Genomic DNA, 56519 nt, shown 5'->3' with positions numbered 1-56519 from the left:
TAGTAAATGGCTGCACGTGATCTACGAACTGCGCTCTTGTGATGTAAGGGTAACCAGAGGTTGGTAGTGTACACAGCCCTGTAGACATTTGCTGTCTATCCATATCTGTGTACAGCTCATTGTCAATCCACTGCTGGATGAGGGCCCCCTCCCCATGCCTTGTGGCTCGTCAGGGAAACCTGACGTGGCCACACCTCGCCCTGCTGCTCGGTGCGGGTCGCCAAGGGGGTGCAGGGCCGCGACTTTCGCTGCCCTGCCCTCTGCTGCCCTCTGCTGCCCGCCACTCCCATTGCGCAGTGCGCGTTCACGTTCACATGGGCCCCGTCTCGCATTAGATTCTGAGATGAGACCGGATGGGGTGCATTGTGGGTGGCTGGGTGGACACTGCTGATCGTTGTTCCCGAAGACATCCACCTGATAGGGGCCACACGCCCAACGGAATCGCACTCCAGAGAGTTGGCAGAAGTATTTTGTTTTACATGTAAATTTTTTTTTCACTTTTTCAGAAAAGCACTTTTTATTGAAAGTCAAAAAGTAATGAATCTACAAAAAAGAACGTGAAGTTACAAATGTAAAAACAAATGTTGACCCATATGCCCCTTGAAACGTATACTTACCGAGCTGCTGTCAATGGCTTTCTGATTTGATAAACGACATTCATAAGGATCTTACACAACATACACCATCTTCTCTGGATTATAAAGTGCTTTGGAAATGAATATGCACCTCAAACTTGTGCTGGTGTCAATAAAGTTGCACAAGTGTGGCCTTGCACACACCTCCTGGGTTATAAGATTCACACACTACATTTTATTTAAAATAATAAGGGAAAAGGTGCATGTCATATAATCCAGTGAACGCAGTCACAACAATTTCTGAACATGTAGCATACAGTTGTTTTTGTATACGTTTACGATGAATTAAAGACAAGAAAATACAGCACAAAAAATTATTCTATCATGGCTTACGTAAAGAGTTAACAAAATCAGCAGTGCAGCAGAAATGTGACTCGCTATGTTTTTAAAGAGTTAATGTTTGTGCAATAAACCGAATGTTAAATTGTCAAAATTCAAGTAAGGTGCTTGAAGAAATCAATGAAAATAATTTCAGTGAAAAGCCATTGAGCCTTAAGGACCACAGTCTTCCAAGTTCTACTGAATGAAATACAAATATATATGTCTCACGTGCGCAACTTGTGGCGGCAAGGCAGTTTTTGGCATAATTTCTCACAAGGAATGACCAAATGAAAATTGTATCCGCAATTTTATTTTTTTGTCTAAATATTGACACAGAAGCGGTTTCCAATAATAATGAAAAAGAAAGAACACGGAAAAACATGACAAATGGAACAGCATTATCGGTGTGCCTCTGTGCCGACATGCTATGGGTTTGCAAAAGTAGTTCTACATAAAACAAGTTGAAGAATTCTTGGGTCAACTCGGTTTTATTCAGTTGACAGTGACCGCACCGTGAAGTATGGTCAAAAGACTTCCATGAGCCGACAAGGTACAGAGGCACCGTCGTCCGAACAGCGAATTCACACGTTACTTTTTGGTTTATATTTTTTTTACTGCAGCTACTCTACTGGTTTTGGTAACCAAAGACAAAAGCCCTGCACAGAGAAAACCCGAGGTCAGATCCCAAGTAACACACACACACACCCACCCACCCCAACGCGTTCCACCAGGGTCTCCCTGCTCATACGGAGTTCCTAGCTGTGCTCATCCCCGTTGGTGCAAATTCCACGTTCTTTCGACGAAAATGTACTCCACAGGGAACCGCTGTCGACGTCCCATTAACGGCCACACAGACAACGCTCGGTGCACAGCAAACACTCCCAAGGCCACGGTGTCCCGCATGAAGCAAGTCTCAATTGTGATCGACAAAAGGCGCGTTGAGACTTGCGTGACCGGTATGACAGAGGGTGACAGAGCGCAGGGAATGTCTTGAGTGCAGAGGTCCTCAACCCGATCGTGCAAGGCGCCCCTCTATAAATGGCAGCTCCCCACATCTCACAAGTCAGTGTCTCCCTGCTCAGGTAAGCGTCACACAGCGTTCAGCATCAGTGGCCCGAAGCCAGTGGTGGAAAGTTCACAAGGGGCACGGGATATCAATAGAACATCCACCGTTAAATGTCACACACAGCGGCACTCATTTTATCACAGGCGGAGTTGAACCCCGACCAGCACTTCAACTGAAAACCATCAAATTGATTTATAATCCTTCTTGGTTCTTTCGGTAAAATCACGTAGGACGGCTGCTTGCGTTGTGGCTGAAACGTCGTGAAAATTATTTTATTATGTTTTATTTTTATTATTTTATTATTTCCATTCTACGTGACTTTACCGAAAGAACCAAGAAGATGAATCCCTGCAGTCACGAAAGCTTTAAATCGAAATTTGATTTATAATTGTTGGGTTAGGCCAGGCAATAATGATCTGGCTACGTTTGTCCTTTCACCCTCCACCACCCGACAATAGCGAAATAAATAAAACTCACAAGTGGAAGTGTTTAATCCGCAAATTTTTCTTTCAGCTCGCTGGAAAGTTTAAGAATAATTCAAACAAATTTAGCAATATGAAAAGAGATTTAACTTCAAACCGCACCAACAATTTTTGTAAAAATCCAGAAAGCCAGAATAACAATCAGAATTCTGGATGACTTCCTGGATTTCATTCTGCTTGGAATAGTTTTGTTACAGTGAGTGTCAGCAGTGTAATATCGTTGACCTAAAAGTGCAGGTCGCCGAGTCCAATCGCCGTGGTGACATCACCGCTACTTTGTGGCGAATGGCGGTTGTTGGTTTATCGTCAACGGAATTTAGAACTGCACCAAGCAAACCCGGCACGTGTAGATGGCCATCCGCAGATCCCTCAACCATGTCTCAGACCCCTCTTGGGATCTGCACACCCTTTGTTGAGCACCCCTGCATTGACGAACGTTACCACGAATTATTACGAAATCACAGGCACTTAGAAACAACGTCGATGTAGACAAGTAAACAAACTTCGGCTGGCACTAAAATCAATGCACAAGGTAGCTTCTTCACATTACAGTAAATAACATCAGCACTCAAAATGATATGGCGCAGCCAACATAAACGTGAAGATGCACGACTGTTTTAACAGGTTACAGGCGTCTGACAACGGCTGTGTGTGATGAGCAGAACACTCCAGGTACAGGCTAAAGTCATTTGGGGCCCATAAATGTGTTCAGTAAAGTACGACATTGTTGCCACCTCTGCCAACGCCATCACAGCCTCACCGACGGCGAGGGCCGTCGGTGAGGCTGTGAGCGAGAGCTCCAGCCTCTGTGAGCCGCTCTCCAACAGAACGAGAGGGGTTGTAATGCGTCGGGAGGGATCCCAATGGATACTCCAACTCACAGATTCATGTTGGGGAGTGGAAAACTTGCAGCCTACCAAGCAAGGTGCGTGGCATGGCCCCGGTGGCAGCCCCACGCACGTCCCAAGGTGGGCCGTTGTCCTCGGTGGGACGCTTGCCCAGGATGGTGCAAGGCCCCCCCCCACCCAGTGGAGTGGAATGTTGGTACTATCCGTTTGGCCAACTGCTCATAGCAGAGCTGTGCGCCGACTTTCAGGCCAGGCCACGAGGCATCAATGTCATGCCTAACAGAAATGACGATGGGTGTTTTCAGAGCCTGCTAACAATTATATTACCGATGAGCCTTAAAATTAAAAAAATCCCCAACAAAATTGCCAGAAATTCAGCGTTCATCCAAATGTGAATTCAGCCAAATTTAGGCGAGTTGATGGGTTTTTATTGATTTGGGTTGACTATGATGTTAATGAGTCCAAATGTTACATTTGTTGTACACAAACATGGCCAACGCATAGCATTACCCAGTCTCTCTCGAGACAACGTTTGGAACTTCTCGAAGCCACACTGCTCTATAGGATATACAGTAAGCACACCGAGTTAGTTTTAACATTTGCTTTATTCATTTACCTTGGGCTGAAATCAAACAAAATATTAATTATAAAAGATGTGCCGGTTAAACATCAAAAACAGAAAAAGTAATGCTTTATAAATTAAATAAAACATTTGCAACTTTGGCAACACTTTGATAATTATTCGCTTCACAGATTTGCCTGTGCGCGTTATTAAGGCGGTGCGAGCCAAAGGAAAACTGTGAACATGACAAACCATGAAGAGAAAGTCCAGAGAGATGATTGAATTGTGAATATTTTCCCCCCATAAAAAATACACTTGAAAGTTTTTGCTTTGTGGTTTGAATTGCTGCAATTGTTGGCTCGATACGATAGCACGCACGCACACGCACACGCACACACGCACGCTCACAAATTAAATACACACATCTCCCACGGACATCACACAAGCCAGTAAGCAGTGACTCAGCACAGCACATCGACCGTCATCTGCTACTGAATGCAAATTACTTGTCAAAGGGACGGCCGATCCAGTTTGTTGGTACTGGATCGAGCGACTACAGAATTGGTGATCACAGGAAGTTTGTAACCCGTGTCTTATCTCGCAGGTACAACATGTGGACTAATCCCTGGATCTGCGGAACTTGCCTTGTCAAGAATCACCTTCCTGGCATTCATCTTAACCATTTTTACCATGAGGATAACTTAAAAAAAACACAAGCAATTTACAAATCAAAGGTAAATGTGGATCACCTGCTTAGCCCCAACAAACACACGGATAAGAGAGTTTCTGAACCCACAGCTTGCGGCCCCCGTCTCTGCCTGGCTCATGCGACTCGGCTCTTACGACACTGCTGTGGACGTGCGCGATGACCGGACGTATAAAAATACTATCGCAGTAGTTCAAAAACCGTTACGGTGAAATCTGTACGAATGCTCAACGCAATAGGCGCCATCGGCCGCACGCTCGCGAGCTTGCGGGAGGAGCACAGCGGCAGGGCCCCCCCCCCTTCCCTGCAGCTCCGCGGGTGTCGCTGCGTTGGTCGCTTCCCACCGTCAACTGCACACAGGGACAACGCACGCCACGTGAGCGGCGGTGGCAGTGGGACGCTGGCAGGGTCGTCCACGGGGGGGGGGGGGGCGCGGGGAGAATCACCCCCCCCCCCCCGCCACACCTTCAAACTAAAGCGGGAGTATTGCATCGGAGTCCACCGTGATGTCAGAGCACGGGGCCCGGGGCGCTCGCCCTGGTTCACCGAACCCTGGGGATGGCTCTGGATGCTGGGCAGGTGGATGCATTCATGATTCGGGGGTCTGAGGATAGGATTGCCATAAAACAGGTAAAGGTGCTGCCCTCAAATCCCTTGCTCGCGCTCCTGGTGGCGGAAGGGCCCACCCGCTTGCGGGAGTACTGGAGAGCCCCTGCGGAGGGTATATGGCCTGCTCTTGCAAGCTAGCCAGACACCACACCCAACCTATCGATTGACTGACCGTAGTGCGCTCCGGTATTCTGCTGGGTGGACAGAGGCCAGAAGTGGCTTCGCGACACCGGCACCGCTGCTTCCACTGCTGCCGCGCCACGAGTTGGAACCGGCCCCCTCTGGATTTCGAGTCCGGTGTGCTCACCGCTACACCAGGAAGCAGTTGTGAGTGGCCCCTTTTAAACGAGTTGAGAGCCGGTTTACGAAGAGTCTTTGCACTAACTCACTTGGTTATTACAACAATGGAGACTAAACCATGCCCTCGTGTGGTGGAGGCTATAGTTCACAGGGACATGGTGATAGTTAAAATGCAGAGTGAACCGTTTGAGCTATAGTGATGCGTGCTGCTGTCTGTAGTGTGTGGTGGTGTGGGTCATGGTGAAGCTGTCTGTAGTGTGGTGGTGTGGGTCATGGTGAAGCTGTCTGTAGTGTGGTGGTGTGGGTTATGGTGAAGTCTGCTGTCTGTAGCGTGTGGTGGTGTGAGTCATGGTGAAGCTGTCTGTAGTGTGGTGGTGTGAGTCATGGTGAAGTTGTCTGTAGCGTGTGGTGGTGTGAGTCATGGTGAAGTTGTCTGTAGCGTGTGGTGGTGTGGGTCATGGTGAAGACTGCTGTCTGTAGCGTGTGGTGGTGTGAGTCATGGTGAAGTTGTCTGTAGCGTGTGGTGGTGTGGGTCATGGTGAAGACTGTTTAAACTGTCGTGTGCGTTACAGTGTAAGATGGTGAGGTGTGGGCGAGAGATGAGTGTAACGTGAGTGAGTGCGGTGAGCGAAGGGGGTGGGGCGGTGCGCGCTAACGAGCGGCGCTTGGAGTGCCGTCTCCTACCCGAGGAGGCCGGCAGACACGGCGGTCAGTTGAGCTCCGTCTTGCCCAGCGCCAGCCGTTCCTCGCGGTTGCCCTCGTACGGAGACGTGGCCTGTCGCACCGTTAGTGATGCACCAGCGCACCGTTAGCGACGCAGCAGTGCTACATTAACGAACACGGTTGAAGTACAAATGTGTGGAGATAGGCCCAGCATCCCAGCAGTTGTAGGTTAGTGTCTCAGACACAGCCCTCTGTGCGACCCTCTGTGCGACCTGGCCCTCTGACCGAGATCAGGTTGAAAGACGCCCTCCAGGTGGTGTGCATCACAAGAACAATACCACTTATATGGACATCGCCTCTAAATATGACCAACATCTCTAGGCGGTGGTGGGCATATTTATTTGATCCACATACCCATAGGCAGAGAGACAAGGAGGATCTTGAGCCTAACCTTGGGGCAGGGAGTCGACAGCTCGGACGACTGTGGGAACGGAGCTCTGCAGGGTGGCCCTTCTAAGTGGAACATTGGAAGTAAACTACAAATGTGTTAAGTCCTCGGCTGTCTGCTTTAGCTACGTGGGCCGCACATCAACGTAATTCACACCCCCTCTTTTTTGCTTCAAGCAATTATTCTCAATTGATCTCCGCAAATATGGAAAGAGAAGGGCGATTTGTTAGTTAACCAGGAAATGTTAGTTTATTGCACAGGTCGCCACTATGGAGGAGCTGCCCTGCAGAATGTGGGGCAGCAGCGGGGAACGGGCAACTTTCCAGAGGAGTTACTGGGGGAGTCCTCACCTTCATGTTCATGAGCTTGTGGAAGAGGGACTTGTCCTTGTTGGTGTAGATGACGTCCTCCTCCTCCCCCTCCATGATGGCACAGCTGTCGGCCGCAGGGAGCTCGCTCTCCCGCGATGAAGCGCTCTGCACCAGCCGCGAGTACTTGTAGGCGAGCCTGGGAGGAGCGCACGACACGGCACGCATGTTGATGACTCGACACGGCACGACACGGCGCGACACGCGTGTTGATGACTCGACACGACGCGACACGCGTGTTGATGACTCGACACGGCACGACACGGCGCGACACGCGTGTTGATGACTCGACACGGCACGACACGGCGCGACACGCGTGTTAATGACTCGACACGGCACGACACGGCGCGACACGCGTGTTGATGACTCGACACGGCACGGCACGCGTGTTGATGACTCGACACGGCGCGACACGCGTGTTGATGACGCGACACGTCGCGACACGCGTGTTGATGACGCGCTGCCACATTTCTCGGCTCTGTACAAGGAAGCGTGACGCTGCGCGTCGCGGGGACGGGAGGGGGGCGGTTGTTTCTTCAAAGCGAGACGCGATTCAGATCACGTCAGGTCACGTCGTGGGCAGCAGAGGATCGGTGCAGCAATATCCATGTACAGTACTGTACTCGTATGCTACTGCCTCAACCAACACACACTGAACAGCATGGTGAAGCACGGTCAAAGAAGACCCGTAATCCGCACAGCGTCTAATTTCCTTCCTCTTCGTAGCCCGGCACCTGGGCCCCCCCCCCTCCAGCTGTCACTCCCGGTGCAGTTGCACCGCCTGCATACCGAATAACTACCCCGCCGTCCACGAAGCAGCGGGCGGCTTTCACTTCGTGGTGAACACGACTGATTGGCAGCGATTTACTGGAGTTGAACAGCGCCGCCTTTAGGAAAGTGGATCCTTTGGGTCAAACTGCCATCGCGCAATGCATCCAACAGGGGCCGGGTTCACACGCGGCCTGCAGCGGACGCCCAGTCTGGACGGACGCCGCTGCGTTGGAGGCCCTGTGGCCATGTCACCGCGTGCGGCGGGGAGCGGCCTGTGCCTCCTCGTCCCCTACTTGCGATTCTTCTTCCAGAAGTAGCAGGTGAGCGAGCAGAGCAGGCACGCGAGGAAGGAGCCCGCGCCGATGCCCACGCGCAGCCAGAAGCCCAGCAGCTCGCATTTGCGGTGCCCGTCGGGGGGCAGCGCCTCCCCGCCGTGGCACACGCGCGGGCGCCGCCACATGTAGCGCAGCTTCTGCGCACGCACACACAGAGACGAAGATCCTCATGTTGCCTGTACAAGTCTGTTGGGGAAAGTGCTTTTAGCGAGCGTCTACGAAGGCCTGCACGGCACACGATGGGTTCGGTGGTCAACACCACACCCCGGTCGCCTTTGTCTCCCCGGTGGCGATGTTTACACACCGCACCAGGTACTCATTTGAGGCCGAGTCGACCTAGAGGAGGCCCAGGATCGGTTCAGATAATCGTCACCGGTGTTGGCCGTGAGCGGGAATCGAACTCGGGTCGCCGGGTTCGAGGCGCAGCGTAGCGCTATTCGCTACACCTCCTGTCCATGGGACAGCCAGTCCATGCCGGCGCCGTGCCGAGCCGGCCTGGCGCGGCTCAGGAGGCACCGCATTGTTTTCCACTGCAGATGCCGAGCAGTGCCGCCGATGCCACGCACAATTACCGAGTTGTCGAGTCGCATGTTCGCGCGATGTGTGTGGTCGGGTAGTATGGTTGAGTGGTATAGTTCAATCGTGTGGTAGAGTTCGATAGTATGGTTTGGTTAGTTAGTCTGCCACGTTGGTTTTGCAGGACGGTGTGTGGGAAGGATGGCAGACTGGCCGCACAGCTTGGTACACAGAGGGGGTGCAACTTGTTTTCAGTGCGGGATGCATTGAGAATCTGCTAGCTTCGTGCGGGACGAGAGGGTGGACGGTGGCCAGCCGACCGCCACCCCCGGTGCTCGCAGTGCACGCCTGGGTTAGTGCGATGGCGTGACGGGACCGACCTCCGAGCCGCCGCTGCAGGTCTCCGTGATGAGCTGGTAGTCGCGGTGCGTGCAGAGCGGGCAGGCCAGCGGGCTCAGCCACAGGAAGTGGAACGTGCAGCCGTCACAGGTGCCGGCGGGGCACTGCCTGCACAGCCACGCGTCGGCGCGTCAGCAGCTCCAAGCACAAACCTCCAGCGATCCACTCAAGCCAAGGTCGGAGAGCCGACACGCTGAAGGAAGCATCGGCAGTGCTCATCATCCCTATTACTGCCCCTAAGCCAGTGGGGGAAATTTCACGTTACTATGTCAGCAGTCTCCATAGGGAACAACCACTGCAGACCTGCCATGAGGTAGCACCTGTTTTGGTTGATCCCGGAGAGATGATGGGCCGAGTCAAACCTCAACCTCGCAACGGTCCGATCGCGAGCCGACTGCTCGAAGCGGCTCCGTCATTCGATACAACGTGCGGCAGAGCACTTGGAGGCAGGGAGTTTGCGGACCACGCAGAGATCACGTGCATCTGAGATTCACTACTATCAGTGCCATGACATGCCAGATGGCAGTAGAGCAAGTAGGCTGCGCACCGACCAGTGGAGCACCACTTGAACTCACTTGTGAAAGTTATCTCCGAGAACTCCCACATGCAGGCCGCACGTGTACATGCGAGTCAGTTACGTTTTGCTCAGAGCAGCTGCCCACTTCTCCCCACTGCCGCCCAACTCTTCCCCATGGTGCCCCCCCCTCCCCCCCCGGTGCGGTACCTGGGCAGGACAATCTCCCCGTTGGGGGGGCCGTCCGAGTTGCAGCGAAGACGCACGGTGGAGGCGCGGCCCTGCGGACAGGCCACAGTTCTGTCCGACGATCTGCAGGAAAATAAGTGTCCACGTTGGGCTCGATGTCCAGCTCCCAGCACGACCTCTGGCTGCCAGGAGCGAAACGTCGGACACCATGCCGAACAACGAGCGGGACAAACCCGGGAGCGCGACGGGGAGCGCCTGCGCAGCAGCGTGCACGGTGCCACTCGGCGTGTGCTCATCGTTTATTTAGCCACGCGGGGATCCACGCAGGTGCGTTTTTCCGTTGTAGAGACCTGGGTGGCCGTAGTTCAGCAGAGACGGTTATTCATTATTTAGGGTGAGCTTGAGTGTAATTTTCCATTTAGAATTATTGGCTTGTCGTCAATGGCATTAGGGAGTCGTTAATGTCAACTACAGAAGAATTTTCTCTTCTGTAATATCACCTGTGTGCTGTGGCCATCACTCCGCCCGGCTGCCTTTCTTCCCCTGGTGCTATTGTTGATGTGCCACACACGCCCAGCGGATACTCGGCGCGGGTTCAGTTCGCGATGACCACCAGTGGTGCGAGTGGCCAAGAGTCGTGCCGGGGTAACCGGGATAGGAGCCCCGTGCACAAACCACGATCACATCCAATCTCTCAAACCACATACACCTCATTGATAAAACAATTATATTCAGCCCTTTGTCATTACACTGCTGGATGACACAGATCTATATATATATACAAAAGCATGAAGCTAAACTGGCAACCAGAGCAAAGAACTAAGGCTCAAGGAGACAACGAAACGGATCCGAGTGTGGGCACATGGCAGGGACAGGTAACTCTCTGTTGCGTCTGTGCTTGGCATCATCCCCTAGCAAGGACTGCAGACAGCTGGCGGGCGAGCAGGGCATCACCTGTAGAAGTGAATGATGTCAGGGATGTCAGGCACCGTGGACTCGGGGAAGTATCCCACGGGGGCCGAGATGTTATCCATCGATTCCCGAGTAGTGACGCCTGCAACGGCAACACCGGCGCGGGGCGAGTCGGCACAGAGAACCACGTTGTGAGGTCACCGCTCGCGTCGCCTTGGACACGGACGAGTGACACGTCCCCCCCCCACAGCCTTCAGAAGGCAGGTCCCAGCCAGGCCGGGCGGTTTCACGCGCGGTGTGCAAGAGCTTGCTTCGTGTTGCGCTACGTCAAGAATCACACAGCTCTGTGGGCTAAGCCCATTCCCGCTCCGTCTCTACCGCAGAGTTGCGATCTTGAACATTTTTTTAACAAGGTGCAACATAGGTTAGGTTTGCTATCTCAAGTCAAGGATATATTACTTGATGTAAGTTGTGACTACATATAAACTGGAGAGCTCACAGAAAACATGACAGCTATTAACACAAAAAACCGTAAAGATATGTCGTCAACATACATGCTATACTGCCATCATGACAACAGAATGAGTCACCAACCCTACCTCCTAACAGCCGAATTAGACAATACATTCAGCAGACAAGGAGATATTTCCACTTGGCTTTGAGTGCGGACCAGCCCCGGCCTTTAATCCAGGGTACTGAAATGAAGGCCCACAAGCCGTAAATGGCCAGCGATGTCCTTTCCCACGGCCACATGAGACCTAATAGTTTGAAACAGCCCACAAAGGATATCTATCCATCACTACAAGCATCTTAGCAGCTCTACCCAAGCAGAGGAGAGGGAGCTATTATCAGCCTGGCAACACTGTTTCTAATACTCTGTCACCCGTGGTCTCTCAAGTTGATGAACCAGGTGACAACTCGAGACGAGGATGGTCTCATTTGCAATGGGTGTCCCCAGCAGTGCCGAGCACACGGTCAACACACACGGTCCTGGCTTGACCAAAGGTCGGTACGGACTAATCCACGTCTTGCCAAAAGGTATTTAAAGTCCAACTCGGCGCTCGGTAACGGAGAGGTTGCGAGACCGATGGCCGTGAGCGGAGCGCGTTCTACGTGTGTTCATCGAACTTCTTTCGCACCCTACGTAGCCAACCGCGCTAATTGGGGGGTTCAACAGCGTCGTTACCGATGATGCTGTCGGCGAGGCCGATGGGCTGGGAGGAGAGCGTGGTGGAGCGCACGTCCGACGGCACGATGGTGGCGCGGCACGCCAGCGCCCGCACGCCGGCCGGCAGCGCGCGAGCGGGCCCCTCCGTCTCCTCTGCTTCTGCCGTGACGTTGTCCACGCACTCCGCCATCTTCTGGCCCTGACGGCGAAGTGCACGAGTCATGGCGGGCCGCAGCGCAGGAAACAACATGGAGGGGTGTTCTAGAAAGAGCTGCTAAGCCACACATTGACTTGTTCTAGATAACCCACGAAACACTTCACAATCAAATTGATAGTTTTATTGCCTCTTCTCCCGCAGACTGTCACATAACGAACTTAATCATTTAAATCCTCCATCCACAATCCTATGGATGGCAGCCGGTTCTTGAAAAAAAACCACAACCATTGACTTGCAAATGCCAGTGGGATTAATCGGCCAATTTGATCCACGATTAGGATTTGAACTCGTCACCTTCCCACGATGGAGAGCCGAGTGCCCTCACGACAACACCACTTGGCTGGATTGCTTGAAAAAATATCCCACAGGCAAAATCGAGTGAACATAATGCATGCATTAGTCAATCGATCACCTGCCAAGGTTAGCAACATCTGTGAATTCTCAGACAAACGAATAGCTATAGATCCTATGCTTAGGGTCTTTCGGTAAAACTTTCCTCCTCTTCCCTCCTGATGACGACCGCTTGTGTTGTGATCGAAACATCGTAGTTTTTTGTTATTTTCTTTTAACCATCTATGTGACTTTACCAAAAGACCCAAATAATATGAATTCCTGCAGTCATGAAAGCTTTAAGTCAAGCTATAGATCCTGTTCATTAATTACAAAGTGATCTTAATTGGAAGTAAATTAGATTTACTTGTGAATTGATTGGTGGTTTTGTTATCTGTCTGAGTGATAAAGGTGCCAATGTCAGTGATTTCAGTGCCATTTCCTGTTTTCACTTACACCTGCCACTACAAGTACTCGGTAACATCGTTTAAATGTCGTAAAAACATTTTTTACTACAGCTAATGTTACATTATGTCTTACTCAGCTGAGCGCGAGTGGGACACTCAAACCATCAATCACCTGACCACGTCTGGAAGACCGGTACTCACAAGAATGTTTATTTGCTCACAAAAGTCGACTACCTTAATGTAGTAAAATGATCAAGTTACTTTAAGATGAGCCCGACAGCCACAAGTGATGCTACAATGCACTACCACTTGGTTAAACAAACATTCTGTTGTCATGACCGCAAATAACGACAATTCATTGCATGATGAGTGTGGCTGGGCTGGTGACGAGGGTGAAATCGTTACAGGCCGACTACGAGAAACACTTCATTACAAAACACGACGGCAGCATCTAAAAAGCAAAAGCAATGTAGTCGATTACGACGCACGGTCAACAGCGCACTTGGACATTTGGGTCCGGTCAAAAAAATGGTCACAGGGCTCTGGGTCAAGGAAGCTTTTGAGATTTGTGAGCAGCCGGCCACGCGCGAGGACCCGGGGGGAGGCACGCAACTCCGCACATTGTTCCTGACGGCGCGCGGCGGCGAGAGACGTGACGAGAGCCGGTACCTCGTTTCCGCACAGGCTGAAGTTGAAAGCGTAGAAGTACTTGGTTCCCTTAGGGCTGAAGCTGGGCCCAAATCGCCTGTCATGCTGGCCGCCCAGCCCCGTGTAGTTGAAGAAGTAGGTTCGCTCGCCGGAGGTGTGCGAGTACGTGCAGTCGCTGAAGCAAGACGCATGGTCCTGTGGGGGGCGGGGGGTTATCAGTAGTCAGCAGCAGCAGTGGCAGCTGTGTCAGTATCGTCAGCAATCTTAGGTGTCCAGCGATCATCGTTCTGCGCTATTGTCAGGACGACGACGACGACGTCGCGCTCACCTTGCTGCTGCGGGTGCCGGGCCCGCACGCCAGGCAGGCCTCGCGTCCGTAGGGCTTGCGTGCCGCGAGCCGCGTGCCGTCGCGGCAAGGCACGCACTCGCGCGACGCCGCGTCCACGTAGTGCCCCGGGGGGCACGGCACGCAGCCCGCCACGCCGGCCCCCACCGCGCACGGCCGACAGTACGAGGCACCCCCTCCAGCGGCGTTGGTCACGTTGATGGAGTAGATGCGGGCGGAGCTGCCCGTCTGTCGATGGTCCTGGACATTGAAGGGGCGAAGGGGCGAAGCGTCTCCCTGCTCAAGCGACCGACGGGGGCAGCGGCGCTCGCATCTCCATTGCTAGCCCCGGGCCCGGTGGAGGACATTCCACAACTTGTATCGGACGTGGGGTCAATTGTTTCAAGTAATTGTGTCATTCATGATGACTTAACATTCACATTGCAATTGTCATTTCAGCAAATGACGCCGCTGTAATGGTAATGATCACCGACCCCAGGTCCGACTTGTTAACGTTTCAATGTGGATTTATACGGCGTCCCATGTTGTGATCATAAGTCGAGACGCTGTGCAGAAACATGCGGGCACATTTATTAAACTTCACATCTCAACTACCGTGAAGAAGCCTTGCCTAGTAGAGAGGTAATGATTTACCCTTCTCGTGATTAGCTAAATGATCACGATTTGGGGTCGTAAATAGCAACATTTTTTCATCAATTTATTCTATCACTTGCTTTGTCCCCTTTGTGGTTTTGTAAGGTGGCAGTGGCCTGGCAGTTCAGAGGTCATCACCAGCCATGATCAATCCACCTAAATGCAAGACGAATTTTTATCCGTACCTTGGCGGCATCAATGTTCGCTTGGAAGACCCAGCTGAACGTGAAGGAGCCGTTGGTGGCCACGGAGAATGTGTAAGACTGCTTGTCGTGCGGGCCCCGCCACGTCTCCACCACGTGCGACCGCTGCTTCTCCTTGTCCTGAACAACAACCAAAGCCAACGTTGCCATCACCAACCAGCAACGTCACGAGCACCAGATGCACCCAGTGGCAGCAGCGGCAGCACAATTGTCCATTGTCATGACAACTACCGTCAGCAGCATCACCACCGTTAGCTACATCAGTAGCAGCAGCAGCATCAGCACCGGCACCACAACCCCCACCAGGATTATCCACCGTTATCAGCAGTGGCGCAGCATGGGTGGCATGGGCTTGGATACAAGGAATGCAACGGGGCCCCCTGTCCAATGTCCCTCCTCTTTGTGGCCTGGGCCCCGCCAGCCCATGGTGCTGTTGCACCACTACCACCACCACCGTCAGCAGATGCACCACCACCACCACCACCACCGTCGTCAGCAGATGCATCACCACCACCACCACCATCAGCAGGTGCATCACCACCATTGTTATGACCAACCATTACCATGACTACCATAGCCACTATCATTGCCAGCATTTTCTATAACTATACCCACTTCACCACTCTGCTCAGCAGAGGTGTTTCACCCTCATTAGGGCTCAGCAGCATGTCATACGCAGTGGCGTTCATTTAAAGGGACACTTCCTGCTGATGATGCTCAATGACCCTTCGAGTGTGTCTTTTTTTAAACAAACATTTTACTGGATTATTTTTTTAAACAATCAAGTGAGTTGTCAGGTGACAAAAATGAAAAGAAATGTTTTTTTACCTACGTGACTTTACCGAAAAAAACCAAAGAGTATGAATCCTTGCAGTCACGAAAGCTTTAAATCTAGAATTAAGTGACAATTTTTTTCATAAATTCTGACCATTAAATAAACCGACTTCTCAGCTGTGTTTTGTAGGACTCATAATTATTTTGATAATTTAAATCCACTGCTGGATGAGGGCCTCCTTCCCCATGCCATGTGGGCCCATGGGCAGCATTTGACTATACTTCACCACGCTGGTCAGTACGGGTCTGTGAACGTGGGGCGCATAGAAGTACTATCAAAATACATGTTGCTGCACTGTCTCCTGCGGATAACATCGCCTCGCAGCTGCCTACAACAGCTGTCTCATGCCTGGTCATCACCCAACCGAGCACTATCCACGCTCAACATCTGGGTGACCTGATCATAGGCCGTGTCCCAACATCTACGCTCTCCGCATTCAGCAATCCGTACTGACCGGCGCGGTGAGGTATGGGTCAAACAACCACCATCACTTTCATGGCACCTCCGGTAAGTGCGGTTGGCTACGTACGGTGCGAAAGAAGTTCAACATGCATACATGGCGTGGGGGAAGAGTTCATCAAGCAGAGGATTGATCAAAGGGCTGTGCATATGTACACACACACACATACGCACACACACACACATATATATATATAACGGCACTCACCACCATGAAGTGGAACTCGCAGTTTGAGGAGCAGATGGTCTCAAACACAAAGTTGATTGTTCCCACCTCACCTCCTTCTCCGTAGCCCACAAGCGAAGGCCTGGGACAGGGACGCACACACAGCAGCTCATCAACCTGCACAAGGATTGACGGTGTTAGCGAGCGCCTATTAGGGTCAGCACAAGGCAGATTATTGCTGTGGTTGAGACCAAAGCCTGGGTGCTTTTGTCCCCTAAGCTACAATGTTGATCACACTGCAAGAGGCCCGGCAACTCTACGGGAGGTTAAAGCCAGCATGAAAGAGCAATTGCAAGCGGCAATGTAATTGTGGCCAGCAATCTAAACGAGACTGCCGAGATGATAGCATGTGCTCGATATCTTTGATAATATAAGGTTTTAATGTTCCTGAAGAGTTAGCCCTTACTTAAGTGGCAGAGCAGTGAAGCAGTGGTTACCGCACTGTACTACGAATCCAGAAATCCGAGTTCGGTTCCCGGCCGTGGCGAACATGAGTGGCGAGCGATGTCAAAGCCAGTCCACTGACCCCCACCGCACCGACTCATGGCCGATACGAAGCGGAGCGGCCCTCATCCAGCAGCGGACTGACAAAGGACTGTACAACAGCTATCTCGTACAGTAAACAAGCCAGCAACAGCCGATCCTGCAGACAAGGCGACTCTTTTTTCTAGACCTCACTACTTAGTGACCCGACCCCTCGGTAGGCTGTGCTTTACTGCACCTCGTCACTTTCGACCTCAACAAGCTAAGCCAATGAATGAACGAACATTATAGGGAAAGCATTGTGAACTTACTAAAATCCAGTAAAAAATTTTGTTCATGGTTTTGTTGACCAATGTTAAACGTTACTTCATCATCAACACCCTGGCTTCGTCTATAGTTAGAATGAGCCCTCACTCAACATTATGATGAAAATTACTGAATTATGAGCTGTGACCGAGAGACTGAGTCAGTCGTAGAAGTGACGCTTCTTATAATGCAGCAAGATAATTTACCTGCAAATGTACGAGAGAAATGTATCGGTCTGTACCTGCTATACTTGTTATTTTACACTTTAGCATTTCTTTGTCACCTTGCGTGCTCACATCTGTAATTCTCCATGCATTTTCCAAGGCCACTCTTGCAAAAGAGAGGTCTGATGAGATCTCACTTGGTTCAAATGAAGGGGACTCAACGTAACATCCCGTGCACCAACTACTCACCTGAAGAAGGGAACCTGCAGAGACAGGACGAGGTAGTCCTCATCCGAGTTACCAATTCCGCTCTTGATGTGGTCTCCACCCACTGTCCAGGCTGCAAAGAGACATTGACAATCTGCATGCGGAGCGCTGCGAGTGAAACCTGCTCCAGCAAAGGGAGCGTGCCGGGCTGGAAGGCGCTGTGCTTGACAGTGCGCAGCGGGAAGCCTCTAAGATCAGAATGCCGGTCAGCCCACATTCACAGCTAAATCTAATTAAATCTAAACGTTTTTTGCACACTTGAGCACACCTGGTCCAGTCAAAATCAAATCAATGCCACGGTTACCTTGATTAAAATGTGTCAAGAGTTTTCATTGCCATCAATGGGGCACAATGGACAAACAGCTTGTATTGGTAAAGACGGAAATGTATCCCAAAATGACCATTCATTTAAGAAAGCATTGGACAATGCTAAAATTCATTGGCAGTCCTGAGTAAGTGGAGAAAATTCCACATTCCTATGGCAGGGACCATGAAATTTAGAAAACCACGAATAAGAACTGTTCAAAATGTATCTAATTTTATGAACCGAGGAAGGATGATAATGATGATAATGGTTATGAGAAAATATAGATAAGTTAGAGACATCATATTGACTGATAAGGGAGTTGGTGAACGCGATGATGAATGCGATGGCCGAGCGAGTCAGAGCTTGACACTGGGGCAGGTGAATGGGGACCGCTCACCTTCCTTGCCCTCGCACTTGATGTAGTGAATGCTGTAACACGCGCTGCTCATGGTGTCGGGAAGGCTGTTCCACCACTTGTACTCCAGCCCGGCCACGGACTCCGTCCCCACGGGGCAGCTCTTGCACGCTGAGTGGTCCGCGAGTATCGGGGCACGGGGGACAAACGCAACACGCACGAGGTCCGGTGTCTCTCCCCTGCGCCGGACAAAGCACCTTTCATCGAGCCGCAGCGTAGTGGGGCACGTCGAGAGGGGCAATGGTGAGGATTTAACAACGCACGCCGGCATGCTCACCATCCGCAGCGAGGCACAACTCCCACCATGCCTTGCATGCGTGTCATGTGATGACCACATTGCGTGCACAATGCTCAGCCTTGTCTGAACCACCACAACTGAAATAAATGTAACTGTATTATTTGACCAGGTGAAGCTTACGGAGCTATCAGCTCTTTTTCAGAGGCGACTTGGCAACACGCGATAGGTCATTGACATCGTCACATGTTGCAATTTATAGCAGCAGCCAAATCATCTAAACGCGTGTTGTTTCTAAATGAAGAGGATGGCAAAACCGGAGGACCCGGAGAGATATCCACACGACCACCTTCAAGATCCGGGATCGAACCCATGACTTCTCGCGCACCAAGCGAAGGAGATAACATCTCTCCCACTAAAGCAGCAGCAGCAGCCCACGCAGCAGCAGCAGCAGCCCACGCAGCAGCAGCAGCCCACGCAGCAGCAGCAGCAGCGCGTGGTGGGAGCTGCACTACCGTCAGTGCCGTTGGAGAAGTTTCCCTGGGGGCAGGCGGTGCAGAGCGACGCGTTGAGGCTCTGGAAGCCCGGGTTGCAGGGCGGGCACGGCCTCATGTCCCCCGACGCCGGCAGCGGCACGGCGCCCGCCAGGTCCTCACGGCACCTCTTGGGCTCCACCCACTCGTACGTGAGCTGCGTCTGTGCCGGACGGGGGCGCGGGGGACGGGGGGGTTACGTTTGCGTGTTCATCACATGAGAAATGTAGGTAGGAGCAAACGCAAGGACGATCTTTAATCAAGTGAGAAGAAGTATTGTAGTTGATCAAAGGATTGTTGTTGTCATTAGTTTATTTGTATGATGCGTGGAGGCACCGGAGAAATCCTCGAGCCCACTCACCTTGTGGTTGATGTCACAGGGGCTGTGCACTTCAAAGTAGTCCCGCGTAGTGCAAGGAGGCCGCAGTTTGCATTCGGACGAGCCGGGCTCTGTGGGACACATGGAGGCATGCGCACATTTAAACACAAAGATCGCCCGTATAGCCTTAACAGACTATTGGGGCAAGTGCTGTTAGCGAGTAGCACCTATGAAGGCCGGTATGGCACACGAGGGGGTGGGTGGCCAGCACCAGGCCAGTGCCGATGTTTACACACCGCGCCAGGTACTCATTTGAGGCTGAGTCGACCTAGGGGGTTCCCAGAACTGGTTAAGATAATCGTCACTGGTGTTGGCCGTCAGCGGGAATCGAACTTGGGTCATCTGGTTCGTAGCGCATGCGCGCTAACCACTACATCACCACTCCTCACACACCCGCAATTTCCAGATTTTTAATTGGCGCAAATCTAAAAACATTAAAATATAGTATAACAGCAATGGAAACTTTCCTGAGACACACACATCACCCACGGTGATCACCACCAACGGTGATGTGATATGTGCCACACGTCTCACCTCTTGGGACCCTTTGTTTTACTTTACGTAACTAAAAGTGGTTTTTCCACATTTTTATCCCCACTCAGCTGCCGTTGTAATGCAATGAAACCAAAGTTTAAAATCGCACCTCTCAGAGCAGTGCGTCCATTTGTGCTCGAGAAATACCCACGGAAGCAGACACTACAGAGCTACCGCGATGGCAACGATGACAATAACATTGGGGGCATGTTACAAGTGAGCCCCCGGAGTAGGGACAGCGCCCCCCTGACCTCACTGCCACGAGTCTCCGTGCCCCCCCCCACGCCACCCCCCGTACCTGCGTAGTGTGTGGTGGCGTTGCAGGCGGTGCACGACACGGCCCCCTTGCTGGAGAAGGTGTTGCGGGGGCAGGACTTGCAGGACGCCGCGCCCGTCGCCTCGCTGAACGTGCCCGGGCGGCAGGGGAAGCACTGCGAGGTGTACGCCACTCCTGCGCGCGGGCGGGCGGCAGCCACAAAGACATCGATCCCACGCGCAGCCTAAGCACGGTTGTCGGGGCAACGTGCTGCGAGCGGGCAGCACCTGTGGAGGCTAGGCTAGGCCCGGGACCCGTTCGGATAATCTCCACTGATGTTAGTCGTGAGCGGGAATCAAACGTGGACCGTCGTGTTCGGGGCGCAGTGCGCTAACCACAACGTGACCGCTGCCCACACGGACAGGCGCACACACTTGGGACAGATGCAACAAGCAACGCAATGGACCTGAGTGTAGGCAAGGGTACAGCCCTGTATGAAAGGCTCATGCCACTGCTGGCAGAAACGCCTCCACAACGGTAGGCCAAGACACCGTCCAGAGGGAGCTCTGTTGAAGGCTTTCATCGTCGGCTGACATTCCCTGGGAAGGGAGCTTTAGAGGCCACAATTCCCTCTAGCGGGAGCTCTAGAGAACCCCTCGAGAGAGTTTTGGCCTACTCTTTCACGCTGGCCAGACATCTTGTAACACTTCTACCCCACCACGTGTGACCTGCCGATCGGCGAAATGTTCCCGAGCGTGACGAGCCACATTCATTCATTCCACACAAAAGCTCTCGGTGCAGATTCACATCTGGGAGGAAACAAGTGAAACGGAGCGCGTTGGCAACGCGGCTCGTTCTTGGTCACGAGAGACTTTGGGACGGTTCTGTCAAACGAACACGAAAAAAGGAACCCTAAAAAGTTAAACTTGACAAAAGAACCGGGATCCTGATCGACGCAGTGGCTTCACCAGCGAGTAATGCAACACAGACCTCGTGGCATTTACTCTGAAAAGTTGGAATGCCTTGTAACTTTAAATAAAATGGCAATTTTTTTAAATAACTTGGTTTACATATTTTGCATATGCCATGAACATATTTTATATGCATAAATAGTTTGGCTTGGCCAGCAGGTGCCAAAGCAGATATCTGGTAGAATTTACTATTCAAATAGTTGACAACACAGTATCTCTTTAAAAATGTGGGCATTTTGCATATACTGTAAATGGAAATGTATGTTTTTTTTTATCAAGTTGGTACATTTCCTTTTCAAAGAATCACTCTTTCAAGTAGGAATGTGGAACTTCCACCGCTGGCTCTGGGCTGTAAACAGATCAGTGTTGGGTCAAATCCATTTCAGCGGTAAATAGTTTTAATATTTTTTGTCCAGTCCATAAAGAGACGCGGTTAAATAAGACTCTTAAGCTTTCCATCCTCAACATACTGTACTTAAAATATTTACTGTTTATGTGCCTTGTATACACTAAACTGGGACCAGTAACACCTAAAGCACACCTTTGTTTTGATTATGTTAAAGAAGCGCACTCAATATGAACATGGCATACAACTGCTGAGGATGGTACATGCGAGTAGGTATTCAACACAGATGTTGCTGCCTCTTGAGGCTATAGAATAAGACACTGGAGGTAGGGAACGATTTATTCCCAACTATTCGCGTGTGCTCCGACTAAGCGAGTAATTGAACAGATAACCGCAAGGGTAGTCGATGACTGAAACATGTAATGTGAGCAGAACTTCTTTCACACCGTACGTGGTCAACCGTGCTCACTGGAGGTGCAGTGGAAGGACGACAAACCAACCACTCTAACAGAAATAACATCGGCAACACGACTCTACTCATTTCCATTGGCAGCCCTGAGCAAGTCATTGAAATTCCACATTGCTATGTCAGGGCCAATGTTTTTTTAATACAACCAATGTTCACTTTATTGACCCAATTGGGATAATGGAGCGAGTCTCCCCGTGACCAGGTTGGAACTTGCACCCTTCCGAGTGCGGGGCGACGGCTCTCCTGCAGCCGTGGCACCAGGCTGGCCACAGCACGACAGCGGAGCCGCACGGCATTCCCGAAGAGCCGGGGGCCGCTCTGCCGACGACGCACCGTGGGACCATGTGTGCGGAGGGGAGGTCGAGGCTTGAGTTACCCGTGATGTAGATGCGTCGAATCATCACCGGCTTGGGGACCTTCTCCAGGAGGTAGCCGGTGGTGCGCCAGTAGACGACGTTGTTCCCCACTTGCAGGGCCACCTGCACCGTGGAGACAGAGACGCCCCGTGGAGCTGTTAGCGAGCAGCACCTAGAGAAGCCTGGCACGGCACACGAGGGGTTGGGTGGCTAGAACCACAACCACAGGTCTTTGTCTCCCTAGTGGCAATGGTCAATTTCACACCGCACTGGGTACTCATTTGAGGCCGAGTCGACCTACGGGAGGCCCAGGGCGGGTACAGATATTCGTCACTGGGGTTGGTGGCCATGAGCAGGAATAGAACTCGGGTCGCCGGGTTCACGCTTAGCGCGCTGCACCACCGCTACCACGTGACACGGAGGTGCCCATGGATTATAGTGAATCGTGCGGACAGGAGCCCATTGTGTTATACATCGTGTTCGAGGGGAAACTCTTGCACGAAGAGCCAGTTATTGTTATAATAAATTCATACTTACATACTGAGAGTGGCAAGTGTGATGGTGATGGTGTTGGTGCTCACAGTGGTGATGAAGATATTGACATTGGTAAGTGTGTTTATGCTTGTTGACGATGGTGATACTAATGGGTGATAATGAGTGGTAAGTGCGATGATGATGGTGTTGACGACAATAAAGACGATGGTATTGATGACGACGGTGATGATGATAGTAACAGCAGCAGCGATGCCGGATGACGACGTCGCGGGTGCTGTCGCTGTCGCTGGTACCAATGCGGGCTGCACCCACGTGCGCACACGCACGCACACACACACGCACGCACACACACACACACACACGCACGCACACACGCACGCACGCACACACGCACGCACACACGCACGCACACACACACACGTGCACGCACACACACGTGCACGCACGCACACGTGCACGCACGCACACACATGCACGCACACACGCACGCACGCACACACACACGCACGCACGCACACGTGCACGCACGCACACACACACGCACACACACACGCACGCACCCGGTGCTCCAGCCACTGGCCCCGGTCCGTGCGAGGCATCCACTTCTGCTCCTGCTCCTCCGTGAGCGACTGGCACTGGTCGTTCTGCATCTGTGGGCACGGGCACGCAAGACTCTCGCTGTGGTAAACGTCGTCGCTCCCGATATGCAAGTCGCCGCATCTTCGCACGCGAGTCGCCCCCCCCCCACCAACCCCACTTGCGTCTTGACTTGCAGTCGCATACAAGCCCTTGAGAAATCTGACGCGTGTTGTCTTCTACAACGAAGCCCATCGCCAAGTGACCCCGTGCTGTGCCACGTGTCGCGACCGCCAGGTGTCACAGGTATTATAGGATGCAGCGCTGTGTTGGGGGCAGCAGACGGGAGTGCAGAAACATAGGTTGTTGTGCTGTACTTCTATGCTCACACATCTATGTTGCCCATCTTCACCAATCGGCACTGACCCAAGCGTGGTGAAGTATGGTCAAATAACCGCCACGACCTGCACGGGTTCGGGAGGCACTCATCCAGCAGTCGATGACCAGGGTCTGTGAGTGTACAACACTTGGTATGACCAAGGTCTGTGAGTGTACAACACTTGGTATGACCAGGGTCTGTGAGTGTACAACACTTGGTATGACCAGGGGCTGTGAGTGTACAACACTTGGTATGACCAGGGGCTGTGAGTGCACAACACTTGGTATGACCAGGGTCTGTGAGTGTACAACACTTGGTATGACCAGGGTCTGTGAGTGTACAACACTTGGTATGACCAGGGGCTGTGAGTGTACAACACTTGGTATGACCAGGGGCTGTGAGTGTACAACACTTGGTTTTGTAAACAAAGATACAAAGCCAATATTGTATTTCCATACAGTCAGCGGTAGCCAGGCTGATTCCATCAACTCCCTACAGCTGAGAATCTGGATGAGCGGCTCCACGCCGCACCGCGTGTGGTTTTGGCACCGAGCCACGTGGCCTCCTCAAGGAGCTCCCAGCAGGCAGAGCGCAACGTCGGAACACGACGGCAAACGGCACCCCACGGGTGCAGTGCGAGACGCAGCGGCGCGCCGTACGGCACCACCGCGAAGCCGCACGCGGTGGTGTAACCACACGCGGTGAAACTGGGTTTAACCAAAATGCGGTTAAAGTCCACTCGGAAGATGTGGTTACTCAACCCGGTGCTTTGGAGTCGGGGGTGGCGAGCCATGAAAATTCCATCGCGTGCTGTGGATCTCTCAAACCCAGTCTGGTTGCAAGGTGGCTTAGCGAGTGGCTCTTTATAAGCGTTTGAACGTTCTCCCCGTGTGCACATCGGTTTTCTCCGGGTAGCCAACTTTCCTCCCACATGCATAGCACTCATCGAAGAGAGTCTCCAAATGCAGTCCCCTCCTGAAAGAGCCTAAAGGACCTGCGGCGAGTCTCTACAGTATAGAAAGTCTGTTAATGCCGTGCTTTAATAGCCCATTTAAACCCAACACTTTCTGTAAAAGATGAGAAAACACATCACAACAGGAGCGGTATGATGAGCAATAAGAGTCGTGATTTCCTGCTGCCTGCGATCACACCTTTGCCTGCTGTTAAAGCTCATTTATTGGCTACAATGTGGCTCCAAATTTATAGGGAACAGTCATAAACTGGCCTATTAAGACAAAGCAATACATATTTCCGACGGTAGATATGCAGCATTAGCTCTCTCGGTTGCCCCATTTTTGGCTGTAAGCCTTATTGTTAAGGAGGCTATTGGTGCAGCTATCTATGAGTGTTGGGTGTGCGCGTTATGTCCCTGGACGCCTCTGGCTGCTAACACTGAGCCAGAGCACCAAGACAGCGCTACTGTTACCCAGCGTACAAAGAATCAGAATCTACATATTTATTTATACCGGAGAGATCCTATGAGCTATAAAGCTCTTTTTCACAGATGTCCAGTAGGGCTGGATAGGAACGTTACAACAACAACAATACAACAACAACAATACAACAACAACAATACAACAACAACAATACAACAACAACAATACAACAACAACAATACAACAACAACAATACAACAACAACATTACAACAACAACAATACAACAACAACAATACAACAACAACAATACAACAACAACAACAATACAACAACAACATTACAACACGATAGGAGTGCCAAGTACAAGATAAGTAAACAAATCACCCAAACACAAACAAATAAAATTAAACCATCCCCATCCTACAAGGCAGAGGCCACCGAGGTATTAACTTATTTTTCAGAAGTGACCAGGCCATCACAAATGATATCTCAAGAAAGTGTCTTATCATTTGGACATTTTTAGCAGAAAAATAATCTAAATAATCTCCAAGACGAACGGCGGCCTCCAGACAAAAACTGGGCTGTCAGGTACAGTGAGTTGAGGCTCTCAGCTCACCACAACACAAAAACACAGCGACAGTGTGAGTTTTTGACTCAATAAAGGTTTACAGAGTAAGACAAGTTTCAGTTTGATTGACGTGATGAGCATTGCTTGCAGGTCATATGAAAGGTCTTCCCCTCGTGTGAATAAAGACGTCTTATAAAAGTGGCTTCGGATGTAGGAGCTCCAACGCCATACAGTATTCGGGGACCGACTCTGACGGCAAGGTGACGAGCTGCTGACTGCCCCGAATGGAGATCCATCCACAAATCTCGCAGGCAAAGTCACCGACAGCCCTGCGGTGACACTGGCGAGCGATGGCGAAGTAAATAGCCCCCCCCCCCCCCCACGATGTCGGCCCCCCTGTAAGCAGCGTCGCGTTCTCGAGGCTCCCGGCGATGGGGGCAGGAAGGGAGAGAGAATTTCTTCTCGTCACACTCCGCCCCGCGTCTTGACGTCCGTCTGGAGAGCGCGGCCGAAGCGCCAACTCGCCAACACCGCGGAGAAAGGCCCCCTCGGCATGTTGCGTCGCCAGCGCACCCCGGGACGGCGGCCTCCCGTTCACCCATTGGGTGTCCACAGCGTTCTTTAGTGACCGCTCCGTGTTTTCACGATTGTGCTGTGTATATGTATACTGCAAATATAGATATCTGCCCAACGTGTTTTCAGATCGGACCAAGTGGTTGTTCTGCAAGACATCTGCCGGTTTGCTCCTGAAGATACCGTTCTCTCCCAAGGACAAAAATGGTCGATTTCCCATAATGTGGTGCAGGACAACCCCAACGAGGGGACGAGTCGGTGAGCAGCCGAGCCGATTTGGAACTTGCAACAATCAGTGCGAGCGTCGAAGGTTCCGCTTCGCGCACCAATATAACCCTCATCTCCAAACCCGCATTCTACATGAAGGGTAGATTGAATGTGAAGCTTCAGAGTAAGAACCACACTGTGTAGATACAATCACGAGCTGTGGTTTTTTTGTTTGCATTCGGACACTTTAAAAATAGAAATTGGATTGTGTTGTGAACACGGGCCGGATCACGTCATTTATATGCCTCCGCATGGCCTGCAGGTGGCAGACGATAGAACGGGGAGATAGTCGATGCTTGTTCGGCTTGCTGACATTCTTTGCTCAGTGGAAGTGCACCCGCAAAGAAAGTGCAGCATGTTGCCACCACCAGCACAGGCTCTGGCTGCCACCACAAGAACATGTGTCCTTCCCACCAGGGCAGCGTGTAATATGCTCATCTGTGCATACGTGCAAGCGCGCGTGTGGACGTTGATTTTTTGCCATTTATTTTTCATGTCCAAAAATTGCTTTTGGCCATTCGGAAATCTCACAGAGCGGGAGTGACCCACGTGTCGGAGAATGGCCGGTGGAAGATTTTCTTCACAGAACTTCTCCTGAAATATCCTTCAAGTGGCCTTTTAATCCTTTACACAGCAGGGCGGCACTCCCTCACACTGTGCTCGGAGATTGTTCACCAAGTGACGGCCAAACGGCCACGCGAGTTTGTGGGGCTACATGGAGAGTCTCTAACACTGTAATCCTCCTCTGCAAGAACGCGTGTGGTAACTCGCGTGGCTAGATGGAGAGTCTCTAACACTGTAATCCTCCTCTGCAAGAACGCGTGTGGCTACCAGGGCTTCCAACCTGTGATGGAGTGCTCAGAGAACATAAGTAAGCATCTACACTGACATCACTGTTTGGTTATTGAACGTATATATTGGGATTTTTCTCTGCTCATGAGTTTTGTATTACACGGCCACACTCAACTCGAGGGATGTTATCCCACTGAGAGCACAAAATGCTGACACTGCAGAAAATACCTGCAATGCGATCTTCGATATGATGGTTCTGAAACACAGCACCCTCGTCCCACACAGAAATACAAAATGCAGCTCCTCTAAGGACATGTAACAAATGATAAAACGGTTTGTGCAAAAGCTTGATTCATAAACCAAAACGATCAACAGTAAAAGCTTAAAAATGCACCAAAAAGAGCAGCGGACAACCTCGTCTTGCTGTGTTATGGTCACGTGACCACCCCGAGCTGCAGGCAAGTCATCTCAGAGAGCTGGGACCGCGATCGCTGCAGAGACAGAAGTGCACTCCGACTGGGACGCGATGGTGCCGACGCACCGCACGCTTGTTCCTAAGAGAGCGCCGCACTCAGAAGCACTTTGTTTTTGTCAAAACACCATTAGTGGCGGTGGCGGCGGCGCTGGGCACGGCGCAGCGGCGGCAGCTGCTTTGTCAGCGAGCATCAATGCAGTGGCCCCTTTAGTCAAGCAGGTGAGAGTCTACGGAGCTTCACTGCTCACCATCCTCAGTGGGGTGAAACAATGCATGGATTCATCAACGAATAGATTCTAAAGCCTAAGGAGGCATCGTCACTGATCTTCTTTTGTATGGATTTGACCGACGAGCGATTTAACTGCTGGCTTTTGGAGGATGGCGAGCGAATACCAAAATTCCACATTCCCATGACAGGTGTCGTGCTCTCCATAGGACAACTGCTGCGGACTTCCCACAGCGGGGTCCTCATCCCACAGACAGACGGTGGAGGCAATGAACTGAGCCTGAGCCCGATTTTGGACTCACAACGTTTCCCAATTAAGATTCAAGAACACTAACCACAGCACAGCCAGATCCAAAACTGTATATTTAATTTACAATTCTAAAAAGATTTGAATGTAGGAAAAACAATTGCAAACTTCATGTAAATAACCTTCCCCCCACCATCCTCCCTGGAATGTCTCTTATCTTTACTTAACTAAGCATCTGTGATTGTTTGCCTTCTATTACACAAAGGAGCCAAGGCAGGTTGCCTATCCGATTGAGCCCTACACATTTGTTTTAACTCATGGGGAACTGTAAACAAACCTGGGCACACTTTCCCAGCACAGCTGCTCCAGACAGCATTGTCACCTGTCATGACCAAACCGGTCCAGTGTGGCAAGCTCTAAGATTACCCAACACATGACCCTGATGGAGTACCAAGACAATCATTATTAACTGTTAACAACATGCTTCTCTGGCCTTGCATTGAGCACGTGTTTATTTAGCTATCACAAGCACACTGGAGCACGTACCAAATACCATTCTTGTCAGTTGTACCATTGCTATGATACAAAGCTGTAGCCATGGAGTCAACATTGGGGGGGACCAAATCTTCCAGGGGGTCTGGGAGTCCCAACGCAGAAAAAATATCTAAATTTGAAAACTCATTTCCTGCCTAAAATATAAAAAAAATGCACTAACACGTGGCATGGGCTTTTTATTTATTTTTTACAATGTCTAATAGTGTATTCTATTACATTGCTCTGTTTTATCTTTTTTTACCTTTCTTGTTTCATTGCATGGAATGGAAGAGATTAGGGATTAATAAAGTACAACCATAACCACAATAATATAAACATAAATCTATCCATTGTTATATGAAGACAAGTCCAGATATTGTGGTCAAGGTTTAGCAAATAGTTGTATTTATTTACATAACATAGCAATGATGATTTTTAAATATTTTTGATAGCAATATATTGGGGGAGACATTTTGAGCATATTTTAATATTGGGGGGGATGTGTCCTCCCCAATATATATTATAATTACGGCCTTGCTATGATGTGTACTACGCCCGGTGCTCGTTATGAAGAGTGGCCCGAGGGACATGAAACTGGCATGGAGCTATGGACCACTTGGGAGCTATGGCTCACTGGGGCACAAAGAGTTACCGCTCAGTGAGATCAGAGACAAATAAGAAACAGAGATGACAAGAAACCTGCAGACAAGAGATGACAATGCGTGAGTCCAAATACAATGTACAAAACAACGCAGTATGGGCAATAGACACATCATACGATACTAAACAAAACTGTGTATTCATGTGACACTCTCCCTGTGCGAGCCTTGTGGGAGACTGGGAGGGCACGGAACCGGGTACTCACGAAGAACTCAAAGAAGAGGCCGGCATCTGGGTACTGGTACTCGAAGACCAACTCGCCAGGCTTCTTGAGGTTGACGGCGTAGACGAGCGACGCGGTGCACTCGTCCTGGTTGGACACGATCGCGGCGCCATTGGGAGTCCAGCCAGAGCTGCGGGCCACACAAGCACAAAGATCCCCCCCAGACAGCCTTAACATACCGTTGAGGCAAGTGCTGTTAGCGAGTGGCACCTATGAAGGCCGGCGGCTAAGGTTGAGGTGCCACCGACTGCCTCGCGTTCCTCGCCCGCCCCACACCACGGGGTCAACCAATGATACAGGACTTCTGGGTACAGTATACCCACGAATGGCCAAAGCTCCTGAAATAGTTAACTTGGAGCACAAAGAAGTTGCCCGCGATCAGTCGAAACCGCGGAAGAACAGGACCCTGCGGGGTGGGCTGGTAGGAATAATACTTAGTACCGGTACAGAGATATCGACCGGGTATAGAGGAGTTAAAGAAAAAATTACTGTATTCTAGTGTAACGTTAATTAAAAGTGTTTGTTTTGACAAGAAACGCTGTGAGATTTAAAGACCCCCCAACACCACCCTTAACACCACCCCTCCCACCAGCCCTCCCACCAGCCCTCACCACCCCCCACCACCCCTCACCACCCCCCACCACCACCCCCCACCACCACCCCCCACCACCACCACCCACCACCACCTTCTGCACTAGGCCTCGCGAAGCCTGCCGCACTAGGCCTCGCGAAGCCTGCCGCACTAGGCCTCGCGCCGTGCTTTTCGTGCACAAATAAGGCGATTAAATGTATCTCGTCTCTGTGTTAATAAATGTTTCTTGTCTCTGTGTTAAAAAAAACGTGCTGCGTTTCAGTAAAGTAATTTTTTAAATAAACGTGCTGCGTTTCAGTAAAGTAATTTTGAAGCGAAGTTTTGCCATGATGCGCCGGAAGCGACGGCCATCTTGTTTAATTCACAGATTGCAGGGGGAGCGGGCGGCCATCTTGTCGGACAGGGTCATGCCAAGTGTTTGCAGTAGGGGGCGATGTTGATACACGGACGGACGGACGGACAAACGCGGACGGACGGACGGACAAACGCGGACGGACGGACGCGGACGGACGGACAGACGGACAAACGCGGACGGACGGACGGACGCGGACGGACGGACGGACACATTAATCTATTGGTGGTCTGGTCCACTTCGTTTCTACCAGTATAAACTTGCGATTTGCAAGGGTCTCGCATACCATATTATAGCAGTACAACGTGCTAGTAGCCCTAAGCCTAAACGAGACCTAGTAGCCCCTAGTAGCCCTAACCCTGGCCTAGTAGCCCCGAGTAGCGCTAAGCCCAACCCAGACCTCGTAGCTCCCAGCCTAACCCAGGCGTTGAAGAGCGTAGGCCTAATCCAGGTGTGGAGGAGACCCTGGCTAGCGGCTCACTGTGTGCAGTTCTCGACGGGGGTGTCGGGCCCGTCCTCCACGGAGGCCATGGCGGCCATGTTGAGGAAGTCTGGCGGCACGGCGTCCCATTCGTCGAAGAGGACGCCGTCGCCCAGCGAGTAGGAGCCCGCGCGGCACCGCTCGCACGCCTGCTGCAGCATCTGCAAGAACTCGCCCGGCCCGCACGAGAATGCTGGCGAGGCATGGGGGCGAGAGGGGGGGGAGTGAAGTGTTCCGACCAATTGATACAAAAAGAAAGAAAAACGGGTGGAGAAAGCTTTGAAGGAGACGAGCAGGAAAAAGTTGGAGGAAGAGCGTTAAATAGGAGCACGAGATGTGGGGGAAGAGGAGAAAGGATGAGAATGAGTGGGAAGGATGAATAGGAGAGGCATTATTAAGAGAAGGAGAACGAGGAGTGGCAAGAGGGGAAAAAGACAAAGAATTGGTGAAAATAGAAGAATAGGAAATGAAGACAGGTAGGAGATGGAGGATAGGAGAGGCACAGCACAGCAATAGGAACATCGAAGAGCGAGAAGAGGAAGCGTTAAACAAATTAGAGTTGAGCAAAGAGGTGGTGGATGCGAGAGACAGGAGCTCAATTCAGAGATAGGAGATTGAGGAGGAGACAAAGGAGACGGGAGATGACAAGAGGGCGAGAGAAAGAAGAGAGAGGGTGTGGAGAAGCAACAATAGGAACATTCTCATAAAAAAACGACGTAAATGAATTTATGTCATCCCTTGCAGGCGAATGAACTTGCCACACGCAATGACCGACTCCGATGCGCACGCAGGCTCAATGGCGGTGCGAACGCTCTTCAAGACTTACAGCACTCGGTCCCCTTGACGGGCTCGGGGAGCCCCGTGCAGGCGCCCGGGGAGTGCGGCACGGCGACGCGCCAACGCCCGCCCGTCACATCGCACTCCGTGTACTGGTATCGGTAGTCAGACTGCGGGAACACACATACACATTCCCCATTTAGACACACACACACACACCACAGGGGAAAGTGTGCTGGCAGCAGCTATACACAAGGTGTTTAATAAAGATGGACCCAATTTCAAAGCAGTATATATCACGATGGCAACATATTACAATTACACAAAAAGTTACAAACGGTTTCATGAGTTATCAAGTTTTACTAACCATTTTATAAATGCTCTATGTGCCCTCCACCTGCTGTACAGACAACATCGAGACGATAGTTGAATTCGTCCCAAACGCCTCTCTTCTCACGTTTTCCTCTGAGGTGCGTGGTCGCCATGTGCTCTTCCCCTTACATCAACAGCAGCCCGCTTCCTCAAATTGTCGGTATCAACGACAAATGCTCTTTGACATCGGCGGATCAATGCCAAAACGCCGTTGAAGCGCACGCTGCACCGCAATTACGGATTCAGTCTCGCTGAACTGCAGAACGCAAAACGCCCCTTGTGTTGGCGGGGTCACCGTCTTGCGAATGACTGAGGCTAGGGGCTGTTTGTGCGCTGCGAGAGGCATCGAGCGGTACTCATTTGAAACTCTATGCCCCGCACTTTCAAGTGGTAAGAGTTGCATTCACGGGCGGTTCGTGGTTGCAGAGATATAGCGATTTCAAATCTGGTCCATTTTTCTGAAACACTCTGTATACTGAGGCTAGCACAGCATGCTTATTATACACTCAGCAGATGCTTGTCTTGGTTTGGGTTTATTGTAAAATGGCTTTATTTTGAATACCTACACTGATACATCGACACTGATCAAATCACACGGAATGCAGCTGAGCCTCTCTAGTCAGAAGCTAAGCAGGTCTGTGCCTGCCGAGTGCACTCGCCTCCACTGACCAGCATGGTGAGGGTCGGCCAAAGTGGTCGAATAAGTCAAGCAATGGCGACCCATCGCTTGATTTACGGCCACAGCCAACGTGGCGGTAAGTAATATCAGAGCCAGTTCTGTCCCCCCCCCCTTCACCAACCCGCATTGACCACAAGGCTTAGGAATGGTTAAAAGACTAACTTAACCCTACCCCCAACTCTACCCAACCCTAACGCTCCCCTACCCCAACCCTAACCGTTAGGTTGGCTACGTACGGGTGCGAAATAAGTCCAACATACATACATACGAAATGGTATGGAAGATAGTTATTGATTTTGACAGCGATGAGGCCAGGAACAGGTTCACACACCAATTTTCTACTTGTACTGAACATGGCCAGAAATTAAACCTGGGTCACTGCGATGGTACAACGTACTGCACACACACACACACTCTCTCTACACGACCGCGCTCTGAAGGTGTCTGAACGTGTCACTGTACGGCGTCAGCGTGGACCGCAGGCTGCTTCATTTGAGCGCTCGCATGGCCACCGCCGAAACTCGCAGTGCATCGCGAGGTTGTGCGGCGTCGCCGCTCTCGTATTCCCATCGCACGGAGCGGTCAGCCGTGTCCTTCGATTCACGCGCGCGGCCTGCTCGGGGCCCCGAGGCCACGATGTTACCGTTTCACGGAGAGAACTGCGGGCGACTTTACCCCCAGCACCCACCACAACAGAAATTAGAAAATCACCAAAAGGTTTTTGGGAAAGCCAAAGTCAAACTTACACCATGTCCACGATGCTCTACTGGATTTGAAATTAATCTCACAATCCGTTGTGGACCTTAGGGCTTGCCTTGGGTGTAAATTTGACTTAAAACCAGAACATTCATTACCTTATCTCCGTTTCAGGGTAAATAGCAAGGCTTAATAATCATACCATTGTGGACGAGACTGCCCCCTAAGCAGAGATAAGGCTGCTTTATTTCGAGTTGTTCATACACATAACCAGCAACAAAGCAAGACAAAGCCACGTGGCTGTGATGCATTGCCCTTCGTCTCGCTCACCCGCTGCTCAATTTAGCCACGAGCAATAGCAGACGCATTTATGTTGAGTGTCCGGACCCCTAATGTAACGGCCACCTGTAACGTTGAAATGCATGCAAAGTTTTGCATCTTAACTACAAGTGTAAAAACAGCTCCATCTTAACGATGCAACGTACGCGAAGAGATTTCCTTTCATCCTGTGCGACGACTGGCCTTGCCTCCAGCCGAAAGAGGAGTGTGTAAATTAAGGTCACGTGCCATGCTTTAAATGAGGCATGAGAATAATGGCATTGAAAAAGTTTCACGACAACGTTTAAGAAAATAAAGGATGTAAATAATACAGCATGTCTCTTTTACGTTCCTGGACGTCTGGGTTCGATTCCGGACCATGCACATCATTTGCAGAGACATGATGCCTAGCAATATGTCATTATTTGGTGTTTGAACATCTTAACACCTCCTGTTTTATTGCCAGAGAGTCAAGCCTATTCTTATTTTATCATCCTTTTGATACTCACATCAAGATCCCATAGATATAGGGTTTGTTTATTTCATAGCTCACAATGTGTCGTAACAACACGTCATGATGTGTTTTTAACATGTCATGATGTGTTTTTAACATGTCCCTGCAGCTGAGCAATGACACAGACTCACTAACAACAGAATCCACCGACTCCACATCTAAATCGATAGATTCCAGGCATCAATCCGCACACCTGACCAATCATTTGCAGCAACAACAACAGCCCCTATAAGAAGCACCCCTACCTCTGACAGCCTAATGAGTCATGCATTATACATACACTGTGCCGGGCTCTGTTTAGCGTTCGCCCAGAACACCAGCAGCTGATAAGATTCGCAAGCCAGGCAGGCATAGCAGCTTGCGGCCATCACATCTGTCGTGGCGAGCGCTCACAGACACCTGCACCAAGCGTCACCAGCGCACGGGCGCGCGGGCGAGCGAGCCGCCACAGCAGCCCCGCAGGCGACCGCCACAGACGATTACCATCAAGCAGCACACGATCTAAAAGACACCACCGTTCGGACCTGTCTTTTAAGAGTCACGGTTCTCGTTTCGATTCCCACGGGTCATGGACTTGCAGTGCTTGCAGAGTGCGTGACTCGCAACCGCAAGTGCCACCATGCGGTTGTGCTCTATGGCTCCGTTGTGATGTCAGCTTGTCTCGTTACACTTGCCGTTCGGCTTCATGTCGGAATCGGAAGGGTCGCAATTACCAGTCGCGGTGTAAAGTCAAGGTGGCCGATTATCGCTCCGGGTGGACAGATGGAATAACAATTCAACAGTGCTTGTGGCATGGTGGACTGTGGAATCGTCAGAACGGTCACACCGTGTTCCTGCCAATGCCTCGGACTTCTGCTGACCCCGGGATCCACCACGGGCTCAGGGTGGGTTCAGAGTCATTAATGGAAATGCACTCCGCTGTAATGAATTCAAACACCAACCTGTCTCTCATTTTATTTTTAATCACACATGATTGAGTATCCTAAACAAAAGAAATGTGTCTTGCACAACTTTTTCTGCTGTAATTGAGCCATTCATCTTGAATAAATGTGTCGTCGTGTCGAGGCGCGTTTCAAATCCCTGTGAGCCGATAGCGAGGCACGGAATTAGCGTGGCCCGGAATTAGCCGGGCGTACAGGACAAGTGCAGCAGCAGCAGCAGCGACAGATGGCTCATTCTCACCGCGCAGGGCCCGGTGGTCATGTTTGTAAAGAAAAAGAAGACCGCCACTCTGTCAATAAGCGAAATTAGTTGGGATTGGGTGGTGCCATTTTACAGCTCTGAAAATTCTACACTAAAAATTTAATTGGCCGTAGATGTTGGTTTATCTACTGCTTAGTTTACAACGGTTTTGCCAAATGAAATAGACTAACGTGCAAAAACGTTATTTTGACCACAGCAATGAAACTGAGTTATCTGATTATTGTACTGCAATCAATCATTTCTGGGCCACAGACAAAGAAAAGTCACCACCTGTTCTCACTTGTGCCGTTGGACGGGAGGTGATGGGCGGGGCTAGATGACATCATTAGCGCATCACGCCGGGCAGGGATTGTTGGGGCTGCCACTTTTTTGAAAGGGGCCCCGAGTAATGGGAGTCAGAAAGGAACCCCATGAACCCGGAATGTTCACGGGGATTACAATCGCGGTATTGCACGCTGGCGACACATTTATTTCAGCGCAATTTGAAATTCGCGCAGTTGTATTTGTAGTATTCAGAATCAGAATATGTATTATATACTGGAAGAATCCGATGAACTATAAAGCTCTTTTTCACAGCTGGGCAGAGTGTGCTGCTCCCCGACAAGAATGAGCGAGTCATGGGAGCGGCATGGGAGCGGCATGGGCCGCGAGAGAGCGAGGAGGTTCCCACGTGACGCCGCCGTTCCCCCCCCCCTCCTGCTCCCCCCCCTCCTGCTCCCCCCCCCTCCTGCTCCCCCCCCCTCCTGCTCCCCCCCTCCTGCTCCCCCCCCTCCTGCTCCCCCCCCTCCTGCTCCCCCCCCTCCTGCTCCCCCCCCTCCTGCTCCCCCTCCTGCCCCCCCCCTCGCCCACTCCTCCTCCCGCCGCACCGTTTTCACGCCAGCGCTCTCTTTCACCGGTTTTTGGAATTACGAAAACGTGTCATATAAATGTATTAATAATTTGATATTTTCACTTTTAAATGTTTCTGTTCATCACTATTGAGGGTAAGTTAAATAAACATAATAATGTACAATATGTTTTTAATTATAAAACGGATTCTATGTTTATGCCCCCTAACCCTAAGCTTTAATTGTTAATATTTGCGAATTTAATATCCAAGCCGTTCTCCAGGAACATTTCTCCGCGAATATTACGGACGGATTTACTGTACAGTCCTTTCGTTAATCAGCCAAAAGCCCACCGGGCATTTGTGTTACACCTCGGAGAGCTGTGTAACAACAGTGGGACCCGTCTCTTGCCTTGGCTATTTAGCAACAGGGATTGGGATGACGATATCATGGAAGACAACAGCCTCCCCTCTTGTGAAACAGTTGTTAATGCTCACAACGCCCCGATGATGTTGTTCAGACATGAATGAGTGGGGGGGCTGTGAGAAGCGAGCCAGATGGCCCATTGCAAACTGGCGAAGCGGTGAACGACACACGGCAGAGACGTAGCTGGCCAGCCAGCTAACACCGCTGGCTTGGGAAAGGTGGCCACAATTTTGACTCAACACTTAGAATTGGTCGTCTAATACAAAGCTGTGTACGTTAAACACGCAGAGTAGTGAAATCGCATGACATGCAAGGCATAATGAGATTAACAGAGACAAAAATTCCCCTTATAGCCTTTTACTTTTCTGGGAAAGTGCCATTAGCGAGCACCTTTGAAAGGCACGGCACATGAAGGGGGGTGGGTGGCCAGCACCACACACCGCACCGGGCACTCATTTGAGGCTGCATTGACCTAGGGGAGGCCTAGGACTTGCGCAGATAATCGTAACTGGTGTTGGCCGTGAGCGGGAATCGAACTCGGGTGGTCGGGTTCGTAGCGCATAGAACGAATCGCTGCACCGCTGTTCCCCACGGACCCCAGTGTTTACTTGTGGGATTTTGTTGCTGTGATCCGAACAGTACTTCCTAGCATGCATGAGTATTACTAAGTGATGCGATTCAGCTTGGAGACGCCATCGTCATCGTGGGCTCATAAAAGTTTCAAACCACAGATGGATGAAGAACTTCCCATGCTGACACAACCGAGTAAGTTGCGATGGGCCACTTGTAGAAGACAAAAACACAGGCGACATACAAGAAAAAACTCAGGATTCGTTTCAGGTCGAAAATTGTTTAAAAACAATAATCGCAGCTGTAAGTGAGCAACAATGCCCAGCTTAAGATGTAGAATGAGATGCAACAAGGAAACAAATAAACGGAGAAACAAAATAAATGTGGTTCAGGGTAAATAAATAAGATTTGATTATAATTGCAATTACAAACAGAAATGTGATCTCAAAACTGTAAAGGTAAATAAAAAATGTGCTGCATACAAACTGTTGTGTCAAAACAATTGGCGCTCAATATTTAAAGCAACCCAGCAAAATAAAGCAACACAAAGACAGCAGATAATGTTACTCACGTACTGCCATGTACTTTGCAAGGGTCGTATTTTAGGGTCGAAATTACATGAAATAAGTAATATTAGAAGCACAGCATTGAATTACTGTTGACGTTGCAGATACCTTACGCAAAGCGAGATTAATAAGATAAAGAGATTAATAAGATAAAGTGCTATTGTTTCCTCAGGAGCACTTTTCCGAGTCCCAAGGCTGTTTTTCAGGAGGGTCTTTAATTGGGCAATTTGGCCAGAACCATTCACGAGGAGATGCCAAGTGGTAGGAAACCGGAGTACGCAGAGACAAGCCACACGCACGGGGGGTGAGGGGGATACTCAACAAGGCAAACCCTGGGCCACCTCGCAGCCTCGTTCCTACAACACCTGGCAAGCACTCTCGTGTGCTCAACCCTGCAGAAGGGAGCACACATACAGGCTCCTCTGGTCAACACTAATCACGGTGTGTACATGGTTGTCTTTTTGCATCAACGAGAAGGAAAAAAGACTGCAATGTCTCAAAATCGGTTTCCCTTCTTCAGAAATGACGATTTGGTGCACTGGAGGGGCTCTTGAATGTTGTACAGAACAGAGGCTGCTGCTGCTGCTGTTGTCAGTGTACCACTCGCTGGGGACGGGGCTGACTTGGGGGAACACCTGTGGGGTCACCGCAGCGTGGCAGGTAGCGGGAGAGAGAGAGATGTTATCTAAGCGCGAGACGTCTACTCACTTTAAATGTCGCCAACGTTATTGTGGAGGTTACTGTGGAGCCATTGAGGAGGGTAACAATGGCGCTATTTCGTAATGACTGTTTGTGGGAGTTAAATTAAGGCTGTTATAGTGTAAAGCGACCTGCACTCCCGCATATACAGATCCATTAACGGTTAGAGTTGATAAGCAATGTTCCCACAGCTAAACAGGCAGGTATAAACAGTCGTTAAAATCAAATCAGAGCATCTTATGTGGACCACGCACATCTCAATAGCCACCACCCCGCCGAGCCACGTGGCACAAGCAGAGAGGCGCACCACGGCGAGCCGGGCGGAACAGCGGCGGGACACGACGCAGATGATACACAAATACACACACCACAGATTATACACACACCACAGATTATACACACCACAGATTATACACAGATATACACACACCACCCCGCATGGCGCATACACCCCGCGTGTACACATGCCAGTGTTCTATTTGACACTGCCATCACAGCACTTCAAATGAAGAAACAAAATTGAATTGCGAACCTTGCACCCACCATTATTCTTGACTTCCCAAAGGCCACTTTTAAGCACAGCTATTGAGCACTGCCATTAAATCTGACAGTCCCTTTCCTTAAGCAACCCAAGTCTTTCTAGTGCGGCGAGGACAAGCACGCCCGCAAACACCGCTAAATAAACGAAGTTTGACCATTAACAAAAGTGTAATCCTCACTGAGCCCTGTGGGTATAGTAGTAGTTTAAATAAATAACTTTACGTTCTTTATCCCCACAGACATAACACATTATGATCGGTTTCCTATTAGCTTACAAGCAGCAGTATTTGTTAAAACAACGCGCACTCTGGACTCTGGCGCTCATCAATATGGGGAAAAGGATGGCGACTTATTTAATTTACAAGCAAGAGGATGGCTACAAGTATATACACGGCGACAGGGCAGGAGACGCATTGACCTACGCTGTGGCTCCGTGATACAGCAAGCGGGCGGCAATCAGAAGGTTGAGTTTAAATCCTGGTTGAGTTTACCCAGCCGATCATCTCTCCGGGGTCAATCAAATTCATACCACTCTGCGGGGAGGTCAACACTGATTGTGTCCTATAGAGAAATCCGCCCCGCCATAGGAATGAGGAATGTCCAACAATGGCTCGGGGCGGTCAGCAAACATCGGCTGAACGCCAATGCCTCATTGCTCATTTGAGCAGAAAATTACCGTCTTATTCCCCATCGATCCAGCGACGTCTCTAGCTCTCACGCACACGCGAGGCCAGGGTGGCGGCGAGTGGGCCCGACACGTGTCGCCACCACGGCTGCACAAGCACTGCAGGGAAAGAGGGCACCCCCCCCCCCTCTCGGCCCGTCTCAAGATTAGCGGGGACGCAACCTCTACGCGAAGCCAGCGCGTGCAGCCAAATGTGAAACACAAGGTGGGGAGAGGCTGCGTTGGAACAAGGTGGGGGTGCTCCCCCCCCCCCCCTCTCCAAATGGTCATCTTTCGTAAAATAAATCTAAGAATTATCTGACCTCAACAGATCTTAGAAACTCAGCACAGCTGAGCCTGAACGGTACTCCGATGAGCAACCATCATGCACAACAGGTATTATAGGCTAAGGGGGTATATGTTGGAGGCAACATAGGGCAGTGAAATACATCTCTCTCCTGCTTCTTATCGACTCCCACGTGTATGCTTCCCACCTTCAGCCGACACGGAGCGGCACGGTGAAGCGAAGGCTCGACAAACCAGCACGCCACGGCGTGGGGAGGCCCTCATCCAGCAGTGCGGGGTCCACAACAGGGGCTTCTTAATGGACCAGCATCTTTAACACATAAATTCTCCCTTATGCCATCATGACATTTAAATTGGCCGGCTACTTCTCTAAGCGTCTAGTGAAATCTCTCTCTATTTTATGAAAAGAGGAAATTTCAAAACCGGCCATGAAGCAGAACCCATAGCTCATGTAATGGTCCGGCTGAGCAACAGCGCATTTAACCTCCTTGCAACTGTCAACGTCATCAACCGCAGATGAGTCACGCGAGTTTGCACAGCTAAATGTACCAATCAGTAGGATTAGTTTGGAGGAAAAAGGCTCCGTTGAGATATTTCATCGTCGCTTTCTGCGAAGCATGTAATTATTCGCTCTCCCCGTGACGGGCCACATTGTCTTGGCTCAATTCGCAAACTCACAGTGACATTCATTGTTTACAGGATAATTTGTATTGTATCGTTTCTAACGAAAATTCCCCATTTCTTATCCGTAGATTAGTTTGCTCCATTAGCCTAAATATAACATTAGCATATAACATACAGGATAACTTGCATGGATCTTAAAAAATAAAATCTGGAATGCACAATTTGATCCGTGGACCGTGAGCAACTGTAATCATTGATTATACTGATTGATTATAATTATATTAAATTAATAATAATTGATTATAATCACTCATACTACTATTTGGACGTAAAAATAAGAATGTCTCGCAACAACTCCGAGATTGATCTTGTCATATCTTGGAAGATAAGCGAAATTGGATTTGATTAGCTTATTGGCTGGTGACTAACATCAACAGTGAGGTGCTTAAGATTGAGTTAATAGAAAAATCATACACCTGGAATTCGATTCCTGGCCACAGGTATCATCCGCGGCGAGTGATGTCTGAACTGGTCCTGCCCCTCTCTGTTTCACAATACAAAAATGACCAACCTGAAGTACTACTGAATATCTGTAAAAAAAAGCCTTATAACTCATCGGATTCCTCCAGTACAAATATAGATTCTGAAGTATGGTCAGGCAACGCACGTCACTTCAAGGAGCATGTCAAGGCCTTCATCCAGAATTGGATTGACTCAGAACAGTAAATATAAAACAAAGTATTTGCTTGCAGCTATTATTGCAGATCCAATGATAGGCATACACAAAGCATCTCAACCACAGGACTATGAGGGCACCCTGGCTGAAAGCCCGCTTCGGGTCAATACAATATACGACCTGCAAATATAAACTGGCCCTTCCTGAATTAATGTCAAATCTTGTGTGGCCATCAATGGAACTGCTTTATGCACACAAAGGGAATTACATATCTCGTTTGTCCTTTCAATGTTTTTAATTATAGGATACGTTTTAAAAGCCAGTGATTTATTGCATATGAATCCCTTAATAAGACAATTAAGAGGCAATCATATTTTCCAGGGCAGGCTCAGATCCCTGAGTCTCAATAATGTTAGATCCTTTATGATTACGTCAGGAAAACACGAACTTGATTTAAAGCACAGGGGAGCTGTAGTGGCGTAAAACATTTTTTTAGGAAAAATCATGCATGTGGATAGATGTTCTTTCCAAAAAGTCTTTGGAAGTATTGCGTGAGAAGTATGGCAGCCAACGGACACCCACTGGCTTCCGTACTGGGTGGATTGTATCGAATGGATGGCCGTATCTTGGCAGGCCATCTTCCAGCAGTGGACTGATCATGGCTGATGATGATGATGTTCTCAGATCTATCTAATCCTCTATCTGTCTCTCAATGGAATTCCAAATACAGTGCAGCGATACAATTAATGCCGACATCAAATTATCTCAGTGCTCAAACGAGTATTGGAGCAATGCTCATTTGCATCCGTGGACTGGAGGTAATTTTGTAAATACCACATTAGCATGGTGGGGGCCAGTCCATCCATAACATGATTACGCTCGTGCAACACAAACACAACGATGATATTCCAAATGACCTAGGCACGGCAGATGGAATATACAACTGGAGATTACCGCGGACGGGGGAGCAAGCGAGGTTCATGGTAATGCCGAGCAACATGATCGGCATTAGTCGAACGAACCTGGTCATACGTTGATTGTTTTCCCCACATTTATTTACCCGCGAGACAATCACTTTCCAGCAAGCTGTACATGTAATCCCCAGAGTCGTGATGGAGGTTCATGATTATAATGCGCTGGGTATGTCCTTTCCACCAATTGCATTAGCAAGGAGTGGCTAAACCATCTGCCCTGTGCATGCTTGCATATCCATGACATACTCAACATGTTAAACGTACTCAACATGGCATTTGTTAGAAAGACGGTATCGACGCCTGCGCTCTTGCTGAATCAACCATTTGGGATGTGTCATTATTTTCATCACAGTTTGTTAAGCAGAGGTTAAAAGGCCTATAATGCAAAGTAAGAGTAAGTAAAGTTAGAGCTGACAAGTTTCTTGAAAAATGTTTATAAAACAACAGGCCTCTGCATGCACACGAAGGTGCCTGTGGCAGACTCCTGCTGTCAAAGCAGCTGTCACAGAAGCAGCCGAAATTTCGCAAGTTTTTTTTTCTCCAGTTTATTAGGTATAGCCCTGTGAGCCATTCGGCCCTTGAATCGGGTGCAACCGCAACAAAACAAAAAACAAAAACATGAACAATAAAACATTTTAAAGTGACTGCGCCAACAGAAAAATCCAGAAAAAAACTGCAAAGTCTTCCAGAAAAAGCACCGTACACCAACGCTGTGCGCAAAAAATCACCTTCACAGGCCAAGTGGAATTACCGTTTCTGCTGATACTTCAGAATCAAAATATGTATTTCTACTGGAGGAATCCCATGAGCTATGAAGCTCTTTTCACAGATGTCCAGTCGGGGAGGGTAATAACGTTAGAACAATCAATACTAAAACACAATAGTGCAAAGTACAAGAAAGGTAAATAAATCACACAAACAAATACAACACTCAACCAACCCTATCCTACCAGGCAAAGCCCACGGAGGAATTCACTTATTTTTCAGAAGCAACCTGGCCACAGATGATAGCAACAAAGTGGCCCATTGTAACGCCGAAATAATCTCAATGCATGTTTCTAAATCTGGAGGGAAAACCCGGAGACCCCGTGGGATCATGACAACATTGCTTACATTTACATTAACTTGGAAAATTGTCTCCCGAAAATTGGTGGCAAATGCCCATCTGCCACCGTATGATCGGGCCATTTGTGTGTTTATAAAGGAATATCGTGACTTTACCGAAAAAAAAACTTAAGAGTATGAATCCTTGCAGTGACGAAAGCTTCAAATCTAGAATTAATATCTGGAAAGTTAATTCCTTGGTACAAATATATAAAACAGGGGAAGAGGGTACAACTTTTTTAGGTGTATAAATGTCAAATCAGAAGGCAACTAAAAGAAATGCAAACATGCTACATGCGTTGGCAAACATGAAATTCCCATCAATATCGAGCAGACAAACGACTAAATTACTATTGTCTTCGACATGTTTGTCTGTTTCCCGTCGTACATTTGTGGAAAAAAACGTCAGGATAGTGATGAAGCTGAAACGCAAATCTGGTGATGTTAAATTTGGCAAACAGGAAAGGTGTAACAATATTAAGTTACTTAAAATTACACTCACATTTGTTACTATGGTCACGCTATTTTAAAGAAGATATATAAAATATAAGAAGGCCTGGCTTATGAATGAGCTAAGTTGACGGCACCAGCCGATTCTACTTGTGAAGTCGCTTCACCGAGGCCCCTAAATCCACAGTCGGGGCACCCCTCTTCATTGCCATAAAAATAGTCACGTGTCAAACCAGAATTTGTCATCGTCAAAAGACAGAATTTTCCAAACAGTTAATACCAATTTTGTTGTAATGTGCGTGCTTGTCGTGATTGGGCGGCAGGGTGGCCACGTGGTGACACTCGTGCCTCGCAGCAAGAAGGGCCTGGGTTCGAGTCCTGATTCTGGAGTCTTTCTGCGTGGAGTTTGTATGTTCTCCCCCGGTTCTGTATGGGTTGCCTCCAGGTTCTCCAGTTTCCTCCCATAACTAAACCTCCTCCCCCCATAAAAATGTACCTGGTATTAGCCATACAAATTAATGCTGAAATATGACATGCAATTACTCCACTGGGATTACACACTGCAGCAATGTCGCCCCGTCCTGTGAAAACTTGGCAGGACTCTCCTGAAAACGAATCATGAGACTCAGCGAGGCTTTCGGGAGTAAAATAAAATGTAAATAAAAATACATGTATAAGAGGTGATTGGGCTGATACCATAAACTTGCTCCGCTTGAGAGCACAGTTCCAGCATGTATGGCTGAAACCAGGACCCCTCTACCAAAGTCAGTATTTAAATGCTATTCTCTGACACTGTGTTCTACCATGAACAGGTTTTGTGCGATGTAGCAGTGCTATTCTCGATTCAGACATTCAAATAAAAAACATTTTAAACACCTGTATTGTATTTCATTCGAGGGCAGTGCGTCTGAACTCCTGAATGTATGAATATTTTCAACTCGGAACAGCAACCAGACACCTGCCCCAGGTTGTTCATCGGTTATTCAGCTGCGTTTTGGTCAAACGGAACGTTTCTAAATTAAACACCGGAGCAGATATGTGCGTTGAGACTGAAGTGAACGCGTCTCTTCCCTCTACTGTGTTTGGGATGTACCGCGTGTTTGTTCGGCACCATGCCCAACATTACGCTCCATGTGTTGGGGGCTCCTTAAGCAAATGAACAAATCAGTGCCAATGCTTCTTCACGGTATTGTTACTCAGTTCCCAAAGAAGCTAACAGTGCACGCGAGCGAAATATCAGAAATCATCGCCAACGACACACGGCGCAATCCAAAAACATATCGGAGAGCTGATATGCAGCACAACTGTGTAAACATAAACAGGACCCAAGTCAGGGTCTTCCTGCTCGAGCCAGAGTTGGGGGACGCACTCATTCTGTACTGGCTTCTGAGCCAGGAGTGGAAATTCCACATTCGAATGATGGAGATCAAAAGGTGGAGCAGAGTACTTCACGGCCCGTGGCGAGCTGGCCGAGAGCAGTAGCACAGAGGAGGTTTCAGCGATTCGGGGAAACTTCACTTGACCACGAAAATCAACAACATATCAATGTGCTGAGTAATACAAAAGTTTCAAGGGTGTATGTTACCTGCTATGACATATGCATAGCAAACAAGGACATGGGCAATTGCAATGTACCAAAATATTAACCCTGTGCAAATAACCGTGGAGAGGAGCGTGGTTGGAATGCCACTGAAAGAAAAACATATGAATCAGAGAACAATAGAAAATTGCAGGTATCATATTGACTTAAGATAATGAAGGGGGCTTGTGAAAGACAAAGCTTATGTAGCTGATGCAACTATACGTTTTAATCATGGGTATACAGCAGATTAACTGGTTATGATCGTGGACATTTTTTCTCAACATACCCTTCTGTTGAACACTACACAGAGTCATGCCATGGCGAAAGGTGCAACATGGATTTGCTGCCTTGAACCGAGTCCGCTCCCCACTAACAATTTTAGGTGTTTTTCTAAGGATGTGGATTTTTGTTTTATAAATTGTAAAAATCCATTTGTGTCAGACACAGGAGTTGTAACAGTGTGCGCACTGGACTTAGAATCCACAGGTCGCGGTTCAATCCCTCGGTGTGGTAGTTGAAACAATGGAGCAGGTTGCTTGAATCCCTGACCCCTCTGTCCACGCGACAGTAAAAGTCGTCCCACCTCTTCCAAGGTGTCTGGCAGGAGAAGGCCAGGTACCAATTCGAGGAGCTCTTTTGAGAGCTCCTTCTAGCAGTGGACCTTCCACCAGCAGTGGCACGAGCAAGAAATTGCAGGGCTGCACCTCTATCTTTTACAGTAACTAAACCATGGGTGACTCGAATTACTAAGATATCCATTTGTGCAATACTGTACAATATAGTTGTATTATTTTGTACTGCCCTTTTGTCAATCCGCTGCTGGATGAAGGCCTCCCAGTCATCACCATCACTCACGGTCTTGAGATACCACCCGTCTAACTCCAGAGCCAGCGCCGATTATGTCTCTCCGTGTCCACGGTGGTCATCTCCCACACGTGTTCCCTCCTTTGTCTTCCACTGGCATAAGTCTCGAGCACTGATCATGAACCCTTCTAGCGACACACGCCTTGTCCAAGTCCACTGTGTGTTCTTCACCGAACAGTGAATCCGATGGCTCTAACTTGCACGTCTTCTCTACTCCACACATCACATTTTCTGTTTCTCAGCGTAATTCTTCACATGCACCTCTCCACGCTACAACAGCTGGGACACTTTTCAGCCTTTGTTCCATTCGCTTTGTCAATGTCCACGTTTTCTGGTCCTTGTGTGAGAGCAATCAATGTCAACAAGGTCGCCCTCGCAAGAGGCAGTGCTTCATGCGTCTCAAGGGGTCTATTTCATTTCCTGGTTAAATTAAGGATAAAGTATGGCAATAATAAACACTGATCCTAAACGTATTAATCAGTTTAAATCACCTGCTATTGTTTAATTTCCCCATTTTTTCCAGTGTGCTTCAGTTTCAATGAGATAATAAGCGCCCTTTGGAAAGGACGTTAAGTTGCAGGCAAGATTTAATGTGGCACATATAAAATTGGCCGCCAGTTAGTTTGCATTCATTATTTATGACTTCACGGACATAAACGCTGCATTCTACACACGCTGCCTGAAGCGGCGTGTGTAGACGAGTCACAATTGGCAACGCCGAGAACTCACCGCAAGCCGCGCGTAAGAACATGACGCAAGCACACGAATGCTGCTTCGCAGGCTCATCGGAGTGGCTGCTGGTTGCGACACGTGGCAGAAGGGAGCTTGCTCAACAGGACACCTGTGTGCCCCCAGAAGGGCTGCGAAGGTGGCAGCACTACATTTATTTAAAGGATCATTTCCATTGCCAATTCCCACTTTACATGCACCGAACCCACACCTTACTTGTTCGGTAAAGCCCAGTGGTAGGGGCTAAATTTACACATTTGTTTAAAGCATACGTTTACATACTGTACTTCTTCATCGTTATCATCAACCACGCTCTAGTCACTGAGCACTACGGTCTCCCCCCGAGCCATCTGCCATCCCTCCCCCATTTCGTGATGTGACAATCCATTTGCACATGAGCCAATCTCATTGCTCCATCTCCGCTGTGGTCTCCTCTCGAGCGTGGTCCATCCTTTTGCTGCCAACGTCATTGCTCTCAACCATCATCCCTTAGGGGCATGGGTCCTTCTAAGCCCACTTACTTTGTTTAACTGTCAATATTGTGTCTAATTTGCCCGTGCCTTCTGATCCACATTCCTCATTCGGCCTCACGGGTGTGTTATAACAAGCATGGATCTTGCTTTGCTTCTTTGTGCATTTTACAGATTTTCTTTTATTTTCTCTGTCGGTGTCTATGCGTAACAGCAGGACATACACACGACTTAATACGTGTTCAGTTTCTATATATAAAAACATTTCCACTACGACCATCCCTCTCGGGCCAACATTATGAATATGTACTGCATTACTTTGATGTAAGTCAACAGTGGACGATCAATGATAAAAAAAACTCGCCCCTGCCATAGGAATGAGGAATTTCCACTGGCAGCTCAAGGCCAGTGTGAGGTGCACTGCGCCATTGCTCTTTCATGAAGATGCTCTGCACCTTACACAGTCAATCTCAGTGATGCCTACCAATGTGACATTGATCGTTGGGTGGTGCTCACCTTTGTCGGGAATCTTGTGCCAGGGTTCTATATTCCACACTCCGATGGCAGCCACGAGCCTCTCCAGTTAAAACCCAGAGCGAACTCTCTTCCGTGTAATGCAACCTCACCAGTTGGGGCACAATTTACTAAGAGGGATGATGATGACAACCTCATGAGCTCAAGAATTCCGCTATATAATTGATATAACAAGTGTACCATGCAATTCTCTACACGAGTACATATGATACATGATATTGACTATTTCGCCTATGACTAAAGCATCCCTAATGCACACACTCTCGTCAGAACTGAAAAGCTAAACAGCGATTGGATGGGTGGCAACCATAAATACAAAACAAATAAAGTGTTATAGGCTGTGGGCCTACGTGGTGGGCAGAAACATCCATTGTGAAGTATGGTCAAATAACGTCCCTGGATACACAAGCCATGAAGGAGGCCTTCATCCAACCATTGATTGGCCTAAGGACTGTGCATGGACCCTGTAAATTCATGACGAAGATAAATGCCTTGATTCCAATTTACGAGCATTGTTGTACAGCTGTTTACTCCAACAAGAACATTATCAGATGAGTGTATCATCATCTTCAATAATGCTTGACAACTGTTTCAGAGCAATGCAAATGTGATACTCTTTTTTTAAATGTGTAGATGGACAACGCTGCCTACGCAGTCCATTAATTTGCTGTTTATTATCACTGCTCCAGTAAGCTGTTATCCTGACTAAAACATGTATTATCATGACTAAAACATGTGTTATCATGACTAAAACATGTATTATGCTGCGATGGATTCACAATACACCATCTCAAACAAAGATCAATTTAGAGATTCGAGTGAATGGATGGATGGCTGAATATCTGTACAATCTAATACCAATGTCTAGCCTCCAAGCCTTCAATTTTAAAATTCTCAACATGCACCCAAAGATATAAGGACATGACAAAACCCATCGCTGAAAATTGCCTTCTTGATGTGAGAGTGTGTCCTCGTTGGGTGTTTTATGAACTCGCACCGGACGAAAGCACGTACAGAAAGCTCCCAAATTACCATTTATCCTTCATTCTCTGCCACTCACGAATTGCAACAGGAGTGTTGTGCCCATGGAAACACTTGCAGGGCGGTGCACGCAGGACTAGACGGGATTTAGCGTAAACCCCACGACACCGCCGGGTGCAGAGGATGTAGGGCACAGTGACATTGTGCCAGGCGTAGCAGCGGGGTGGTGGTGCAGCAGTGGTGGTGGTGGTGGTGTAGCGGTGGTGGTGGTGTAGCGGTGGTTGTGGTGTAGCGGTGATGGTGGTGTAGCAGTGGTGGTGGTGTAGCGGTGATTGTGGTGTAGCGGTGGTTGTGGTGTAGCGGTGGTTGTGGTGTAGCGGTGATCGTGGTGTAGCAGTGGTGGTGGTATACGCCTCCAATTCATTTATTTGCAGGAGGCAGGGCTTGTGGATTTTTGAGTGCACAACACAGCTGCTATGCTCACAGGTGTCCTGTAGAAAACAATACAGCAAATAAGCTGCTGAACTATCAATAGAACGTGGATCATTTTAGTGTAATCCCATCGTATGTGTGTGATTTCTCTGGGCACTCCAGTGTTCCTCCCACAAGCACACATACAAGTAAACATGTGACCACACATCCCAAGCAGGACATTCCTGAAAATGTCTAGGGACAGCGAAGATTTCTAAGGTGAATACCAGATATTATATTGTTACAGTGGCTGCTCGTTTGTCTTATGAACCTTTGTAGATGATTTTACTCCGTAGGTTTGTGCTTTAAGTTATCTCATATTGTCCAATTGAGTTGATTTCATGAAATGAATTCAGCTTCTGAACAAGCTCACGGCACGAGCATCGACATGTCAAACATCATGCCAACGAGTGCACGCGGAAAACACTGGAGAGCGACTGGAGATGGTTGTGTGATTTGCCCATTTGTGAACGTACAGAATTTTTACAGTAAAATGAAACCTTTGGGCGTCAACAATAGGAAATGGTTTCCCACCCATGGAAATTTCATCCAACAAAGAACAGAAAATAGCTGATGATGACGATACTGAGCAAAATAAGTTGAAACGTGTACAAGCGATGACTCATAACCGCAATTAACTTATACCCAATTAATACTGCTGTGGCATGGAGCAGTGATTAGCTCACTACACATGGGAACCCGGTGGTCCGAGTTTGACTCCTGGCCTTGGTGAACATCAATGATGATGTTGGACATGGCCAGGAGTGACCAACCCACACTGACCAGCGTGGTCAACGATGGTCAAACAACCCACGCGGCCTGCAGAGAGTGCCGACTCTTTCACCCAGCAGTAGCCGTTGGACCAAGGACTGCAATTATATTTTTTATCATTTAATATTTATTTGAATTCACAGTTCTACATTTGATGTGTCTATCAGTCGCTCGGTATCCACCTGGTTGTTTGAAATAGAATGCCAGAACTTTAATCGGATTAAACAAAAAATTGCCAGAAAGCTCCCACCTCTGTGCAATACTAAACTTACAAGCCTCTATGAACTACGGGGTGACCTTTACAATCACGGCCTGGCTTTGATGTTGACAACACAACACTTAAATAGCCAGTGATATCGTTTAGTTTAGCAGTTCACAGCTACCTTGCAGTCCTGTATTTTGCAGTGCAATCGTTTTAGGCATAAAAATACATGTACTGTATATAGTAGGAGCTAAAATATATAGATATACAATTCCATGTAAGGTTTACAAATGTGGAAAGCTATACTGGGTGTTTTGGTTTTTCTTAGCGCAAATTCAACATAGATCAAACTCGTGTAGACAATCTGACATAAACTCGTACTTTATCAATACGTATGAGTGCCAACCATAATGTAAGATGTGTACGGTACAATACAGTCTATAAAACAATACAGTCTATAAAAAATACAGTCTATTAGACAATGCAGTATATAAAACCCAATCAGAAGTGATATTGAAGCCAAGTGTCTTCCCACTCAATTGAGCGTCGTGGCAGCAGTGCCAAGCCACATGACATTGCCATGGTCGAGGCCAGGTGGAGATATACTCCAACCAGAAAATAAAATGTCTTTTTGTTGATCCACTGCTGGATTGTTTGACCAACTTCAACCACGCTGGTCAGTGCGAGTTGGTGAAGTGGAGAAGTCCAGGACCAACTCACCGCTAATGTTGGCCACGGACTGGAATCGAACTGCGGCCTCTGGGGTTCTTGGCGTAGTAACCGAATCGCTGCGCCACCGCTCCCCAAAACAAGAACATCTCTCACGTGAATGCTCGCAGTGCCAAACATTGGCGCCTCGTTTGAAGCAGGACACAGTGAACCACTCGGCCACAGAGACAGCAGAGATAGCCCGGCGTGCACACCCAGGTGGAGAAGGTGTGGGGGGCTTCACGGCGTGCTCCTGCTTGGACACGTGGACACGGCGAGGCACGGTGTGCCGGCGTTAAGCCAGTGGGTGTGACTCTCCCTACAAACTGGCTCCAGTCCCGTGTGCCATTTAATACACAGCCACGGGCCATCATTATTATCTCCTGCTGTTTGTGCATTGTCATTTAAGCACAGGTTACTCACTGACGATGTATTGATCACTGGAGATGGCAAAGACTGTGTGTTTCTGCCACGTACGCAGGGAAACACCGTGCAACAACACGCAGTAGTGCATTTTAGTATTGAATGGCAATAGAGTAAATGTAGTAAACCCCAACTTAGGCCAGTGTATGGTAACTCTGCAATCGAAATGTAATGCGCCGCCTTGCTCGTCTCGGTGGCTACGTGGGCACGCTGTGACCCAGCACTTGTGGGGGGCGAGGGATGGTGGAGCTCACACATTCGTGAAGCTCCCTCGCCGTGGTTGTCTGGGATGGCAGCACAGCCAGGTAACAATTACATTTATCACATATCGTGTTGCCCTCTTCTCGCGGGCGAGTTGTCTCTGAGTATTCCGGTTTCTTCCCACGTGGGCAACACACCCACACGCTCGGGTCTTGGAGTTTGTCCAACATCCAGCTACAGGATCGCAGAGCATGGGCATTCGTTAGCGCCGGCTGTGTCTGCCTTCCCGCACCTCGGATTACCAAATCCCAAACGATGATGTATCCACTGCTGGATGAAGGCTTCCCCAAGCCTCGTGCGCACTGTCACCTCGAGCTGCCTGCCAGGCCGTCGCTTTCCATCGTCATCATCACGGTCTCTTTTGGGAAAGGTTTCTCTACCATTCGACTGCGTAACAGTATCACGATCATCACCCTTGCCGTTAGGCGTTCAACAGCACGACCAAACATGGCCAAGAGTTTGATAATGTGCACAAATTACAAACATATACACGATATAATACATACCTGCCACCCCCTTATCAGTGCTGCCTTGCCTTATAACAGACCAAGTCAGACCGTCATGGGGGCACCGCGTGCCCCCTGATACATCTCGACACACATGCTACAAAGTCCCATCGAGGGAGCAACACAAACACATTGACAAATTGTGTTTGCTCGGAACGAAACGCCTGTACGCCGCATGGGCCTGAGAACTCGATTTCCCTGCACAAGAATACGGCTAAACCGTATGGGTTGACAGGTATCGATAGTAGTGATACCTTTACACATTTGCATATCGCTGCTACGGATTTCCATACATTCGTATGCAAACCACCTACCTCCACACACACACGCAGCTGATAATACTACACAGTACTGCTGCAACGTGTAACAATCAACAGGTGTGCTTATATGTACACATCAAATACAGTCTTCATATATAAACACACAGAGTACGTACTCGCCAAATAAGTGCCGACAGTCGACACAGCGGTAGTCTGCGACGTGCAGGACCAGCACACGACTCACACGTGACGTCGTCTTGCTGCACCCCCCTCTACCCCTGCACCCCCTCTACCCCTGCACCCCCTCTACCCCTGCACCCCCTCTACCCCTGCACCCCCTCTACCCCTGCACCCCCTCTACCCCTGCACCCCCTCTACCCCTGCACCCCCTCTACCCCTGCACCCCCTCTACCCCTGCACCCCCTCTACCCCTGCACCCCCCTCTACCCCTGCACCCCCTCTACTCCTGCACCACCTCTACCCCTGCACCCCCTCTACCCCTGCACCACCTCTACCCCTGCACCCCCCTCTACCTCTGCACCCCCCTCTACCCCTGCACCCCCTCTACCCCTGCACCCCCTCTACCCCCTCTACCCCTGCACCCCCTCTACCCCTGCACCCCCCTCTACCCCTGCACCCCCCTATACCCCTGCATCCCCTCTACCCCCCTCTACTCCTGCACCCCCTCTACCTCTGCACCCCCATCTACCCCTGCACCCCCCTCTACCCCTGCACCCCCCTCTACCCCTGCACCCCCCTCTACCCCTGCACCCCCCTCTACCCCTGCACCCCCTCTACCCCTGCACCCCCTCTACTCCTGCACCCCCTCTACCCCTGCACCCCCTCTACCCCTGCACCCCCTCTACCCCTGCACCCCCTCTACCCCTGCACCCCCTCTACCCCTGCACCCCCTCTACCCCTGCACCCCCTCTACCCCTGCACCCCCTCTACCCCTGCACCCCCTCTACCCCTGCACCCCCCTCTACCCCTGCACCCCCTCTATCCCTGCACCCCCTCTACCCCTGCACCCCCTCTACCCCTGCACCCCCTCTACCCCTGCTATGTGCACATCGCCACGGACTGTGTCGGGGTCGTGCCAAGTGGAGCTACAAACACCGCACTGATATTCTAATATATGAAACCCTCAATACGGCAACTTTCCATTGATTACGTGATGCATTGCCATTCGAGACGGGCGATTTGTGTGTGTAATCATCACGTGTGCGCGTGGTGTCCATGCGTAGGACAGACGCCGAAACGTCGCAAGACGACATCGACGCAGTCAGTGCAGCAGCAGCAGCAGCTGCACACCGTGATGGTGACTTACTATCACTATCGCCATCACAGCGTGATAGTGATGGTGAGTCACCATCACCATCATACCACCATCGCCTGCCGGCAGCAGGGACTGCCTTGCCATATGGTAGCGGGCAGTGCACAGCCGTGTGTACGAGTGGACCCACACACCCACAGTGACACCTACCTTCACACACAGACACCTACCTCCACACACACACACCTACCTCTACCTCCAAACACACACACACCTACCTCTACCTCCAAACACACACACACACCTACCTCCACACACACACACACCTACCTCCACACACACACACACCTACCTACACACACACACACCTACCTCCACACACACACACACCTACCTCCACACACACACACCTACCTCTACACACACACACACCTACCTCTACCTCCAAACACACACACACACCTACCTCCAAACACACACACACCTACCTCCACACACACACCTACCTCCACACACACACAGACACCTACCTCCACACACACACAGACACCTACCTCCACACACACACAGACACCTACCTCCACACACACAGACACCTACCTCCACACACATGCGCTGGCATTGGACTTGCACAGTCACCAGCAGCAGCAGCAGCAGCCACAACCAGCACCACCGGCCAGCCATACTGTCTTCTCAAGCAGGCGAATCTAAATAGAATTGTCTTCAGTCTAAACAATAAACAACAACAACAACAAAACCCCCACCCTCCCAAAGGCTAAACAAAAGAAGACACGCCAACCAGCTGCGCTGGCGGTGCGCGTGTGTGTGCAGTTGCGAGATGCTGTGTGGGATGCTCGGTTGGGCGCTCACGCCTAAGAGCGGCTCGCGCTGGGACCCGCCCACTCCCCGTGACGTCACCACCACCACACCCCGCCCACCCGCCCGCCAGCACGGAGTTGATTGACAGGATGAGATTCTGTATTGAGACTGCAGCAACAGCTGCAGGAGGAGGAGGAATCCGGTGAGATATGAAGCTCTTTTTCACAGATGTCCAACGAGGGGCGGCTCAGAAGGGTGCAAGAACAAACAAAATAAGAACACGAGTGCAGAGTATAGCAAAGGTAAACATCACAATGGACGAAGGCTAGAAAATACACAATAGGGTTTTTTTTCCAGAAAAATAGGATTTTTTTGCAAATATAAAGTTTCAATTACACAGTATGTTCAAGAACAAAACACAATGTACCCCTTTCCTGAAAATAAATGAGATTCAGAGAGGCATCCGTGTGGAGAGGGGATCAGCGTCAGGGCTGGAAATGTGAAGAAATTACTGGGGGAAGGAAATCAGAAACCTCCTCCCCCTCCACCTCTCCCCTCCACCTCTCCCCTCCACCTCCACCTCTCCCCTCCACCTCCTCCTCCACCTTCCTCCTCCACCTCCTCCTCCACCTCCCCCCTCCACTTTCCCCCTCCACCTCCCCCCTCCACCTCCTCCACCTTCCCCCTCCACCTCCCCCCTACACCTCCTCCACCTTCCCCCTCCATCTCCCTCCTCCACCTTCCCTCCTCCTCCTCCACCTCTCCCCTCCACCTCCTCCTCTACCTCTCCCCTCCACCTCCCTCCACCTCTCCCCTCCACCTTCCCCCTACACCTCCCTCCTCCAACTTCCCCCTCCACCTCCTCCACCTCTCCCCTCCTCCACCTTCTCCAGACACCTCCCTCCACCTCCGCCTTCCCTCCTCCACCTCTCCCCTCCACCTTCCCCCTCCACCTCCTCCACCTCTTCCCTCCACCTCCTCCTCCACCTCTCCCCTCCACCTCCTCCTCCACCTCTCCCCTCTACCTCCTCCTCCACCTCTTCCCTCCACCTCCTCCTCCACCTCTCCCCTCCACCTCCTCCTCCACCTCTCCCCTCCACCTCCCTCCTCAATCTCCCCCCCCCAAATCTCCCCCTTTCACCCCCGCTAGATCTGTCGTCTCAATGCCAGGTGTTTTTCAACAGTACACCTTCCCTCCTCCTCCTCCACCTCTCCCCTCCACCTCCTCCTCTACCTCTCCCCTCCACCTCCCTCCACCTCTCCCCTCCACCTTCCCCCTACACCTCCCTCCTCCAACTTCCCCCTCCACCTCCTCCACCTCTCCCCTCCTCCACCTTCTCCAGACACCTCCCTCCACCTCCGCCTTCCCTCCTCCACCTCTCCCCTCCACCTTCCCCCTCCACCTCCTCCACCTCTTCCCTCCACCTCCTCCTCCACCTCTCCCCTCCACCTCCTCCTCCACCTCTCCCCTCTACCTCCTCCTCCACCTCTTCCCTCCACCTCCTCCTCCACCTCTCCCCTCCACCTCCTCCTCCACCTCTCCCCTCCACCTCCCTCCTCAATCTCCTCCCCCCCAAATCTCCCCCTTCCACCCCCGCTAGATCTGTCGTCTCAATGCGGCATGTATGGCTGAATCACTTTCCATCACCAAGTCAAATGTCTTTTCATGGTCTATATTTCTGGCTGGAGATGGATCGTGATGATAGTTCCATTTTGAAGCACGCA

At 50.0% G+C, this 56519-nt stretch overlaps 1 protein-coding gene across 1 annotated transcript; it reads right to left on the bottom strand.

The window, feature by feature from the left end:
- Window positions 1-1617: 1617 nt before the first annotated feature.
- Window positions 1618-54834, bottom strand: LOC144943779 (endosome/lysosome-associated apoptosis and autophagy regulator family member 2-like). Its single transcript, XM_078871609.1, has 23 exons — window positions 54576-54834; window positions 31782-31902; window positions 30956-31148; window positions 29513-29660; window positions 23193-23282; window positions 22158-22260; window positions 20038-20190; window positions 19188-19276; window positions 18809-18989; window positions 18041-18169; window positions 17319-17409; window positions 16099-16198; window positions 14579-14716; window positions 13743-14000; window positions 13436-13609; window positions 11831-12011; window positions 10687-10786; window positions 9754-9855; window positions 9011-9137; window positions 8073-8251; window positions 6991-7147; window positions 6214-6304; window positions 1618-4970 (listed from the first exon to the last, which is right to left on the bottom strand). Exons 1-22 carry the CDS (start codon window positions 54657-54659, stop codon window positions 6239-6241), a joined length of 2964 nt encoding a protein of 987 aa, XP_078727735.1. The 5' UTR covers window positions 54660-54834; the 3' UTR covers window positions 1618-4970; window positions 6214-6238.
- Between the last annotated feature and the right edge of the window lie 1685 nt (window positions 54835-56519).

Source organism: Lampetra fluviatilis, chromosome 32 (genome assembly GCF_964198595.1).
Source record: "Lampetra fluviatilis chromosome 32, kcLamFluv1.1, whole genome shotgun sequence".
NCBI lineage: Eukaryota > Metazoa > Chordata > Hyperoartia > Petromyzontiformes > Petromyzontidae > Lampetra > Lampetra fluviatilis.
This window is presented reverse-complemented; position numbering and strand designations above follow the sequence as displayed.

Coding starts and splice junctions, on each gene's coding strand:
- LOC144943779 (XM_078871609.1), bottom strand. CDS start 54,659: ATGGCTGGCCGGTGGTGCTGGTTGTGGCTGCTGCTGCTGCTGCTGGTG. Junction 16,199..17,318: donor CTGCAGGTTCCCTTCTTCAG/GTGAGTAGTTGG, acceptor TCCCTGTCCCAG/GCCTTCGCTTGTGGGCTACG. Junction 14,717..16,098: donor GCGAGTTCCACTTCATGGTG/GTGAGTGCCGTT, acceptor GTTGTTGTTCAG/GACAAGGAGAAGCAGCGGTC.